Genomic DNA, 72,089 nt, shown 5'->3' on the forward strand with positions numbered 1-72,089 from the left:
TCTCAAACTTCACGGGTCTTTTTCCCTGGACTATTAGATGTCCAAGCCGACGTAATATATGAAATTTAAAACGTACTTATACATGCAATTATTATTATAAATATATATGTATATTCACTAGTATTTTGAATTAATGCACTTCAATTCAATAATTTTTAATTGGGATGAATTAAATTGTAAGCGTGTCACATGGAAGTCACTAGAATGAATTTAAAATAAAACTACACAGTGTTATATGTTGTTATCAGCCTACATACAGGGCAATGAAATAAAAGGGTCCGGGTGATAATAGTAAATCTTTATTTAACCAATAAACAAATTGGTCTACGAGAACAAATTGCAACCTCATTGTTGTATGTATATTTCTTTATCGAAATTCATAGTTAGTACTGTATAAAATTGTTATTAGAAATAATAAAAATAATTGATGGAAGAAAACGTAATACTTTGCATTTAGAACTTCAACTAGATATAACGCATGACTTCAGAATATACTTTCACGTAGGAAACTTTGCTCTTTAATAATCTTATTTAAAACGTAACATAAACGTTTCTTTGAATTCATTTCTATAAATTCATCATCTTTTCATCGTCCTTTTAACTGCTTTGTTGGTCTAGGAGCTGGCTTGAGTTATTCTTTAAACTAATTCTAAATATGTACTACGTAAAAGTGCCGGTTATCTTTCTGACGATGAGAGTGAGAAAATAGAGTGTTTACGCACACATTTTAGTGTTATAAATCCTTCTCTCTAGAAGCCTAGTTTCCGTTACGAATGAACGCCGTACCTGAAATCGGTCAAGAGTACTTAATTAAAAGTTTTTAATGGGCCCTACACGAATATTAGATTTGTTTAATTCATTTATTACAAATGAAAAATATGTTTGCAAATAAAAAAGGAACGATTTCAACAAGAGATATGTCGACATTAGATTTTATTTTTTCTCTTTTAAATATAGTACGTACATATTTTTTTTGCTTTCAATTTTATTCCATTCAGCCAAACACGAATCAGGTTCGTAGAAAACTAATTCTATGCCTAAAATTTATAATTTTTGTATGTACATACATTATTATTTCTACTTTATATTTTATTAATTCGTCTACTATCAGCGTATCGTTTATTCTAAAAGCAATTGTGCATAAATATTTATTTTTTTGTATATACATAACGATCTCTAAAAAAAAAGAAAATGTAAATAGTACAGTTAATATTATTTATACTTTAATATAAATTACAATGTGTAATAATTAACGGTAAACGTCAATTATTGTTAATTTATTTTGTGTTAATATTTGTGGATTACAAATTGATCCACTTATAAAAGATAATCAAGAAATATATAAAAAGAAACTAAAACCTATGTAATATTTAAGAAATATATTTTAACATGATTTTGGTTCTTTTTATATATATGTATACATATTATAATTATTTATTTAATCTTGCTAAGGGAAAGGGCGCACAGACTAATGTAATTATTAAAATGTACAAATTTCGAAGATTTATGAATTATGTGAAGTATCATATAATTTTTAAACTTAAACACATTATATAGATATAGATAAAATAGGAGATAAATTACATAACATAACATACATCAACTATTAATTATAAATTGTGCAACAGAATAACAAAAATATTTCTTATAGATATTTCAAAATTCACCTTTTCATTTCAACATTGCGAAACTTTGAAGATAAATGAAACTTCCTCAAGGGCCAGCTTTAATAAAAGAGGCACCCTGCGGCGAAAATACTTCTTTCCATCTTATTAACAATTTATTATAAGTATTGACCGTCCTTGATATATGATATGATTTTTTACATCTTATTTCGTTAATATATATAAATAATCATATTTTTATTTCGTATGAACATTTACTAAAGCACGGTAAATTTGATGGTCGTATAGTTTTTTTTAATACTCGATGTTGGTTACATTTTATTACATATACTTATTATTATAATTTGTCCACCACTTTAATACTATTTATTAGTCAATTTCACTTTATTATACAAAAAGACTCCGTTCACTCTCGCAATAGCGTTATTCACAATTGAGTTTTTTGGATGCACGTCTACTAAAATCTAAGTGGAATGTCCAGAAACAGTTTCATTCGTTCGCCGATGTCGGCGATGGAGTGATCATCTTGTATCTGCTAGCTGTCTGTATCGGGGACGTCTTCTACGTCATCGTCGATGGGTTGGCTTGTCAGCGCAGCCCAGAGCGGCGAGCGCGCGCCGAGCTGCGCTGAGCCCCGCCGCTAGCTGTCTCGCGCACAGGTAGCTGCGGACACAGCGGCGCTACCTACAGCTCCAATCGTGCTGAATAAAATTGAACCCACTTCTCGGTCTGGTGTTATCTCTATCTGTAAATTAAAATTATGTTTAATTCATATTCAATACTTATATGTACATATAATTTAGTAAATAGAATTTTGAATTTATTTATATATATTATTCTAGGTTTAAATTTATAAAAAAAATGTAATAATAGATGACATGATATTTGACGATGTATGGTTTCGCAAATCGAAATAAAAATAATTTTATTTTTGAAGGTTTCTAATGATAGTTTTACAAAATTCTTAATGTTTTCATATACGTCAAAAGAATATTTGAGAAAAGGTTCCTGTTACTTGTGAGAGTGTTGTTTGTTCCGGATCCGATCGCTCCTCCAGGACAGTGTCCAGTTCTAACGTAGGCGGTGGTCGGGGCGATCTGATGAGACTGACGGCACGAGGCCTGGCTTTTACTGGGGACAGTCTCACGACGGACAACTCACCCCTGTCTAATTCGCAATTACGACGACGGGCACGTTCCCTGTGAGAAACGTTTTTATTACAAACATAAAATTTTATAGTTAAAAAGGAAGACTTTATAGCCTAATGAATACCTTACGGCTGTACACTTTATGCTGTAATGAAGAGAAGTGTAGAGTAAGTGTAGTTAATGTGATCTCCATGAACATAAACGTTGATAATGCAAATTAATAAAAATCACAGCCTCTTACTGAAGTTATATAGAAATATTAATTAATTATGATATAATATATTATTTAAGTTTTGACGGTTAATGAAGTAACGATCGTCTGAAGTCTTGTGGTCGCATGTTCGAACCTTCACTTTGAACATTGTCTATTCACCGCGAACACGAGTTTCATATTATAATTGGGGGAGTAAATGGTAATATGTAATGTTATAAGTATGTGTACGTAAGTATAAACTACCTTTGGCTCTCTCAGCTTCGTACGCATATACCATACGTGGAAGAGTCACTGCATAAACTCTTGTTTTGTTTACGTTTTAAAAGTGTAGTCAATGCTTTTGTATTTACGAAGTATGGGAGATAAAATAAAGAGCTGTCTGTTAGTTTTATTTTTGTTTTTTATTCGGAGTGTGTTTTTTGGCTCTAATGGTTTCGAAAGCGTTACCAAACGAGATGATGTGTTAAAAAAACTCAATACCGACGCTTGGTGCCTACTTAAGTGTACAGAATGCGTGTATCCTAAGGGTTCCTCTTGTGAGACCGGATCTTGGCTTGTCCTTGGGTGGGAGGGTACTCTGTGTTATATATTACACCGTCATTTGGCTATGCGTCGACGGGTTGTAATGATCGAAGGACCCTGACCCAGCGAGCAAGGTCGGTTTGTGTTGAATTTGTAACATAACATGTAAGTATTGTCGGTAGTTTGTTGACCAGGTCATTGGAGATGTTATTGGGACGCTTACGGGTCGGATTAGAAGGGGGATTATACTTGCAATAATTATATGAGTAAGATTGAGACCCTTGAGGCCTTCAGGAAGTAATATCGACATGTCCATCATATTCTCACACACCATGGATAGTCCGAGGAAATGTACAAAATCGGTTTTGTTTAGCCTGAAGGCTTTCGATAATGTGTACAAATACAACACATGTATGTCGGTAAGAACACACAGGGCACGCGCTATATAGTATATAGCTTCGGGTATGTCCAAGCATGACTTTGTAGTAATAATATAGCTCACAAACGGTTGTGCACGCTCCAAGGGAAGTAAGATAGAGTTGTCAGTTCCGTTCCAAGCAACAATGTAGTAGATACTGGAACAAACTCTGAGCAAGGGAATAATAGATATACAGTAAAGTTTCGTGATCAGAAGAATTCCTGGCATCCATTACACGATGTTTCAAATAAGATTTAAAAAAATAGTATCGTGGGTACCCGATTGGGACAAAGCTGCTTTAAAAACGACAGAATATATAAGAATTATATAGATATTCTAATAATCACACATCTAAGATGAACACACCTAGGGCTTTCTGAAGAATGTATGAGCAAGTAGGATAGCGTATAGAGTATTTTGATCGTTTTTTAAGTAACTTACTTGATTATCTGTAACAAATCCCAATGCGTTTTTAATCTTTTCACTCTACTTAGAAGACAATTAATATATTCTTTATTCAAGTAGGCTCATACAAGCACTTTTGAATTGTCATTGTTTCGTGTTGAATTAAATGTAAAGCTACCACCCACCGGTTCGGAAAGTAGATTCTACCTAGAAGAACATAATTTACGTGCAGATAATCGAGAAATAACTATTATAATACTATCTATAATTTGATTATGTGACGTGTGAAACACAATTTTCTTAAAACTATTCCTTGCTTCTAAGTTTATAATAAAGATAGAAAAGTAAAATAAGGGACATCACACACACATATAACATCGATATTTTACCTAATTCAATACTGTATGATGGTCCTTGTATTCTACCAACAACTTATTCCAACCTCACCAGAAGTAGAAAGAAATAAAATCTGTGATATTGATTTGATGTGATATCATTGGTCGAAATCTTGAATATTCTATGATTTTCATTATGGATTCGAAAAAAATGGCGTTTAGGATATTGTGGAAATTGTTATCGGAACTTTGTAAGTAAAATTTAAATTTAAAATAAAATATATAGTAATCAAGAAGTATTAATACTGCATAATAAATCAGAGTTAATAGATGTTTTGAATTCTGCCTAGTATAATTTTTAGACACAATTTTATTGAATTAGGCAGATAACTCTTAGTTAAACTTTTGTAATAAAATTTGCCTCGGAGCGAATATCTTACAAGGGTAAATGTCAGATCTAATTACAACCAAGGACGTAATTAATGTCACTCTATAACACCTCAAGACCAAATATCAAGTGATAATTTAGAAGCATCATGTAAGGATTGTGTTCGTTCGATATTTTAAATCTAATATGTTTTTTTTTTAAATCTTAGAGGTGTTGACTAAGACTGAACAATATTTTTACATTATAATTTATAAATAAAAATTTGTTAAACTTTATATAATACAGCACATAATATTATATATGAATATTATTAAAAAAAATGGCATAAATATTTCTTATTTGTAAGTATTTTGTATTATGTTCAATATTTTATAATATAGATAAATTAAATAAATAATGTGTATTATTATTATTAATTTATTTTTCATTAAGTATTTAAGTTATTTTTTTAGGTTAATTTACTATTTTTACATAGTTAAATTTACTAATTTGATCAACAATTAAGAGGATAGGTAATGTGTACTAAATATTAAACATGCATAGGTTTGGTTAGAATTTATTTATCACAAAAACGTGAACAGGAAACTAATAAAAATACTAAACCACACGTACACCGAAAAATATTTTTACTTTTTTTGTTATGTGCTTAAAATCAACATACATGCAGTGTATTTTAAAATGGCACGATTTATTAGAAAGATTCATTTTGTATCCGTAATTGAAAGGTATTAAATGTAAGTAAGTTTTATGTATAAGTATATTACAATTTTGCTTAAAATTTAAAACTTTAATACTGATAATGATGCGTGATAATCTTGAATATACGTCACATCAAGTTAGTGTTTCAGAGGTTTCTTCTTAAAAAAAAATCAATAAATATAAATTTTACAAACAGCTACTGGCAAAATTATAAATTTTATTTTCACCTTTATACTAAGTACTGGTTCTATATTTTATTGATTTGACGAATAATCTTCATATACTTAACACATTATTTGACAAAAATAAATATATCATTATATTTTTTAAATTTGATTAGGACACTTTTTTTTTAAAATAATGTACCTTAAATTATTTATGCATCTAGATAGAGTGTCGCACTACAAAAGAACTAAAACAAACGAGTAAACTTTATTATTATAATTCAAATCAATTCTTAGTTTAATGGCTTATAGTTGTACCGTCAGGGCAGTTATTAGCATGACTTGTGCGTGACAGCTACGCTTGAAACTCGCCAAATGTCATACAACTTGCTAGTATGCGTGTACTTAGTGGTCAACCGTTGACCTCTATTTCCTACCGGTTTTTCTCAATAGAATTTACATTGCTATATTACCGGTGATAGTTATACATTCAATTTATTCTTGTAATGTGAGAGCTCAATATTATTAGTAATATATAGGTGCACTAAGGTTTTATTGTTAATTTAAAAAATAAATAAATCGTTTAATTTTTAGGAGGCGCGGCATTCTTTTGACCTTGAACTTTATCTAATAAACCCGATCAAATGTTAATATGTTTAAATTTTTATTAAACTACATTTGAGTTAAGGAATAATATAAACGTGACAATCGTAAAACGCACAAATAGACTAGCTGTTACCTACATGTTCGCTTCGCTGCATATTAATTAGACTTTAAATGTAAACAAAAGGTAGAAGTACCAACGGCATTCAAAAAAATCATACTCATTAACCGTCTTCGGACGCTTTCGCGTCGATTGGTCAAAGTCTCATACCGATATGTTTAGTACTTAGTAAACAAAGAAAAGCATATTATTTCATTATATATTATGATATATTTTATTCATAGATTTTATAACTTTATTCTCTCTCTGATTATAAAAATGTTAGTAAATTATAAAACAAACATTTTTATAAGCAGAGAATGAATAATAGCTTTAACTAATGTAATGGTTACCTTGCCAATTTCGCTCTCCGCCGCAAGCAACATATAACTGTTAACGCCAATAATGGAAAGCCAAATATACACGATACAATCGGTACCACTATCGACTCGGGCGTCACTGAAACAATAGAAATATGTTAAGATATATGTATTTACACCGAATGAAAACAAAGGAGTTAAGATTACAATGACATAACAAAGAGACTAAGGAATTAAGGTCTGAGTTTTACGACGCCTATTATTCAGATTTATTCGTGTAGTTTTATTTATTCTAATTTCTTTGAGAACAATAAGATTTCAGGTTTTTTTTTGGGGCCAGAAAGTTTGTATAAAAATGCTTCATCCACTTTCTAGCATCGAAGGAAGTTCTATTCGAATCGCGTACGATTGAATGACCATGAAACATCGAACGAAATGAATGAAAGTACGATTTTAATGAATGCGAAAAGGTATTCCAATTTAATCAATTCGATAAGTTGCTTAACAAATGTTCAATGTATCCCAGGCAAGTGGAACATTCACAATATGCTTAATGAATTGAAAATATACATAGCAATTTATTCTATTTTAAGATTGTATGTTTTTGTTTAAGAATATTCCATATTATAATCGAGACAAACAATCTTTATTTTGTATAAAGAAGTTACTTGTATCCTCTCCAAATATTGCCTCACTGTTGGCGCACGTATTTTTTCAATATTTAATATTTATCTATTCGAGTAAATGTAATAAAACTCTACATAATATATTCACACAGAGTAAGTACTCTCGAAGATGAAAAAAAATTGCGGTATTAATATCAATTAAGGATACATATAATTCATAAATGTATCTACCTCTATATACTTCATCATAATACATCACGTATATTCATAAAATAGATTTAATAAAACTCAGATATCATTTATCCTTGGTTATTTATTATTATTATATAATATTTTTCATCTCGGAAATTGATGAGAATAACCGGAATCAGCGCCAAAAGTATGATAGATTATCTGGACTTTACACTAGTAAATTAATACTTTACCAGTGGGATAAACGATGATTGGTGGTCGTTTGTTGCCATTGTTAGATTTCGCAACCACGATGACATTGTTGGTGGGTGTGGTCGTTGTAGATGTGGTGGTCCCACTAAACCTCTCTAGGATATTTGAAGAATTAGTTGTTGACCGCGCCATTGCCACATTCTGTAAATAAAATATTATATAAGTATTATAATTACATCTATCGTAGGCAATATAATCATTGTGTGTGAGTATCATTTATTTCTGTCCAATTTTCCGTCACGTGAATAGGTATCTACTGGTGATTACGTAAGAAACAATTCAATTATACCGATTTAGTGTGTGGATTCAATTAATTATTCCGCATTTCAACTATTGCCAATCGTTAGATCGTCAACAATGATCTTCATTGCGATTACAATAAATAATTAATAGATAATAGTTTGCAATGTAATTAAAGTAATGCCTGTAACTGTCGTATTGCTTTACTAAGGCCTTTAATTGAAAATCCTTTGATGGTTTGGTCATTCCATCATGATGATGCCTTACTTCATCCAACACATGAAGATTTCCTTACGATGTTGTCCTTTATCGCCCAGGAGATGGTAAATTACAAGGTCATGAAAACTCGGTTATGCTTGCCCGGGTTTGAACCCGCAATCATCGGTAATTCTCTTGCAGTAGGCACTGCGCCATCCCAACCTTTTCATTGTAATTGGATTTGTAATTAGAAAACGCTTAAAGGGAAATGCTTTTTCGCAAATAAATTAACATATATTTTATATTTAATAGTTTTATTCAATCAAAATGAATGTATTTTGTAACTGTGTTTATGAATATTTTCATTAAAATATTCACGCTTCAGTATTTTATAATATGTTCTTACGTGTGAACAACGCTTGTGGCTTTTGATTAAATTCGTAGATTTATTTTTAATAATTCTTTGTAAAAAATGTGTAATGTACGTCCAAAAAATTATATATACTTAAAAGATGAAAAGCTACTCATCGAGCGGTTTATATATGGAGGAAAGCCTTGTAACACTTCATTAAACCATTAGTAAGTAAAGGTATAACGTCCTTGGGTGACAAAATAATGTACTGCTATTAATACGCGAATTTACTTGAGCCTAAGCAATTCATATTAAAGCGCTTAATTAACGTAGACATTTTCAAGACAATTTATTATAAAAAAAAGATACAAATATAAAAACAGATACAGAGAATGAATTGGTATTGATATAACATCTCGGTGGTAGCAATTTGTACGAGCCCGATTAGGTACCGCACACTTTTAAGTTACTCGACCGGATAACATCAATACTTTTTTTTTATTTTGTGGCGATAATAGAGCAACACCACGTCGCTTCAAGCGCGCGGTCTGCAATAATAGGTGTTCTGTGTAATTAGCCTTAATACTTACAGAAGTGTATTTTCTAGACTATGTCTAATTAATGATCTAGGGAATGAAATAAATTGGAGACATTAAACTTTATACATACATAGCAAAACTTTTTTTTTATGATATTGGGACAGGCAAAGGCAAAACCTGATGGTGGAGTGGTCACCACCCATAGTCATTGCCTCTTTATGAAATATTAACCAATCTTTACATGGCTGATGCGCGACTAACCTTGGGAGCTAAGAGTTACGTTTCTTGGGCCTATACTTACATTGACTCACTCACCCTTCAAATCATAACACAAAAATACTAAGTATTTCTGATTGGCGGTGGAATAATCTACCTCTACATACATATATAAAGTAATGTATATTGTATATATTTAAGTAGATGTGTTCAATTGAAAGTATATCAGTGAGCCAGCGTTATTATAAATTTATTTCAATGACCATGAGTAATAATGACTATTATCACATGTGGCCTATTTGTCCTTTTGCTATTAGTGAACACATATATATTTTTAAAATATAAATCGTCGCAGGTTTTTAATCTGTGCACGTTTGGAAGCTACTGAAAAGTTTTTATTAAAATTTGGCATGAGTACATTGACTTGGCACACAGCATGTTTTAAACTGTAGTCAATAAAAAGTTTCGAACATATAGTCAAATAATAGTATCTATGCGGATGAAATCATCGTTATAACGCTCGTGTGTTTAAACAAGACTGATCGACGGATCAATAACCGCGGGTCAAATAAGCCTATAATTTCATTTGTAGATTTAACAACGTTCAAATTCCTCTATGAAAATAAGAGCGAGTATTAAGTTAAACACCTCAAAACACACACCTTATCAATAAAACAAATGTTTGCTTTAAAAAAAAAAAAATTGACTGTGATTATCGATACTTAGTAAATACAATCTTAATAATAAGAGGATGGTTTATTTTTGTATAGGCGGTCAAAGTTGATTGTAAGTGGTAAGTAAAGTAAAAGCCCGTAAATGTCCCATTGCTGGGTTAAGGAGGACTTTCATTGTGAGGAACAAGTTTGGAACTAATTCCACTATGCTGCGCCAATGTGTTAGTTAGCCATAGAGCAAATTTTTAAATCGAATTGAATCAGTTTCTTTATTCAATATAGAAGCATTACACGTACATAGATTTTTTTTTCAAATTGTTATTATTTACAAATATTCACTATAAAAAGAATTAGCCAAGAGGCGATCGTTTAATTCCCAAGGTGTGCTCTCAACCATGTACTCACAAATTTTATAATAACCTTACGCACACAAGCGTTCTTTATTTTTTTTTTATTTGGCAATGGATGTTTTGTGCTCACTTTCTGGGATCCTGATGTAGAACCGTATACATTGCTCCACAAAAGAGTTACTTAATCTATAAAGTCGAGTAACAGGAGTAACAAAAATTTGAATCCCCAATCTCCGGTTAAATTATAACTACTCTATCCACTGGACTACCTTGAATAACGGCAGAGAGTTTGTAACAATATTTGAACGTATTTTAATAATATCAGTATAAGAATATTTACAATGAAGTTCCAACAGGGTTTCTTGTTCGGCTTTAGACAATATTTTTTAACGATCCTTGCAAATTACTTCGCTGTTTATAAACAGTATATTCTCAGAGATAATGGGTTTAATAAAGATAAATTATGTGGAACAGAGTAACGTTTTAGATATTCTGTACAATTTGTAGTATTGATTATGTATTTACGGAAGAAACTTTTCAAGTACCTATCTCTGATACTTACAACTGAAGCGAAAAAGGCTGGGAAGAGTCTCGGGTTTGATTTGGATGAAACTCAAAACTACAACAACATAGTTTCATTATTGAAAATAACTACTGGATAAAATTCTGGGAGTAATATTAAACAGTAAATCAAAGACAAGTGCCCATTTCAATAAGATATTTTTTATTTTTACACGAAAGTCTAAAAATAGAAACAGTAAGACATATTCTCCCAATCGTATATTAAATTGTTTTCCTCGTCTGTGCGGTAATAAAAAGGTACTAAAAATATAATACCATCATTATATGAATTGTTTTTTTTTCTAACCCGTACAGGTTTTATACTGGTAAACAAAAAATAATCACGCATTACGAATATTATAATGTTTTTAACTTAGTTTATATTTCGAAATGAGAACGTTGAAAATATATTTATTTTAAAAAATAGACAAGAAATGGCTGCGCTTTGCGTTTCATTTGTGCACTTGTAAAATATTTATTAATAAATGAAGAATTAAAGTTTGTTTTATATTGCCTTTCTGAAGACCAAAAGAAGCAGCGCAATTCTGAAAACAATATATGTATATTATGTACTATACTAGCATTAGATATGGCTTTCCCTCTGTTTCTCTGTTTGACAGAACTGAACTGCAGACTGCTCACCAGACATTAGTGGGATATTGCTATTCGTTCAGTGTGGGCGTAATCTTGAAAACAGAATTAAAATATTAAACTTTGACTTAGATAACAGTTTAGTTAAGTAAGTATAAATAATTGTTTTTTAAGGGATTAAATACCGAGCTACTAATCATAATACCACTATACAAAAAAAATAATTACCGTCGACGCCAAACTACAATCTGTCAAGTCTAAAGCGACGCTATGTTCTAACACTATGTTATACGAAAAGCGAAAATGTGAGAAAACTATTATCTATAAGCGATCTGGCGCTGTATGTTTTAATAGTTTGATTAGATGACATAATGAAGATTTATCGCTGCAGCGAACTTTAGCTTAAACTCTTACCACCAGTCTTTGAACAAATTGTTTATTTGACTTTAATATGTCAATGTATAATACATAGTAGACAAGGTCTGCCAACGGTTTTGCTTATATAAAATAAGTTACCGATAATTAAATAAATTAATGTTTGAGCAGAGATGGCCCCGTGGTTAGAACGCGTGCATCTTAACCGATGACTGCGGATTCAATGAAATCCAATGAAATTTAATGTGCTTAATTTGTGTTTATAATTCATCTCGTGCTCGGCGGTGAAAGAAAACATCGTGAGGAATCCTGCATTTGTTTAATTTCAACAAAATCCTGCCACATGTGAATCCACTAACCCACACTGGAGCAGCGTGGTTGAATATGCTCCAAACCTTCTGCTCAAAGGGAGAGGACGCCTTAGCCCATCAGTGGGAAATTTACAGGTTGTTAATGTAATGTTAAGGTGAGCGCAGACATACTTATTTTTAATACAGTAAAAGATAAAAATATGTTATAACGCATATGTTTCATGTTGATTAAGGAACATACTAATACCTATAATCAATACAATATTAATTACAATAATGGAACTCTTATTTTTTTTTAAATTGAACATAATTTTGTATCAGTATTGATGTGTATAGAAATCCTAGTTTTATCCTCCTTCGACACAATAAACGCCTATCTCTTTGTGAAGGTTCCATTTTCATTTAATATCTTATCGCGAAAAGGGGTTGAGCGATTGCTTCTCACTCAATACAAAGTCAAAGCTCGCGGTTCCAATATCCAATATTGAATGAACTGATGTTGGCTTTGGTATCCATAATATTGGGCTGGGAAATAACTCAATTATATCTTGTACTAAATCCGCAAGAAATAAATATATGTTTTTACTTTGATGATATGCTACTCTATTCTATGCCTCTTTCTACTGCGTTCTGTGGATGGGGGGATAATAAATATATTGGGGTTTTCTGTCGAGATTTTTTTTAGTAGCAGCCCGGAGTCGGGCATCTCAAAGTGCTTTCGGTCGGATTATGAGAGCAAGGGAATAGAACGCGTACTTGGTTTCCAGTTTGCACTGGAGTATAATATTGTCACGCGCAGATCCTTCAGTCCAGATCCAGTCCAGTCAGTTGTGATTGGTCGTGATGTCCGGATTTAGAGGGACATCATAATTGGTTTTTCATCTACTAGGAACTATTACCAGACTAGTACCTCCTGAAAAATGATTTGACTATCGAGCAATACTTTTCGTTTTGGTGTTTTGATTTCATTGGTGTAGAGTGAGCGAGTGTGAGTTATTGTGATGATTCTTGGCAGCTTAGTGAAGGGTATATATTTCTTACAATATCATTATCTATGGGTGGTAACTGCCTCCCATCTGGTACCCCGTTTGCCCATGTACATTTACTCGTTTTTATTCCCAATAGAAATAAAAAAAAAACACACACACACACACACATCGAGTTGGTAGCAAATTGAGTATTTATTTGTTAGTTTGATATATTTTTCAGCAGCACGGTATAACGGTGTAGAGTTACAAGCAATCGCAATGTAACAGAAATTTACGGTCTGAAATCTATAAATGTTTCACAAGTCACATATTTTATATTGTAATTTTAAAGTTTGTGGAATGCTTAATAAAATCAGCTAAATTCTCATACATTTTAGTCCGAATTTTTTTAAAAGAAATATCTTAATAACTTATTATATATTAATTTATTTGTGTATATCTTATCGATTTGTTATCAACATTTGACTGCAACGCTTAATTTAACTTAAATAAATTAATATTATATAAAATTATCTACTTTTACGTAGATTAATGATTATATTTACTATCTAAAGTAAGTAATACCCAGGCTAAAGAGACTTAAGTTTAAATTTCACCTCGTCCTCAGTCGATAATGTCATCATTGAACTTCGTCATAGGTATTGAATAATCCTTTTTACTACAAAAATTTAAAGATTGAAGAAGTGGATGAGAACACTACTTAGAGGAAACTGTTTTTTGTATAGTCATTCTTAAGTAATGTATGAATTATTTCAAAAACATTACAGTTGCCAAGAATTGAATTATTGCAAGGGGGTGCATTGAGGACCCGGTCACTTGCAAAACTAGCCACTAAAAATCAACTCCTAAAAATTATTCAAGAAATGTAGACAGCATTACACTTATTCAGTCAAAACTACCACTATTATGGGCCGTCACGGATTCGGCGTGTGCGGTGTCTCGACGTCTGGCCTGCCTGTACTGAGACGCTCTTAGCAAGGTCTGGGCTATATTCATAATCAAAAATTCGTTTAGCAAATTAAATTACAATCATTTATATTCTACTTTTTAAGCGCGTGGGTCAAAAGTCTTGCAAATTAAATTTATACCAGACCCAATCAACCGATTAAGCACATCTTTGTTACACCTTTCAGTCCTGGTGAGAGTACATTGTACTTACTGTAGTAATTTAATATGGCTTGTAATAATTATTTTTTCGTAATTTGTGTTAGATGTATTTTATGTCCGATATAACAACATTTCTTCAATACCATAATATATTAAAAACAAAATTAAAGTACAATAAATAATGTAAAGTTATGAAAGTTAAAATTTAAGCCAAAATGCGCGTACAAAGAGACTGCATAATTCGGTTCAGAGAACAATACCTCAGCGACTAATTGAGTGCAATTCGTACTTGAGCGATATTTCATATGATCATTATTGTATGAGCAAAATCGCAGTCGCAACAAAAACGTAGTCTTATATTATACTTTACATTAATAATATTCGTTATGCAAAATTTTTTTAGAACGTTAATAAAATAATCAACAAAAATTAAAAAAGTTATTTAACTTTTAATTTGGCTTGATTATTTAATCTGTGTTGCGAATTTTTCATTGAAAGTAGGGAATTCAATTATAATCCTTTTTCAAAAGTTAACAACTGGTAATGTTTTTTAATCATTGTAACAGGTGACCTAAAAATACGTCTCTCACATTAAAGGCGAGCAAAACTGAAATGATTGCAGAGAAAAACTTGTCTTTTCGAAATTATGCGATGGATGTGATAATAGTTTGTACTGACTATGTTTTGAAAATTATGTGCGTAATAAGTAAGTACTTTAGGTATAAGGTGCTAATCACAATACAACCAGATGAAGTTAAAAGCTTCTAAAAATGACCTACCAGTATGAGGACTGAAGGGTTTTTCAGAACATACGTTTAAAAGTTTTGGGTTAGTGAGATAACTGTTTATCTATTGTAACGAATTATTTCAAAAATATCCGAGTGGATAGAATAGGTAGATCTCAGGCGACTAACGTGAACTCGAATAAGAAAATGCTAAAAAATGAGTTTTTACTCGATTATCTTATTAAACGAATTTAATTATTTTGTAAATTGCAATCGATGGCCATTTAGGGTGATCAATGTTTGGGGCAAATTCGACTTTTCGCTAGACACACGCAGACACTATTGGTAGATATTATTATACTAAAAAATACACTTACATAATCGAAATTGTAAACGGATACACCTGTATTCGTTTACAATGTAAATTTGAAATTATATAATAATCTTGACTCTGTACCGGGATAATATAAACATCAAACGAAGGACATCTTTTACAAAAAATCACATTAGGAATATAAATTTCTAATTAACAAAACATTGTTAGGAAAATAATATAAATTAGTTAGGTCAATTCAGTCAAATCAATGTTCCCGATTGTAATTAAATCAAACTCTTTGAATTGAATCGTTGATGTTCAAATGAGAGATTATTTATTTTTCCACCGTTACAGTAATGCATTTAGGTTGAAAATAATTGAAATTTAAATGGATTAAATAATTAAAATTATAATGAATTTGCAATCGTATAGAATAATTGATGCTAAAAAAATAAAAGTAATTTTAATACGAAGAATTTCTGTAGATAAATAAACCTACGATGGCAACAATCGAAATAAGTGCGTGGCGTGGGTTGAAACTTTTGCGTTGTAATAGTTACGATTATGGGATTTTTGGAAATTTCAACTTTAACAATTTCACAGTCCCGTGAATCCCATAAGACTATTTTTCCGGAATGTTTATGCTATTAGTCCTAATGTTCTCTACTGCGTCGCAGGGCGGGGTTAAAATACTCAAGTTTGGAAAAAAGATTTTCGATACTGGGAATCGAACCCGAGCTTCCTGTGTGAGAGCCAGGTACCCATATGACTAATGGTTATTGTTTTAATATCGTGTGTTCTTTATGGACAGTGAAAATGTTAAGAGTTAAAAATTATATGGGAGCTGTAGTATATATATGTAGCTTGATAATATTAAAATGAAATAAGTATATTTTTAGCAAGCTTTTATTTAACTGGCAATGTAAGTATGGACGGGTGGAATCTTGCAACTCAATTTAGAAGCAGATATCTTTAATCGATCGAGCTGAAATTTTGTATAAAAGTTCAGTTTGGATTATTGTTATCTATGTGATGCATGGTCTACTATGTGACGTCAATCCTGCATGACGGAACAGCCAAGATGGCAGATATTTTTTTTAATTCATTCCTAGAATATGGGTATCAAATGAAAGGGCTTGCTGAGAATAAGTAAAACAAAAAAGTAATGCCACTGTAAACCAATATGGCGGAGTAAGTTTTTAGTGCTTGCCTATAGTATGGATATCAAGGAAAGAACTAACTGTGAGAACGAAGCGAGTTTAATAACTAAAAAGTAAAAAATAAATTGAAAGTAAAACCTTTTTGAAAAGGTTTTATACTTTTATTTTTTTTTTACAACTTTGGAAATATTTTAGAAATTTGGTTAGAACGCGTGCATCTTAACCAATGATTTCGGGTTCAAGCCCAGGCAAGTACTACTGAATTTTCAAGGGCTTCATTGTGCTCGATTGTGATTGAAAACATCGTGAGGAAAACTGCATGTGTCTAATTTCAACGAAATTCTGCCGCATGTGAATCAACCAACCCACATTGGAGCAGCGTGGTAGAATATGCTCCATACCTTCTCCTCAAAAGGAAAGGAGGCCTTAGCCCAGCAGTGTGAAATGTACAGGCTGTTAATGTAAATTTAATGTAATTTATTATATTTAAAAAAAGGTTTTTAAATATTTAATTATGTTACATCTCGCTTAATACAATTATTCTGCAGTAATATTTTATTCCGGTTGGTATAATATTGGTGCAATATATTATTAATTTATTTTTTGTTAAAGGGACTTATAAGTATTTAGTAAGCGGATATTTATAATGTATTTGTGCAAGTGTAATTGCTTATTTCTATAACATTAAACTCTAAAAAATAAAAAAAATGTTCTTTGACTGTATTCATTCAAAAGATAATAAAATGTTGGACTGTAAATATAAATACATAAGAAATAATATATTGGTTTTGAAGACAATACTTGCCATGTTGAAGTAATATATAGAAAATGTCCGTTCCTTTAAATAAATAATAGAAAAGATATATTTCTTGTTTTATTTTGATTGACTTTGTATTGAATGCAGGTACACTGTTCTTTTACCTACGGGCAGGCTTACAGTGGAATTGAGAATGACTGGTGATATGTACATGTCTCATACACTCTTACAATTTTAATTGTCTCCTGATACTCATTTGTTGCATTTTTGACTTCTTTACTGACCAACCAAATATTACTGCTAACGTTAAAGACATCTTCAAAGATATCAAGAGTGCATCTGTGTTTTTACACAAATTATGCACCTCCTTTAATACCTCATGTGCTTTTTAAAAGAGTTATTGTAATGATTCAGCTATAATAGCGTAATATTCAAGTGTGTAATGTAAATTTTAGTCTATTTCGTTTTAATAAAAACGTACTGCTGCATACTAATTCTAGAAAGGTCAGTTAAATTAATTATGTTTATGAGGTGTTTAATGTTTTAACCTAGATAATTTAATTTTTAATATATTTAACTCGGATGGTATAAAATAAAAAATATAGATAAAATGAGATGTCAAAGTTATTTTTTTTACATTAATGTAAATAACAATTTTAGTTCCATCTGCGGTATTGAAACGTTAAATAAATATTTAAATAACGTTGACATTGCAAGCGATAATGGCTTTTTAGAGCTTTTACAGTAAATAAAAAAAGTGTTTAAATTTACAAAATACTGGCAGTTTTTAGTTGACATATGGAATACATAAATTTTAAAAATAAAGAAAAAAATAACAGTTCTTATGTGTAAGGTATTTCCTTATCTAAATTCGTGGTAGATTTTTGACGGTCAACAAGTGAGTAATCGAAGTCAATGCTACTCCTTATAAAAGAAGAGATTGCAAAAAATTCAATACAAATTTGTATACAAAGTTAGTTCAAGTATCGTACTTTAATATATTTTTTATAAATATAATAAACGAAAGAGTTATAAAATATAGATACAGTAAAAGTTAATGTTTATATACGACGAAAATACAAAACCTCCTTTTTGAGTCAATAAAAATGTTCTACTTAAATATTCACTGACATTTTTCACGAAACATCTGCAACGCTTTCCTACCTGTAAATATTTAAACGTTACGTTTGTAGTGTTTTTTTTTTTATATTTTATGTTTTTTACTGTAAAGTACATATTTAGAATTGTTATGTAGTTTAGTGTGGTGGTAATGATAATTATATGATATACGTAATAATTTGACTTAGAATATGTAGGCAATAAGGACATGGGACACCTGCTGATAAATGGTCACTATCGCCCATAGACATTCGAACTGTCAGAAATAATAACCATGACTTATATCGTTAATGCGTCACCAAACATGGGAATTAAAATGTCGCATGTGCTTGAAATTACACTGCCTTACCTTTTAAACCTGCATGCAATACAAGGTAGCATATATCTTGTTAGGCAGTATTATTTATGATGAGCGAGACTCAGACTGGCTAGCACAAAGCCCTACTATAATAAAATATTCATCATTTCATTGGATTCGAAATAAATATTATTTCCTATTCAAAATAAAATGATATTTTTATTTTAACAATTTCTGAGTTCAATTTTAACCTCTGTTCAGTTAAAAAATAATGTCAGCATACAATGAGTTTTCATTTTAATATTTTTATAATAAAAATATGTCCTATTCTACTTTCATATATATTTTAAATGTATTTATAAATAAATATAAGACTGAAATAATCTTACCATTAAATATGTAGTTTTGATCATTAAATTCTTTCATAGTAAATTATTACATTTATTTAATAATACTGTATACATATCACTTGAAAATGAGTACACTAAAATCGGAATGACGGTAGATTATCTTAAATTTGTGTAAAGCTTAGTTAAAGTAAAAACAAATGGTTCTCTGATGCAGAATAAACATATATAAATATCCATTGTTCGATAAGTAACAGCTCATAATAATAAATCAAGATATTTCGTTTATTCGTTTTCAATTCTGTCTCTGACGTCATTAAAAGAATGTGCCAAAATATCTCTTTCTCATTTTAAGCACGCATCACGCGGAATACACGGGTTTCAATGAAACTTTACATGATAAAAGCTTACCCTATATCCGCGTATAAGATTGTTTATTCCGGACAATGCAAGGGTACGACCTACGTTTAATTAAAGTTAAAGGATACTTAGAAATATAATAATACCTTCTAAATGTATTGTCGATTTTGTATTTATAGTCCGTTTATAAATTATGCACCTGGAAAACTCTTATAGGATATTGGGTTCATTATCAAATCGTATAGTACCTATTTTTTATGTTACAAACCCAATTGGTGTATCATGTATTACGAAGACGTACATAACTTTCAAAATTGCCAAAGTACTATTTAATATGTCTGGTTTTCCTAGAAATATGGATTTAAAGTCGACTGTTTTTCATGAAGGAAAATATTGTAGCTTACAGAAAGGAAAATAGTGTGGTTTTACAGAGGTAGCTTAAGACGCTCACAAAAGGCACATACAACAAGTACATTTGATACATACATCAAACTTTATTTTTATATAGAAGGTCTTATTATATAATGATGATAATATTTTTTTCATAAAATATAGTTACTTAAGCGTACGTCACTGAATTTTCAGATATTAATTGTCCATACATAACATTTTAATACTCACCGTTGCTGGGCGATTTGCACTACCTATATTTATTAAACTCAAGTATATATTTATTTATATTAAATTAAAAGTCATTGGATTAAAATTATTAAATAATATTATAATCATTGAATTATTTGAAAATTGTTATCGTCTTGATATGAGTCGTTTTACGCGTATTGGCCCGGTGTTGTGACGAGAAGCGAGCGTCCCGCCGTTCGGTCTCCGGTAAACTGGAGCTAGGCAGGAATGAAACAGCGCCAGAACTGCTAGTATAGATGCATTTCGTTCGGCGACCCGAATTCTCGGCCCTTTATTAATACAAATTCGAATTTTTGGCCGCACAAACTCCTTCTAATAGCCAGATTTAGAAACGAAGGCGTGAAAATGTTTATCGTTTGTTTTCATTGAGGGTGGCCTTCTTTATTGAAGGGGCTGACTCGGATTATAGGACTGTAAAGTTAAACGATTAAGTAAATAAAGTAGTTTACTTGTTAAGAATAGACGTAATTTTTATTTTATTTATTTTTAATTTAATTTATATTTTTTGTCTTTGGATCAAATTAACCATATACTTAAAGGAACTTCCGTTTTTATTAGCAAAAGAAAATAGTCGGTTTAAATGGGCGATTTTAAGTTAGATTTATTTTATAGCGAGCTCGGCTATACAGAATATTCTCTTTCTATTTTGTCGTTTAAATGCTTCTTTTCACCACTATTGTGATACAACTCGCAATAAGTCTTACTATCTGAGGAGTATTATGACATTAATGCAGCCAGCCCGCTTAACTCGCCCGGTGCTTGTAGAGAAGAGTTTTTATTTATATTCTATAAACTATTTTTCAAATAATGTTTTGGCTTTTAAATTATAAGTGATTAATACCACAGTAATATTCATTAAAAACGTTTCGCGCCGATTTAATCTCCTATTATGAATTTAATCTGGTTGAAGTGGTTTTGAATACTTTAGTTACAGTTTTCGTCAACTAGTGAACAAATTGGAAATGTTAAAGTTTAAACCTGATGTTGCACACTCCATCGCTTTATTTTAAATTAAATTGTTTTCCACGAAATTGGTAACTTAATTTGCATAATTTGTATTATTAGGAAGATTCCATTTGTTTTCAAAATGAATGTAGTCTGAGAAATGTTTCCATAGTTTTGTACTTGAGAGGCCTTCGTTCATTTTTGGAATTGAATCGCATGTTAATTGTTTGTGTTTTATAAATTGTAAACATAATTCGATCTACATAATATAGTTAATAAAAAATAAAGAAATTGAGTTCGGTGCATAGAACTTGTTGATCTCAACAAAGGCCTCCTTTTTTAAATACAGCTATCTAAATTTTTAGATATTGTATTGATGATATTGAACGTGTCTATGACGTGGAACGGGAAAATATCAAAAGCGTGCAAAATCAGCTTATCGCTTACAGCGATCTCTTTGATACCATTTTAACAGGAAATTAATTATGAGAAATATAAATTAATTTAAACTTTAATTTGTTTCAAATTGATAATAATCGTTCAATATTAAATATATCAGCCTAAAGCACTAGACTCATACTAAAGTATATGTATTTAGTTTACCTACCATTATACATTAGCCATTATTTACAGCTGCCCACGGATTAGATGCGCCAGGCATAAATTCCTTGTTCATAGACTTGCGTGTGTAGTATGTACGTAACCATGCACCGCTGTAGGTTTGTGGCTTGACTTAGCTCGATGGCTGACAATTAAATTAGTTTGGCTAGAGTTCAGTCGAAACACGATCGGCAGACAGGAACATAGACTTTGAAAATTACTCTTCAGAAATGATGTCTAATGCAGAATTCGGTCAAGTGTTCGAATTTTGAGCGGTCAGACGAGTGGCCTTATTCTCTCTTAAAAGCTTTCGATTGAAAAGGTTCTTTGCAAGCAATACTTAATGTTTATGTTTAAACTACGATTAAAATTGCTTTATGAATACTTGAGGTTTTTTTAACTCAATTCTCTATGTTAAATGTTTTTTAAATTTATTAAAGCGTCTTTGGACTGGCTCATAAGAGGCTACAACCCTAAGTTTGAGGTTTAAAATTCTGCGCCAAAATTCTCTCATGTCGAGCAAACTGTCTCATCAGAGTGTGAGAATGAACTAGTAGAGGAAGCACTTGTGTGTTATTATATATCCTGCGTGGATGGCTAGTACTTTAGTTTCAGTCGGGAGGAATGCGTTTCTTTATATTATACGTATTATTAGTTTACTACCGACGGGAGAGCTGGTTCATTTTTCGCCGAGAGAATTGGAATTGCGATTCAACGAGAAAATACTTATATAGCTTTCGTGCTACTATTGCATGCAATCATGATTTATACACTAGCTATTTATTATTTTGATTTGTTTAAACTTATTCCTGAATGTAAATTAATATACATTCATTCATTCATAATTTACATTATTAAACAAAAGGTAACTGGGTTCACGCGGGGAATTTTGAGTTAGGGTTTTTTTTATAACAAAATAGTACCTGTAAATCCAGTTGCCATACTATCCTATCAGATAGTTATTGGGATGCGGCGCCGTGGCCCAAATTCGGCCAGGTGGGCTTGAAAATCAATATCAAACAGTTTTTTTTCAATATGCACATATGTATACACGAGTATATTGTAAATCAATATATTGTTATAAGTTATGGGCTACATTAAAAACGCTTCTACGTTATTGTTTGTAGAAATATTATTTCTATTACTCTTTTTTATAAAGCAGTCTAAAATGAAAATCGTGACCGAATTCCACTGGTGTTTTAGTCGTCATATTCGCATTAAGGGATTTTTTATTAATATTTCAACAATTTTCATCTTTTGATCAAAAAATGGTAAAGGCATAAATTATTGTTAATTTAAAAATCTTCTAGCAAACGATATAAAAGTGCATTTGAATTATCACGTTTCAAAGATCGCACAAGTTTTCTTTTCCATAATATTTTAAACACGCGGGTATTCTTCACAGATATCCGATTCATTGCTCCGTCCGATTCTACGATATCGTATGTAGTGCTGAATTTCTCCCATACAGTGAAAAGAGACCTGGCCCGCGAGTGTACTTAAGTTTGAATTGCCAACAGGAATTATATGCTCATCTGACTGGGCTAATACAAGAGTCCCAATGGTATCAATATCCTTGGCAAAATGTTTTTTTCTGATTTTTTTTTATTATCATAACCTATACACATATCTATATATGTACAGGGGTCTTTAATATATATTTATGTTATGTATATGTTTTATTAATAAGGTAGTAGATATAGCAACACATTTTTCTGTGTGCTCTTAGTGTTAATAGGACGTATAAAGATGAGTGACGTGAGTACGAATAATACAATAATTTTGATTATTAAATATTTCATTTGATATGATAAGGCAGGTATTTGTTTTCCATATATAATCTTTTTACTTAATCCTTATAGAAATTGTACTCGATGTTATACGCGTCTGATAGCTTACGGATTTAACGCGCTAATTAGCACCATTTTAATTCTTGAACTGAAATTAGTTCGCAATCAGCGACTTCCAAAAGGTCGCGGTAGACTGGTTTATTCCTCATACGTCTTTTATAATCGCTTATATAAATCGAGATTCAATTATTTTATACGTATACTATATATAACGAAGAGATTAAAATGTAGGTAATGATTGTTTTCAATGGAGTAAAGAAAAATAATAAAATGATTACTATTATGATTATATTCAAGTTTTCGATGACTTTTGGTATAAACATGGGTACCATACATAGTTATTGTTATTTTTTTAAATACAAATTGCAATTGTATATTTATTTATAAAAGGAAATACGACTGCCAAAGTAAAAGTTACGGCCCGTAAATGTTTCAGTGTTAGGCTCCTCTACTTTTTGACGAGCGTGTTTGGAGTTTAATTCACCACGCTGCTCCAATACTTAGTAAAATTTTTGTGCAAGATTTACATTTGACACGTGCAGGTTTCCTCGGGAAGTTTTCCACGAGATGAATTACAAACAGAAATTAAAAACATGAAAATTCAGGAGTCCTTGTCCAGATTTAAACTTTTTTTTATGTAAAAGATAAGCGGATCGCCACGCCACGCGTCCAGAAATATTGACGCTGTTAGAAATAATAAATATTCCTTACAACACACCAGTGCGTTGTTGTGACTGTAGTTACACTGGCTTACTCACCGGTCAAGCCGGGACACAAAAATGCTAAGTATTCCTGTTTGGAGGTAGAATAAATGAAGAGTGGGTGGTACCTACCCAGACGGACTTGCCCAAAGTCCTACCACCAAGTACAAACTCACCATCTTCGATTAAAATTTAAATGTTCTAGCCACTTGGCCAATATAACGTAGACTATAATATAATATGATATAATAAATGACATAAAACGAAAATAACTTTATGCTTTGAATTAAAAGTGAAAATCAATATAGATATTTTATTCAATACAAATACAATTTTTTAACAAAAGCACTTGGCGTTGCTTGTGAGTTTCGAGATATATTCAATAGACTTCAAGTCACACTACAAAAGTCAAACCAAAGTGAATATTGCCTATTGAACTCACCTCAGTACGTATAAAAGTATTGCAGTGGCGTCGTTTTTTAAAATGCGTTTATATACCTTTGTTGCGACGTGATGTCGATAATTGATAGTGGGATCAGTACATACACGGTTTTTTTATCGAATGTTGTCCATGTCTTTATTCATATATCATCCGGGAACGTCAGAATGGATTTAAAACTATTCATTGATATTTAACACGATTGGCACCAAATTTAAATCTGATTGTTAGATTTCTACACATCAAATGACTATACGTATGTTCTTTACATAAAATTTAACAATCATATATGAGCCGAGATGGCCGATTGGTAAGAACGCGTGCATCCTAACCAATGATTGCGTGTTCGAACCCAGGCAAGTACCACTGATTTTCCATGTGTTTAATTGTTGTTTATAATTAATTTATGTGTGCTTAGCCGCGAAGGAAAATATCGCGAGGAAACCTGCATGTGTCAAATTTCAATGAACTTGCTAATTGACCAAACCCCATTGGGATATAACAGCAGTGGACGGCATATGCAGACCCCATAACAGCAGTGGAATATCAATAGCCTATTGACTCCTTACTCTATACTTTATGTGCATAGAATATAAATTACATACATAAGGGGATAAATAGGAGCGCAGCACAAGACTGTACTTCAATGTCAAACCTTTTTAGGTGGTTAATTTTATTAATTTGAAAAGTGATATCAGAGTAGAGCGTATCTGAATAAATTGACTCCCTAAGCATACGTTGAAAAGACAAAACGTGACGTAACTTGTCAAGTTTGCTTAGTGTTCGTAAAGCTGGTATCTCAAGCCTTTCAGACTACGCCTGTTTGTATTAAATTTTAGATTGAAATTTAAGTGCCATTGCATTACACCTGAATAAAGCTATGATGTATATGAAATGTATACCTAGACTGTTAAAATTCTATTGGAACGTTCACTTTGAGTGATGTTTAAAGTTAAATGAACTAGTTTCTAAAATACATATAAAATTTAAAATGGATTAAGTACGTGCTATTTTAATATTTGTAGTTATATTCTAAAAAAATGTATTTGATGTAGTAAAATGTTTTAACATAATTATGAAGTAAAAAGTATTCACTTAATGAAGTGATTTATGAATGAAATATATTTAAATTACTGTATTAGCATGTTTTCAGACGCTGATTGATTTTTTTACTAAACCGTTAACGTCAAGCTATAAATAAACGCGTTAGAACGCGTACATCTTAACCGATGATTTCGGGTTCAAACACAGGCAGGCACCACTGAATTTTCATGTGCTTAATTTGTGTTTATAATTCATCTCGTGCTCGGTGGCGAAGGAAAACATTGTGAGGAAACCTGCATGTGTCTAATTTCAACGGAATTCTGCCACACCGTTGAGCACCGATTAAATTATAGATTACTCTTCATTCATACTTTTTCTCAAGATGGCCAGTTTATAGATTATTAAACATGTACGTCTTAAAAGAATACAAGCGCGTGCGATCTACATTCATTGAGATAGTAGATTCAATTCAAATAAATACATAACGCACAATAGAGATCTAGAAAAGTCGATAAACGAAAAAATCGCCGAAGTCGTCAAAATGTCGTTTGATTTAACGACCGTATCGTTAAATTGGTAACAGTGTCAACTGTATAATTCACGTTCCATAAGATATGTTACTACACTAGACTGTTCTGCAATCAATACGGTAGTGCAGCGTCATACCGATAATTACGATCTGACTTATGAGGCTATCAAACTTAGTTGATAGCTCCTGTTTGTTCGAGTCGTATGCATTAGAAATACTTCAAAAACATTTTTGGGATAACAAATACAGTTGAATGCTTGCAATTACGTTTTTTCAAAAGCAACATACTGGTTATTTTTATATATTAAAACATTACTTGCAAGCTATGAGAAGTTTTTTGTATTTTTTTTCTATGATATATCATATTCATTTACCCGTCTACCTACCTATAGGTAGGTGGACGGGTAAATGGGCTACCTGATGTTAAATGATCACCACCGTCCATGTCTTACATCACCAATGTGCCACTAATCTTAGGATCTAAGATGTTATGTCCCTTATGCCTGTAATTGCACTGGGTCGCTCACCCTTCAAACCAGAATACGCTGCAGTAGAATATATCGTGAGTGGGCGGTACTTACCCAGAACGGCACAAAACCTTTCCACCAAAAATAATTAAAAGTAGTAGTAGTTCACTTCTGTCGCTAGGGTCAATAAGAAATAAATACTTTTAGACTTAAATATCTCGCATTATTTCTAATCATAAATATTAAATATTTATATATTTATTATATTATTATGATTAGTTTTAAAAATCAAATTAAAAAATGTTACAAAACTCTAGTACATTATTAAAATCACTCATACGAAGCCGCTTTTTTACGAAACAATTTTAAAATATCTTTTTAGTTATAAAACGAATTCGAAATAATAACGTATATTGTACACTAGTCTCTTCTTGTCTAGTGATCCAGTGTATTCATAAGAACTGTTTTACATTTTATTAACGTGGAATGAATTTTGCAATAAAATCTTTTTAGGCAAGTAACAATGCACGAGGGTCGGTTTTAATCACACAGATACTGCCTTTTGTAGACAAGCTGCTGGAATAGTAAGCATTTACAAGTATTATCACGAAATTTTATCAAAAATTTTTATAATGTTTTAGATTTAAATTTTATATGGAATATACATACAAAATAATAATGGTATTTAAAACGAATGTTAACGTTTTGATATTGCACAAAACTTATTTATCGTTATTATCTATATTGAATATATTTATTCAATATAAAATACAAAGGTTTTGTAATTTTAGGCTTTTAGTCATATTTCAATGAAGCATTTCATTTACAATACATCGATCCTGTCGCCTTAGGCTACTGTCATATCCACTCCTAGCATTGGCTTTACATTTAATTGGCTAAAAAAAAGAAATAAAGCTAAAATGTTCTGAAAAATAAGTATCTAATTTAAATAACATTTTTTTTATAAAAGACAAAGTCTTTTCAAATACAATGATGGCCTTGTTTCGATAACATGACCTTTGATGTATGATAATCTTTTACCAAACAGCAACAAATTGTTATGACACTGGAACTTCCTAGGATAACAATTCTCATTTATTAATTTATCGTTGTTTTCATATAATTGACTTATCTTATTTTATTTGAGATAAAAATATCTTTAACAAAAAACTGATTGCTTTCAACCGCACCTATTACATCGTAATTCAAATCAATTCGTAATTCAAAACAAATCTATTAAATCGTATTAAATTAAAATCTCACTTATCTTTTTTAAATATATGGTAGAATGTATTCTACTAGTTAATTTAGTCAGTAGATTGATTTTTTCTATAAATCGTTTTATCGTTGTCTTACGTGATTAAAATGTCACGAATAATAAATAATTGATTGAATTTAAAAAGAAACTTCATAGTTTTTGATTGCTATCGATTACATAACTTTAGAGAATATTTTTTACTCATTTAATAGTAATCAACGAAACCATATATCTAAGGGAACATGAATAGTGCAGGTATAGGTCTCTTGATTATTTACGTCGAGGCACCTGCAATTTAGGTATTTCGTGCATGAAATAGGAGGCAGTTGTGGACGGCGTTCCAATTGTCATCTAACGAAGTAAAAATTGCAGTGTTTAGAGCTAATTGCACATCATTGTTCAGGAGCAGCCTGTAGGAAAACTATAGAGGTCCTATAACGTGCTTCACGTATATTGTAATAACGAATTTACTCGGATACTCTTGAGGTTGAGGCGACTTAACACATTACGTTAGAATATTTTAAGAAAAATTTCTTTTTCTTTTTTACTTTATAATATTTTTAAGGTTATAAGATAATAAAACATTATATGTAGCAAATATATTTATTTAACCATTATAATCGATGTAGTAATCGTAATATAATATAGATGATAATTACAAAAACAAAATTCATATATTATTAACAAATAATTTAACAAGCAATAAAAATTATACTTTATCACAAAAATATATCATACCTTAAATGTTAACATCTTGCTGCTCCAGGAAGTTCTATAACGAACCTCCATCACTTACAAGCCTCACTACAAATCATATGATTCACAATAATTAACAGAAAAGTCGAAAGCACCGTCTTATTCAATATCAATGTAATCAATACAATTCAAACATAATTTAAATCTAATTATTATTGTTACAGAATTGATTGAAGTATACCATAAATAATGTAAGCCTTTTTGTAATCAACTCATTATTTAATAATTTGTTACTTAATCTGTCACGCGCGTCAATTGTTTTTACGTGAGTTTTACATGTGCTTCGATAGTGTAAAGAGTAAGGGTTAACAATAGCATTCTGATTATGAAGGTTGATCGACTATTGTGTGAATATCTGCTAGAGGACATAGTAAATGTAAATGTTTTTGTTATTTCAGTTTTTTCTTAAACTCAGTAATTATTTGTAATATTACTAACAAAATAATAGACATGTATAAATTTAAACCCCAAAAAAGGTAAAGCAAGTAGCTCCTCTCCTTGGTTGAAGTTTTACCTTTTTGGTGCTTTTCAGCAACGTTCCAAGATATATTTAATTTAATCTCCCTGTCTCTGATTAAAAATTAAAATAATGTTAATAGGTAAAATTTAAAGATAATCGTTTTTAAAATATTGTATTAAGAACTAAAGTTTTAGATTATAATTAATCTATAAAAAAAGTATCAAAATCTAAACCACACCAGAACGTCCATCGAACCATGTGACTTGTGGTATATCATAACGGCGATGGCTTATGTTTGACTTAAACATTGTGTAAAAATCATTGGTCTATTATTATATCTCCGAAATTGGAAATATATATTGAAGGTTTTTATAAAGGTTTATTTGATCATTGTAAATCTTGAGATTACTTAATTTATTATTCATTCATTATTGCATTCTACGATGATTTTATTAATTAGATATCACGGACTCCTGGCAGTAGAACAATATTTTAGTTTACTTCCTACTATTGTATTAAACAAAACCAATTTACTATTTCCATCGAGCCAGGGGGGTAGACCTGAAAAAGGTGAATTCCGAAGGATGCAGAAGGCGGAGAACCGGTACTTATATTTTCGGACACGGTTAAGTCTAGCGGATAACGGTGAGTTGATGATTGATTAATTAAATCTACTATTTGATTTATTAATTATTTTTACATCTAACTATAAAATAATAAAATATAAAAGCTAAGGATGTTAGTGTTGTTTTGAATGAATTATCTATATAGGATATAAAATTTTCTTTGATTGCGACACCTAGATAATTAATCTAGGTGTCACAATCAAAGATTAATTTACTGATTTTTTTTTTATTTAGCCTTTCATGTAGTAATTGAATTTAACATTATATATTTTTCCGCGATAAGGAACTGACAGCAACAATAAATTGTTATTTTTAACATTTTTTAATAATTGTAATTGGAGCCGACCTGATTCATCCTTTATTAGAAATGAACTAACTCTGTCTGCAATGCGTGCGCTCATAAATAAACTTGTTTTACTATATTCTATATACATATTCTTACACTTTTAGGACGTACATATATAGATGAATAGTACCCGCAATACGAGGATGGTAGCTCACATGCAAGCCTTCAGGTATTGCAGACGTCCATGGGCGGTGGTGTCACTTTCCATCAGGTAAGCCTAAACTCGTTTGCTTCCTATGCCGTAAAAAAAGTTTTTTTTTTCATATACTTATTTTGTTTTATTTATATGTTATTTCATAATTTGAGTAAATAATTATTTATGGTTGATGTAAATACACATAGATATGTAGATTGGTACTATAGATATATTGTAAAATAATATTATAATGTCAACTTAAGTAGTATTACAACAACAATATTTTTTTTTAAATAAAAATTTGGCCAATGGCATTAAGATATTCTGCTCAATTTTTGCAGGGAATAGCGGCAGTGATTCTTTTAACGATCAAACTGAGAATGAAGCAAAAAATACCGGAAATGAAAATAGGTATAAAAACTATATCGTTCATTGTTATTTGTGCTTTAATATTTAACTATATTCTTTCCAATTGTAATAGAAAAGGGTAACTACTGATTTCCTCGCCGGCTTTTCACGCTAGAATCTAAATCTAAACCACTAGCTAGCTAGCTATATATATATTTTTTTAATAAATATATGTGTTATAAGTTTTTGTAACTGTTTTTATTATTTGTGTTTTAATTTAAAATTCAATACTTTATTAAAACTAGTATATTAGTATGATGTTTCATTTGCTGAGTCGAGTATGTCCAAATTGAATGTTTTTTCGTTTTCTCTTGTTAGAAAATATTCGTTGTTATTATAATTTTAAGAGTTTAATTTATAGTTTTTTTTATTTGTAACTAATAATAAAATAGTAAAGACTAGCGTAACTTTATTTTTAGGGAATCTGGTTAAATAAATAATTAATGACTACGACAAGTAACTATTTATGCATGTTATCTTCTCTGTCGTAATTTTGTAGTGATATAATTCTCTCATTCGTACTTTTGGTTAATATTTTATGGTTTTGGCAGCATTCCTCGGTGGCATAAGTTGTGTCTCTTAAAATATAAAACATATTATATTAAACACAATGAGTCAAAAAAGTATGTTTCACTAGCGAATTAGATTTGTTCCTTCTAAGTCCTACAGGATAATTTTATACGCCTCGTCTAGTATGGGGCCCAGGTTAGTATGGACATTTGTATGCGAACACACCTATACTATAATTTGTAATCCTTTGCACATAATGAAGAAAATAAGATAGTGGCTGAGACCCGGTAGATATTAGAGTCTATTCTAAGGTTGGAACAGATTCTGAAGCCCTTTGGTGATATTTCATTTTAATGCATAATAATATTCGGACCCACACAGGAGCGATAGTATTGGAAACCCTTAGATGTGTTGTAATATATTTGATTCAATCGAAGACCTTGTCCGACCGCCCGATATTTGGTAACCTTTAGCAAAAATTGGAAACCTTTTGAAAAAATATAAACCATTACACTTTTTATCAGAACTCAAATTTTCGTTAGCAATGAGCTAACTCCTTGGTGGTAGCCAGCACGCCTGGGATGTACCAAAAAAACTCAAAAGTCAGTGGAAAATGGAAGCTCAACTGTCGCATTTTGAAGCCACTGGACTGTCGCCGAAGCCGATAGTCCTGTATCTAAACCCTCTCTCTGACTATTTTGTCACGATCTTAGTCTTGAGTTCAAATATATAGTCATAACTATGGCAAGTTCTTTAGGCATATTATATGAAAGATTAAGCGTGTATTTTTTTAGTGCCGAAACGACATCATGAAGGCAATTTAATGTTCGGACAGCACTCGTATGTAAAACGTAGATTCTTTCGGTTCCAGCTAAACTGACTTTATCAGGTTGCATCGAAAAAATCGAGCTATATTTTTCGAGAACTCTCATTATCCGTTTCACCCATACATTATTCTGTAGTCATTTCCTCGAATGTTGTTTTATTGATATATTTAATCTGTTATATGTAGTTAAAAGCGCACTGCAATATTTGACCGGTAATGATAAAATCGTACTGAGCGAATATAATAAGCAATTACTAAGAGTAATTAAATTGCTTCACGAATGTAATTTACATTGTGTATTCACAAATATGAATACGCTTATTGCGTTTGGTTACAGCCGCATTGGATAATGAATTGTGAGATTCAATTATTTAACTATAGTCAAATTGACATAGGCTTCGCGGAAAAAATTAAATCCCTTTTAAAATAAATACCTATCTCAATAACAAAATGAATAAAATGAAAAAGCTCCATTTGCACGACTTACTCCCAACGAGAGGCTTTAGCATATTGAACCACAATAATACATTTTTTGTATTTTCGTTAGACGTAATTGTAAAATAGTTCTGCAAAGTCGAAGACTCGTAAAATAGGTAATCTCGCATGCTCTATCCATATATTTTATTATAATCACGCTAATAACAATCGGATCATATAATATATCACGATGGTGATAAAATGTCAATAAAATGTTCATGACCTGTCCAACTACAAATACTCGTGCGATAGTGCAGCGTCATACTGATAATCACGAGCTAATTAGCAACTGAGGTAAGGCATCTCTGTTTGTTTAATACAATTCCCAATCTTACTTAAAACACTCGGTGAGATAAAACATTCCATTGTTTTTCAGTTATATATACAATTAATTAATTAAATTGTTATCAGGACCGACAGACACAATCTTATCGTACATTGTTTTTCAATTAAATCGTACATTGATTTTATATGCCTGAATTTTATATTGAGATGGTTATTACAACATTATATTGATGTAGTATTTACTCATAATTGTATAAATACTTCAACGCCAGTAGAAGGGAATAAAACAATTTATTAAAAAAAAGAATTTTTATTAAAAAATATTTTATTTTTAATAATTGTTATATATTTAACGTGGAACAAAGTTTACACTTAAACCTCCTTCGGGGGCCAGTATCACAGCGTATGGATCGGTTTTAACTGTATACGGTAGAACTGATTCAATTTTGTAGTGAAGAATTAGCTGGGCCAGGGAAGCTTTTACTTGCATCATTCCATACCTTTTACCTAAAATATTTACTAGGTATATTTAAAAAGAACATTTTTAATAGAAAAAGTTAAAATAACACTCTGTAAATATGACACATGCAGTTTTTTTTCGCCAACCAGCGTAAGGCGAATTATAAACACAAATTTTCACAAGTACTTGAAGATTATACATTGGTTTTCAAATAATAACAAATTTTCTTGTTTTATTTGATTTTATATTTTATTTTTATTGATTTATATTTATATTTAGTACAATAAGAAAACCTTTTTATTTCTTATTAAGTATTGTTACTCAATGATCAACTTATTTAAAACCATATTTTATTTATAATTAAAGATTTTTTTTTATTATAGGTAGGCGGACTTTAGGCAAATTGACCTTACAATGGTAAATGGTCACCATTGCTCATGAACATTGGGGCTGTAAGAGATATTAACCATTCCTTACGTCAACAATTCGTCGTCATAATACTAAGTATTGCTGTTTGACGGTAGGTAAATACTTACCGATACAAAATCGGGGTCCTTCACCAAACGTCAAGAATACGGGGTTGGTAGTATCGATCTCTGTCATGAAGCGTTCTGGCCGGAACTTCTCTGGCTCAGGATAGTATTTCTCATTGTAATGTATAGCTAATACATTTATAAATACAGGCGTGCCTGTCTCAATCGTAAGATTATCGTCTAATTTGTAATCCTTTGCACATAATCTTTCTAAATACGGTACGGGTGCATGCATTCTTAGAGTTTCTGAAAATAAACCATTTCTATACTATGTGAGTAATAAATTAATATCTAGCAACCATTATACTCAGTTTCGAAAAGTTTCAAAAATACAAAATCAAAGGCACTCAAACAATACCGTTAACACAAGCTGCTAAATATTTTAATTCCAATAATTCATTGTAATCCAAAACGTCACGCCCTTTTCGACTTACTGCCTCACTGATTTCATTATAAAGTTTTTCCTGAAAATTGAAACAATCAAACTGTGTGACGGATGTTTAGTTCAGCGACCCAAATGTATTCCATATTTTGTTTATGATACAAGAAAGAAACATTATTTATAAAGAAATCATAGATCATTAAAGGTACCTGCACTTCAGGATGGTGAGCTATTTCGTGCAAGAAAAAAGAAATAGTCGTAGAAGAGGTTTCTATTGATCCCAAAATGAAAACAGCCGCTTGCGCCAAAATAACATCATCAGCCGGCGCTGTCAATTGAAATATATGGTTATTTTTGACCGACTTAAAAAGAAGAAGGAGGTTTAATGGATTTAAGCTTTATTATTTTGAGGTAGGTGATGAGATACTGCGTATTTTGGTTTTTTTTTATGATATCAAATTGATTTATTATTCATTTTTAGTGCATTTTATGTTATTGTTGTAAGTTGCTCGATACTTTTCTGTAATATTTGCAACTTTATATTTTGTCAACTTACGTGAATCGGGTTCAGCGGAATCATTTAATTTTTTTTTTAACTTAAGCAAAATATTAATAAAATCATTCTCGTTTTTTGTATCATCCTCCTTGCGATGTTTAGCGATGTCCCAAAATATATTTTTAACGTAATCTGTGGCTGGAGCAGAAAAAAATTTAAACCTATAAAAATAAAAATACTCCATGAAACAGCACTTTATCGTTTATAAAATAATATGGTAACAGGTGATGTTATATTAAATGTCTTACCGTAAAATTGCAGCCATAATGGGAACGAAGAATATCATAGTAAATTCTAAGCCACGCCAGAACGTCCATTGTACCATGTGACGTGTGATGTACCATAAGGGCGACGGCTTATCATTTAAAATACTGACTCGAATACCAAATACATTATAAGCTACAGTATCAGACGTGTACATGGAAAATAGTTCCTGCAAACGATAAATTATACAGTCACGAAATTTTATATTATATTTTTTTTTTTACTTAAGAATGTGTGAGTTTGACTTTAAATAATAAACCATACCATTAACATATACATATAAATACGTAAATATTTAGAGTTTACCTTTAAGTTAGCAACGTTGTTCTTGTCAACGTAGTCTCGCTTTATTTTTTTCACTAGCTCTGTTGCATTGATATTCATCAGTTCAGTTATTTTCCTTAGACGTAAAGATGTAAACATTGGGGAGAGTTCGTACCTCAATTTTTTCCATAGTGGATTCTGAAATTATAATTTATGGCTAAAAATTAGTGTTTCGATTTTTTTTAGTATTCAGACATGTAAACGATTATTTACTGATTTTTATTTTTGCTTAGCTATACTTAGAAGGTTGATTCGTGAAGAAGATTCTATGAATACATAAATAATTGTTCATTTTTAAATATAGTTGTTAAATAACTATAATGAAAATCTCACAATTTCAGGGCTTATGGGTCGTGTATCAACAATATTTATAAATTTCATAAATCTACTTAATTCACATTGAATATTTAAAATTGATCCATAAAATTTAATTCATTCATTTTATTAAAATAATCTTCTAGGTTATGATTACAACTGCAGTGAAGATTAACGAAATAAATATACTTTTAGCCTGAATATATATTTACTGTTATTTTATATTGGATAATATATTTTACTCACCCTAACCGTAAACAGATTCAGAGTTCCTAGAGGATCCGAATAACCACTGTACAAATATCTATTTGGAAAATATTCAAAATCCTTTATAAGTATATTTTTGGCAAGTTCCGGCGACTGCACCATTAAAACAGGATTCCATGCAAGGAATATTCCCACGTAATCACTCGGATGTCTTTTTCTTAATTCATAACAATAATCCCAGATACTTCTTCTCATAATAAATCCTAGATTACCGAAAATAGGAATAGGTTTGTCATATAGTATACCTCGGTCTTTCCAGTAATTGTAAGTTTTGCGCAAGTACAAACATAATATAATAAAAGAACCGATTAATACTCCGATCAGAGAGCGTATCAATAGCCAAACGATCTCATTGGCGTCCATTTTGGTACTAAAGTACATTCATTATCTATTGAAATATACAAAGTCGTCTGTAATCTTAAACAATTTTAGATATAATAATAGACAGCGTATTTTTTGCATGATTATGCTTTTATTGTATGTAAATAAATAAAACACGATTATAAAATTATTATTGCGTCATAAATTGATTGTTTACTTTTCTTTGGAGTACTTTAAACAATGTATTTATTGTTAATATAATTATTACTTAATATAAATTTCAAACTACAATCTGTCTTTACGTAAGTTATAGAAACAACCTGTTGATTTCTCACTACTGGGCTAAGGTCTCTTTTGGTGAATAAGTATTCCAGTCCACATTGGCGTAGCGTGGTGGAGTAATGTAAACTAATCCCTAAAATTGTTGTGCGAGTTATCACTCGGTTTTTCAAATTTAAGTTTAATTATTATTTTTGGTTGCGATAAATTATCCAGAAGAGGACACAAAATACCTAAACTTTGACCCCCTCACACGTTAACGTAGCCGTGCACGTGAATAATATATATGTATGTTACCGTAAAATTGTTAATACCGTTAGATTATAATCTATATCGCGAGATTTCGAACTGTTGAACGATTGTGAACCGTAACGTACTATTACAGTGTAACGCATTACTTTTCGGTAGATTATAATTTACTGAAGCTAATTAAAGTTAAATTATGAAAAGTCTAACCTAATCGAAATGTCATACACTATCGAAATTTTTGACTTTTTATTTTGAGTTAAATCACCGTTCACAATATTCGCTCCGTTTACAATCTCGCGAGATAGATAACAATCTAAAGGTATTTACAATTCTACGGTGATATGTATATGAGCATTATATAAACAGTTTAAAAGGAAAATTATCGTTAGTGTCTATTCGAAAATTTAGTTTCTACTCAATACTTAGTCGAGCGAACATTTAATTTAGTTATGGACGCTTTTAAAATGTTCTCTTTGAACGTATGATAGAGTTTAAATTAATTAGTTCTAAAGAACTTTCCATATTATGCTTTCATCATAATTCACCGCTACTATACCATGATGTAATATATGTTTTAACTTAGATTAAGTAGATGTAATGTAATAATTACATAAGTCAATATTGTGTTATCGTACACTAGTATTTTCAACGATATAATAAAAAATATTATGTTAAATTCAATATGTGCATCTCTATTACTATTTGTGACAAATATAACTAGTACATAGTTATGTTTATATATTTAAATCTTATATATTATTCATACACAAGAAGTGTATTAATAGAATTCCTCCTAAACGGTTGCATCGATTTCGATGTAATTTTCTTTGAGTTAATACACAAAGAGTTGGGCCCTGACTCGAATAGATTGGATTGGGAAGAAAATATAATTTTATTTCGTCCGGGAAGGTCTGCTAGTCGTTTATATTTTAGTTCAATGATTCACATGCTAAGTAGTATCTCTGTATTATAGGTTATCGAAGTAAATGCGCTCCGCAGGCTGTACGCACGCACCCTTTGTACCTAAGCCTACTATATGCCCTTCCCAAAAAAAGTGTGACAGGCAAAGACATAATAGACTACTTTGTGTGACAGGTCTGCTCAGCGCAACTACTCATTGATTTATACTTCGATAGAGAAGAGATACTGTTATCAAAATAATGTCTAAAAATTACCCGAAAATTTCCTTAGTTTTGTATTATTTAATGTGTTGATGTCAATAAAAATCAAATCATAGATAATTTAGGTGCAAAAAAAGTAATAATTACAGAAGCATCAACCTTAGCTTAGATATTTTAGTTTTTTTTTATAACGACTACCGAAAAAGAGGTTTTAATTTAATTTAAATAAGCCTTACGAAAACCTAACGTATATATATCCACACCTTTAGAAATAATAACAAAAAATACTAACTATTTAAATTGCTCTTAGTTTTGATAAAAAATGACGGATTACGTCTTAATGGTTTTAAGATTACTATATAAAAAGGCAATTTTGAATGTAATAAAGCAATGTGTCTTGTCAATAATATATCGTTTAAATTCTGTTTACCAGTACTGAGACTACTTGATATTGTAGAATAAGCTAAAAGACAGCTCGTTGTAGAAATTGAAAATTTACAGCAGTAACATCGCATGGGCGAGCTCTATTAATAGTAATAATTTGACTTTTTTGAAATAGCTGTTTTATTATAGCTAAGGTGTTGTGTAATGTTTGTGTTATTCAATATATTGAAAACAAATTTGATGGTTGTACATTTAAAATTTTTTGAAAATGCTATGCGACCATGATGATGCTATAATTTTTATCGTCAATCAAACTAATGTATCCCCCTTTGGTTTGTTGGCCCCTTCAAACCGGAATACAGTAATATTATCTATTTGATTGTAGAACAGATAAATAAGCAGTATGCACATTTCAGGAGTCAGAGACAATATGGCCCAGTGGTTAGAACGCGTACATCTTAACAGATGATTTCGGGTTCAAACCCAGACATGCACCACTGAATTTTCATATGCTTAATTTGTGTATATTATTTATCTCGTGCTCGGCGGTGAAGGAAAACATCGTGAGGAAACCTACATGTATCTAATTTCAACGAAATTCTGCCATATGTGTATTCCACCAACCCGCATTGGAGCAGCGTGGTGGAATATGCTCCAAACCATCTCCTCAAAGGGAGAGGTGACCTTAGCCAAGCAGTGGGCTGCCAGCAGCAATTTACAGGCTACTTATGTAAAATGTAAATGTAATGCACATTTAAAATTTGAGAAATTATATTTTTAACAAAAATATATCTATTTTTAAGTTAAGCAATATTATTGATTATAAAAAGGTTTAATAAGAAAAAAATGCATATACAAAATATGCAGAATAGGCATTATAAAAAGGTTTAATAAAAAAAAAATGATTTGATTGAGCATGAACGCAGACTATAAACTATGAATATATACTCTTGCATAGTTTTAAAATATAGCTTATTATACCAAAGTACTTAGAGAGAACATAGTAAGTTCTCTTGGTCGGGTCGGTTTGAGTCAAAAATATTACTTATACGAGAACTTTGTAACAGTATGATTTGTAGATCTCGAAATTTTTACGATAAATCACATATATATATATTCTGAAAAATTCCCAAGTTAATCATCTTTATGAAAATAAATAACTAGCTAATTATAAATCCGTCAGAACCATTTACAGTTTACTTGGTGGTAGGCCAAGGGACATAGCATCTTAGTTCCATAGGCGCATTGCCGATGTCGGGAATGGTGAATTTATCTTACAGCGTCCAATGTCTATATCAATGTCTATAGTAAATGGTGACTTGGCACTTTTGACGGCTTACCTATATAAATATAAAATAAAAAGAACACTCGTGTGATCTTTTTATAGAGAATATCAATATTGTTGAATTGTATTGGCTGGTAGTCTAGCGGATATTGGAGTGATAAGAATTGTAATCTTTAATGATTAATAATATATTCCTAAGTAGAATATTTGGCGAAGACTAACGAAATAGTTAAATGTTATAATAAGTACAATGGTTCGTGGTACTATCACACGTGTTAATCCAGCATTTTTAACAGTTGATTATATCCACGGTGAATAATGACATCGATAGCGACAGGCTTTAATACTGACTCTAGTAGAGTAGAGAGGGATTATCTGGATACAAAAAATAAAATAAAAATAAAAAACAATATAACGCTGTGTAACAATTTATATTGCTTCAATATATATCTAATGCAGGATAAGGTTTAGCTGAATGTGTGAGGAGTACGTAATTTGACGGAATTTCGTGGATTTAAAACTGAATTAGAAACGGTATTACGTAACACATATATATATTGAATTTAGAACAGTATTACGTGACAGATTCGTTTTGGATTTGGAATAGCTTAACGTTGATAAATTCAGATTGGAGAATTCAAAAGAAAAAAAATTTGATTCTACAATAAGATTCCGCTGAAATATTTAAGCGTGCTTATAAATAATTTTAAATCTTATGTTAAAAAAACACTGTATTTCATTTGAGATTTGAGAAATACACAGTCTAATTTATATAACTATATTTCCCGGGAGTAATTGAATAAAGAATATTTTGATTTTAAAATGTCCTGCAAGAAATACTTTAATTCACTTGATAGGTTTCTGTGCAGGTCTATCTTATTGATTCGTTTTGGTTTGAAAGATGAGTGACAAAGAGTCATTAAAAACACGAAAGACATTATATCTTAGTTTCCAAGGTTGGTGATGTTTCCTTTCATACAACATTAGTATTACTAACAGTATTTAAAACGGGATATTTACCATGTTTATTATTTGGTGGAGCTCGATATTTCGACATTATCTACGAATGTCTTGTTCACGAGACTCATTGGTATTGTATGAAAGGTTAATAATTCTTACGGCGTCTATGATCGATGGGGACCTTTTACCATCAGGTAATCTATTTGCTCACTCAAATAATTAAACGATACAAAAAATCAGCATCCTCTAAAGTTTACATATGAGTCTCGTGAACAAGACATTCGTAGATAATGTCGAAATATCGAGCTCCACCAAATAAAAATAAAAAATAACAACGTTTCAAATACTTATAATAATAAAATGATATATATTAAAATGATAGATATTCTTATATATATATAAGAATTACCAAATTAGTAAACGCGGTTAGCAACTCCTGCCTCGAGAAGAAGCAAGTCTTATTATTCAATCATCATATACCGGAAATCGTGCTTGTCATATAATTTATATATCTGAATAATTTTCAGAGTAGTTTTCAATATGTATAATATTAATTTTAAGATTATCCAATATTTCAATTATACTTCGCCATTGTCGCTACGAGTAACATATAAAAGTATTCAATGGAAACGGTTGGTATCGAACCCTATCAAAGTGATATGAGCGATTCATTGCGAATCATTGAATGTTAATCGGGAAATTAAATTCGATATTCGATTGTTTTTTTTATCAATGTAATGAAAAAACCAACGCTGAAAATTTCGCGACAAAAGAATAAGCCTTGATATTTTTCATTGTTTTGTCGCTTTTATATCCACACACACACGTCGGAATTAAAATTTTCAACATTCACATAAAGCGGTATAAATACGACGCGCTATATTAACAAAACAAGTTTAAAATTTACCTTTTTATAGACTGGAACTAGGTCACTGTAGCCCATAAATATAAAATGATAGCCCCACTGTATAAATATTGGTTTTAACAATTGGCTTAATTTTGCTAGTTTTTCTTTTGATTATAATTTTTATAAGAATTAATATTTATAAGAATAAGAATTAATATATATATTTTCCTTCACCGCAGAGCATTAGATGAGCTATATACACAAATTAAACAAATGAAAACTTAGCTTAAGCCGCAACCGCAATCTTCGGTCAAGCCCCTGGGCTATCTCGCCTCATTTTTCTATCAGGTTAAATAGTATTATTGTGTGACGCATAAAATGTAAGTATCGTTTGTTTTTGTTTTTTTTTAATATATACTATATATGGTTACGAGATTATTAAATTTATAAGCATGGGACCCTATTTCCAAAACTTAATACTTGACCCTCCCTCACATGCGGGTCAATTAGTATTAAATTAATTAGTAGTTAATTAGTAATTAATTATTTACTTGTAAAGTATAATAAAAAATGAAAAGGAATAAACTGTGTGCCTCTACCGTGTGTCAGTACTGGAAATGGCGAAAGTTCACAGTGAAATTATTCGTAATTTAATTCTCGTTGAATTTTTCAACCCACACCGACAAGCAAATTTGTATTTAAAATAAATGGAGTTGACTTAACATGGGACAGAGAAAACGAATTAATAATAAATAAATTATTTAAAAATATGTACGTACTTCATAAGATTTTATCCTTAAATTTTACATATATTTACATTTCTACAATAAATGTTAATGCGTATAAAAGTTTCGTCGACGTTATTTTTCACGTTCTCGACCAATGATATTGCGTCAATTCGATGTCAAATATTGTTTATTTGGCTTTTGTCCTCCTGTGGACAGACTATAATCGTGCTGTTATATTTGAAGCTATGAAAACGATTTTCCTATGATGCTAGTTTTAATCCTCCAGATGGGCCACCGAACATAATTCTTATAATTACAATCGATAATACTTTGTGACATGACTGTATATATTGTAATTATAAGAATTATCGGCTATTCCTCACACTAAACATTTGTGAAAAGTAAGACTTTTGTGTTTATAATTGTAAAAAGTAAAATAATATTATGATGACAAGAATTCAGTCGAAACTTTCATTTCATAGAAATTTACGATTGTTTATACAGCAATTTTTACAGAATATATTTTAAGTGTGATTCAGGCTTTAAAAAAAGGTAAAGCTGTAATTAATGATTAATAAAAATACGATCAAAGAGTATGTAAAATTAATAAAATGTTTTCGATTAATTATTTTCATCAATTCAGCCAATCGGTACGAATTTCCTACCTTTTGTAGACTCTGCCTGTTGAACGTGAAGGCTTCTGTACTTGACACATACAGTGAATTTCAGGAAAGCGTTTGTTTAAGGTTATTAGGCTATTCTTCTATTTAAGTTTAATAACTTGGGTGTAATAAATGAAGTCTGGATCTGGTTGTTGAGTTATTTCGATGAATAAAATTTTTATATTATGTAATGTTGTGCCTACTATATGTTTTCTCAATGTTTGAGTGCATTTACTTATATTTTATATGTAGGTACATACGCGGGAAAGTTTTTAGTAAAACCTATTTTTCTCTGTGAATTGTTAGTTTATGATATGTTTTATTATATATAATGGTATTTTTGTTAGTGTCGGTATCTTTTCTGTCTTACTCTAAAGCACTCAACAAATTTTGATACGGTTATGATTAATAGAAAAAGCGATAAACGGAGAAGGTTTGTATATATAACTTGTATATTTTGTCTGAAGTATGATTATATTTTATACAAAACCTTTTTTTTGCTTAAATGCGTACGCTTAAATGACTAACACAGGCAAAACCTTAGATACATTAAAATAATGTGCGGACGTGCGACCAAAAAATCGTTCGTTGGGAAAGGATCAGACAGGCTGTAACAATAAAATTCTAACCTTGGCCGTTAAAATTGCCCCATTTTGAATTTATAAGACGTCAAAAAATGATCTACGTTTCAGAATACATTTACCATCAGAACCAATTTTTATATTATTTGTATTTCTCATGTAAGCGTTATAAAATATTTTTTTATTGCAGATGCAGAAGCAGATATCCATGGGCGGTGGTAGTTACTTTCCATCAGGTTAGCTTCCAGCTCCTTTGCTGCCAAAACCATAAATGTAATGTGTATTCTAGATATTTTCTTGCTAAGCGCATTTTTCATTTTCGTTGTTAACAAATTACACTCGTGAAAAGCCGGTTCGGGTCGCAGGTTTGCCAATAAAACAAAAAGGCGTTGCAGTTATACAAGAATATTTGTAATTTATGTCGTCTCGTACATTGAATCGCAACATTGACCCAATAGAGATTCCTTGACAAGCGTTGCTTTTGCTATTTTTCTTACCTTAGAGATAATTTTAATTATGTCATTTCCATTGGGTGAGACATCTGTATAATGAAGTGTTTCTTGCTCTTTGGAGCATTTTTTCTTATTTAGGCGCAGCGCGATATCGATCGAAAAGTCTGCGGGTACGATGACGAGACTTAATATTTTAGTAGATAGGTACCGCTCCGTCCCTTTTATATGTTACAACGAAAAACACTTTTGAGATGTTTTGTAGCTTTTCATCATCAGAGTACTAGGACACGGATGTAAAAGGTATTTGATTTATATCTAAAAGTGATTTCTACTGATAGTATGAAATAATTACATTTAAATAAAAATATTTAACATAACTTTGTATTTTAAACGTTGGAAAAGAGTAACTACCGAGTTTCTTTCCGGTTCTTCTCGGTAGAATCAACATTCCGAACCGGTGCATCACTTAATATCGTTTGTAAAATGACGATTCAAAAGTTTTTTTACAAAAGTCTACTTGAGTAAATTGTATTTTCATTTTGATTTTGGGAAACTTACTACGTGCCGCCTTTTATTTATTTTTTAATTTATTTGTTTTTACATACAAATACAACATAAAAATGTTAACTGTACAAATCATGAAAGCGTGGAATATTGGCAAGAATGTTAGCATAATATCTCCGTTGAATCGCAATTCCGAACCTCCCGGTAAAAACTTGGACTAATATTCCTGTCACCAATGGATAATAAATACAATATGACGGGGTGTTATACTTTTAATAAAGGTTTTTGGGGAATTTGCATTCGCTTTTGATTTTGTATTCGCTTTTGTTGTTCTACTTAAATATTCCGCACGCTCCATGCTCATGCATGTTTTATAATCTGTGATAAAAACATTTCATGATCAAAATGTCGTCACGAAGTAGATCGACGCATTAAATATCAAGTCGTGTATGATTATAGTCACATTTAAACTTAATACTGTTACAAAGTTGATACAAGTTAGGTAGTATATTCGGTTCTGTTAACGGATATTCGGCGATTTACCAAACAGTTTAAACTATTTGGTAGAAGTGCTGCCGAAGCGCCATTGATAGATTAACTAATATCCTTAGAAATAAACCCTTTTGATGTTCTCGTTTGAAACGAAATACAACTATGAATTTCAATGTTAGTTATTGTATGCAAACTATATTATAAAATATTTAAAAATAAAGTTTAATAAACCCCGAACAATATACAATAATAATCTCAATTATGAGTCGATACGTTATATAACAATTTATAATTTTAAACAAAAATAGCAACCGATTGTGATTTGCAATTTTAAATTAGATTTCAATGATATGTCAAATATTGTAAATGAAATATACACAGAAAGACAGAAAGATAGACAAAAATCGTAAACAATGTTATTTTGGTATATGTACCATATATACCAAATACACATATGCATTTAGGAAAAAGCGGTAATTTTAATATTATAAACACACACTGATATTTTATTATATATATAGATGATATTATTCTAATTTTAAATTATTCTAATAGTCCTACTTTTTTCAAAACATACATTTAAATGTTAAATACACACTAATTGCTAAGGCGTAAATTATACAAATGATTAGACGTTTAAATTTTATTTACATAACTCTATATTAAAAGCGGTGGAAAAGAGTTACTTATATACTATACTTATACTAATGATTTTATACATATTTTATTGAATATGATTTTTTATTTATTTTATAATATGTATAATTTAGTAAGGGCGATTGTGATTTGAATGTATAATTATTAATTAATTGACCGTATTCATTTAATTTTGTTTTAAAGGTGAGATGGAATGTAAGATTTAAATACATATATGTATTTTCTTACATCTGCAAATATTCTAGGTCAATACTTCTAAATTTACTTTCGTCATCTCTTAGAAGTTTTCTAGACTACTTTAGCGGGACGTAGTCTAGAAAACGTTAAATATCATAAATATACAATATTCAAACATACTACTATAGCTTATCACCATTGTGAAATAAAAATCACAAGGTGAATTATATATAAACCGATTCGGATCATAAAACATAAATAGTTTTATGATAATATGTATTTAAATATAATTATAATATAGTTTTATTATAAATTTTAAATATTTGATAAAAATTACCATTTCCCTCACATGTTTGGGAAAAGATGGTAATACATAAAAAAAGTTTTGTATGTTTGATTTTTCGGTTTGGCGTAACAAATGCCGATACGATTGATTTTGACCTTTTTTATTATTAGACAAGGAGTGCTATATGTAAACATATGTTATTAACATGTATGTTATTAATATATACTGACGCATATTTTTTGAGATATAGCTTGGAAAATTGTCGATCTGGTTGCTTGGAAAATTGCTTTTAAAGCAAACGCTGCCAAAGTTATAACAAATACAAAAATAATCTTCGTAGAAGAGATTTGTCGTTTTCACAATGTCCGTAGAAACAGAATACATATATTATAAATGCGAAAGTAACTTTGTCTGTCTGTCTATCTCTCTGTGTGTTGCTTTTTTACGACCAAACGACTGATTCGAATGTAATGAAATTTGATATGAAGCTATCTTGAACTCCAAGGAAGAACACAACCAATCCCCAAAATACGAGCAAAGCCAAGGGCGACAACTAGTCTTTTATAAATAACTCACAGTAAACATTCGAAATTTAAAAAATGACAACAACTGTAGTATAGTTTAACTATCACAAAGTTTTAATCCTTATATTATAAAAATACATAAGATATTTTTAGATATCGTTATATGAAATTCGAAAACTTTGAAATCGAAACGGTAGTTTTAGAAATAACACGAGATATTTAAATAAACACGTAGAAAAATACTTGGAGCATGCTGTCCTGCAGTACGATGTATTACCACAGTACGGGCGAATAGATCGATTGGTTAAAAAATATCTCGGAGTAAAATCCTAACTTTACCCGTACGATGTCCCGACTTGCAGCTAGCTATTTATATAGTTGATAAATAAATCATCCTTTTTCCTCGATTGTTTGGAGAAAGGATTAGATTGGCTTTGACATTTCATACTAACATAATGTTTTTAATAAGTGTACTTGAGAACACATTTTTAATTAAACTGAACACTTAATCAAACTGTGAAATCCTTGGTGGTTGGGCTTTGTGCAAGCCCATCTGGGTAGGTACCACCCATTAATCAGATATTTTACCACCAAACAGCAATGCTTAGTATTGTTGTGTTCCTGTTAACTAAAGGCATAAGGGCGATGTAAGTATTGGTTAATATTTCTTACATTGCTTATGGGCGGTGGTGACTACTTACCATCAGATGGCCCATAAGCTCGTCCTCCAACCAAAACCATAAAAAAAATTGATCTTGATATAAAAAACAAAAAAAATTGGTCTATACACAAATGGGCAAAGACGAGTTCAGTACCTTATTTCTTTTATATTTTTCAACCCCTATATTTTTCTTTAATAGCTATGGAAGAGCTCCAGTATTTTCAAAAAAATAGAAATTTGCAAGTTCATATGTAATTTTCTTTAAATATTTAACATCATTATGGTCGAATTTCGAACATAAAGCGAATCTTATGTTCATATGTGTGTCCACATAAGATTGTCATCCATCCTGGACATCCCGCCGACTTAAAAAATGGTTCACATATCTTACATGTAAATAAACAAGAGCAAAAGGTGTTCGGGTAAATAATGGCTAGAAAAACTTTAACTTGAACGAAAATAATCCCGAGGGAACCACACAATAATAATACATATAAGGACTAAGGGTTTCTTTTGGATTTTTTTAAATCGATAAAAAATTAATTGATGTATTAATTCATATTGTAACATTATTTTGTCATTATTAAAAAGTATGAAACTTTGTTAACCCGAGATTCCCCAGTGGTTACACTGCGGGTATATTATTTTAGATAACAGGTTCAAACCCGGAAACTGGTAAACAACATTAAATTTTCTTGTGCTTAATTCCTATTTATGCTTTATTTTGTCCTTACGAATGAAAACACCGAATCCACCGAAGTATCCGCCTTGTTGGCGTATTTATTGTAGCAGTGTAGTGACTCCGATACCTTTTCTAGACGAGAGGAGGTAGCCCAGCTGATGATGAAAAACAACGAGGGAGATCCATTACTTTACAAATGTCCATTAGCGGTATAAGCACTAATTAATATTTATAACTTGAGATACAACGCTCCAGTTATTCTAAAATTATGCACACCCATTGCTTTTTCGTTAATTTTTTAATTTCATATTGGAAATATCGAACGAAAATATTAACCATGGAATGCTATTAAACCAAATTTACTTTATAATTGTCATAGTTATTACAAAAAGTGTTCTTGACAATTCAACTTCGCTACCATATTTAATAAGAATGCGCTCAGACGTAATATAAGCATGATTGAATAAAAACATTTGCAATTTGTATAAATTCGTCCTCTGAAATTTATTTAATTGTTAAACATTAAAACTTCATAGTAAAAATATAAATGAGCTAGTGTAAAAGCATAACGTCTATATAATCTATGACTTCGTAGATGTCAGGGCACTGACAGCATTAAGAAGTATTTCTTCTGCTTAAAAGTCTACTGACAGTGTCTATCCGATGAGGTGACTTATTACCATGTAGCTTATTAGCCAGTTTGTCATTCTGCAAAAATAAAACAAAATGAAAGAACAAATTACCCCGCGCTAAAGTCATTGTGTAGGGTTGTGTTTTGTCGTTTAAGGCGGAGTTTAGCTTAATCTTATTCTTGACAAGCAGCTGAGCCAGGGACGATGTTTTTTATCATTATATATCTCGAAGCTGGAATTTTGAGGATCGAAAAACACTTTTCAAACTTACTATGTATGTATTCAAAAATATCTTATATTTTTTACTTAAATATCGTCAAAGGGTTTTTATTAATTAATGAAAAATTATTTTATATTTTATTAAATCTGAATTATAAGTTTATATATATTTAGTATAAATAAATAATTTAAATTATTATTTGCTTTTATACGATGGCTTTGAGGATTACATTTTAAGTCAGCATTTTCAAGTTTTGACCTAATTAAGGGCTTCGACAGCCAGTTCTCCGGTTCCAATAATCAGGGTGTATACGATACCGTTATGTACGAGACCACGTCCTGGTAACAATGATACCTTGTTATTTTATCTGAACTACATTCACTTGTTTCCTTTACATCGTCACATAACAAGATAAATAATTGAAGCTTGGCGGAAGAATATCTAAAGGCTATAAACCACAGGAGAAGTCAAGACAAATAAATAACAAAGATTATATTGATGCAATTTAATTATAGGTCGAGGTCTTGAATAATCTATGATATTCACTATGGATTCGCGGAAAACGGCGGACTTTGGAAATAAAATTTAAGTTTATATAAAATTAGTTAAGTGAAATTGTGTTGTATTAATTAAAGATACATTTATCAAGAACTGTTTGTGGTGCATTTGTAAATCGTAGGGTATAATGTAAATCTAAGCAATTTTTATCGGTTATGTGGACTGTATTACATAAGAAAATTACAGCCTGTAAGTTTCCACTGTTAGGCAAATCCTCTCGAGGACATGGTTTGGAACTTATTCTATCACGCTGCTTATATATGTGGCAAAATTTTATTCAAAATTAGCAAGATTTTTCACAATCAGCCAGACTCGAGATGAATTGTAACCACAAGTTAGTATTCCTGCTCCAGCCACGAAGCCATCTTCACACTTTAAATTATTAACAATAATTTATGTGGACATATATTATATCTGTATAAGTGGTGAATTCAATTCTAAAATGCTTTACTAAATTTCAACTACAGTGAGCTTAAGAAAACTTCGCGCACACAATCAAAGAACTTGAGAATCTCTTAGACATTGCAAATGTCCGGAACTGTCATTTCCCTACTTTTAAAACGAAGAAAGAAAATAGTAACTGACATCTCGGTTGGAAAATTTATTATATATATAAAATGGATGACGGTATATTGGCTTAACTTTAGACTTCGACTTCGTTGGAGCGATTATCGTTGGCACATATGTATGTATTTTTTTCATAGAGAAGATTGTTACATTTTTTGGTAGAATAATTTATAAAATCACGTCGCAAATGTTAGCTTAGGATTGCAACATATGGAAAATGGGTTTAGGTGCTTATTTTCCTAAGGTGTTAGGCGGAATGACAAACGAGGAGCGAAAGACTGATTCTTTTTCAGACCAACAAACAAGGTAACAAATTGAAATAAAACTAGTTTTTAACGGATTTAATCGCGTATATTAATTATTTTATTTTAACAGAGAGGCTATTGAAATTCAAAAACATCCGAACTTCAATAGAGAAGATGGTTGGAGACTTTCTAACACTTGGGATCCACTTATTAAAAATTTAAAATCCCAAATCCAACAGACTGCAAGACCTAAAGATACAGTTAGTGCCTTCTGCGTGCAACCGGAACGCTACTCAAGATACCAATTAAGAAATCGTTGGCGGTAGTTGTAAATAATATTTCTTTTTTAATTCGAACAGACAAATGTCACCTTAGTCTGCCCGTGACCACGAACACTGCAAAGTGTTCGAAACGTCGGGATGTTAAAATAAAATAATTAATATACGCGATTAAATCCGTTAAAAACTAGTTTTATTTCAATGTGTAATAATCGCGAAAATCTAAGACAACATTAAGGTAACAAGTTGTAAAGGCTCAAAAAGTGATTGCTAAAAACCTGAATCTAAATTAAATTAAATTTGTAAAAAGAAGACAGCGACAGTATCTATATTTTCTCGTGAAAATAAAACAGCAAAATAATTTTTAATGTACGTTTTAGAAAACTGCTTACATATTTTAATTGAACACATAAATTTAATGTAAGTGATGTTTAGAGGATATTTTACGGCCGTGTTCGCACCGCAAGGGTGAAAAATATCACATCACTTGTTTTTCTAAGCAGAGCTACCTCATTTGAGGCGTGCTTAGAAAGGTTAACCCTTATTTAATGAACGAACTGAAACACTTATTTATTAACAAGAAAATATTATTTTGCAAAAAATTATATTTTTAATTCGTTGCAGTTTCAGAAAAATATAAAAAAAACTGTAATCTATGTTTGTAATAAACAACTATAATAACTAAGTAATATAATAACTAAACAATATTTTTTTTATCTCACGTAACCACGAAATTAACACTTGCAATTGATTTTAATGACAAATAATACTCATTTATTTATAATATACATTTTAACAATTTCATTAAATAACATAGCATGCATTTTCTGGAACAAATGTGGTGCTTTGATTATATCCTCCGGGAATCATCTGTTTTACGTAATTAGTCCATAGAGACTATTAGCGACTGATACTATAGTGACATGTACACACATAGAGTTTTATATCTATCGTATTATGCACGAACATATTGTTATATTAGGGTATTAACGTACGACCGAATAAGGTTGCTCGGAAGCTGCACGTTCGGGCTTACCCAGCCGCTAGGGTGTTAACGATGTTTAATTTTTTTGTTATTTTGTATGATTATACATTTACTTTTATTTGGATTCATTATTTGATTAGAATGAGTCAAAATTGTTGATTAATTTTGAATGAAGTAGATATAAAAATATTAAACACTGTTGTGTAAATTTAAGTGGATCGAACGCTCGGATGTACATACTCGTAAGTCCAAACTCAACGAGGTAACTATCTAAATTTTAGCATACGTGTGAGCTTTGTGTGCCTGATCGTGAACTCTCTGAACTGTTCGTCCATATATATACTACTGTACTATAAATGATTTGAATTACGTGATATTTGGTCTGCTATTAAATCCTCATTAGAAGCCCTTATTCATATTTGAAAATATCGGATCCGTGAAGCTACTTAACAAATTTATTTACGACGGCTTTGTGCAGAGTCATCTAAGTGTACACAACGTTTGAATGTTTACAGAGCGAGATTATTCAAACTTACACGGGGTTTGGCGGTGCATTAACGGCTTAATAAGTGGTTTATTTTTCGGTAGGTTGGCCAATAATGAAAGGGAAGTAGTATAAACACCCTTTTACCTTAAAAAAATTGGTAAAATCTATACTATTATTTTGTTGTCATGCCTCGCTGTAAAAAGTACTTAGCAAACAATATGTTTAAAATGAATATGAGAAGCTGCACTGCATTTCGGTGAAGGTTTTTGTATAAAATAAGCTGCGCTTTGCAGTTTTACCCGTGTTAATTTTAGACTAGAATTTATAGAATTTCAAGAAATCCAGTTATTACAAAAGCAAAAGGGTGATTTTTAGATATTGAGTGGTTTTTTTTTAACCCTCTTGGAAAATGAGGGCTTTTCCCTTCTTAGCCTTTTACCGTCCACGGTTGGACGAAAACCCAATAGAACGACAACCATCTTGTGCAGCCCGAATACATCCCGTACCTGTCACTTTTTTTAATGGTTGGTCCACTTCACCACACTGCCTAAGCATGGTATCCACTCTAGCTCTTCCTTTCACGATACGAGAATTGTAATTTGACGTTTTGTATCAATCACAGCAACTTCAAATATTTAGATGAATCAAACTTTTGAAAGGTACAGTTATACAGTAACAGCATATGGGGGTTAAAAATATCCCAAATAGTCACCCCCTATCACTTTCTAGTGGGAATACGTCGAATTTAATCAATAACCCTGAATATGTCGGATCATCAGAAGGGCCTTTAAAATGTTTTTGCTGCTATCCTCCATGTTGAGCATGATAATGGCGGAATATCAGAAATAAAGGTACGTTGTAACTGATCGGCACACTATTATTTAACTTCCCAGTACAAATACACAAAATACGGTTAGGTTGATTAAATTGAGAGTCAATAGGTTAGAAAGTGTCTGCCTCGTGCGACGGTGACAAGTTGAATGAATAAGCTGTCAGCACGTTTGACGTCACACTACCCAATTCGGTACTAACCGCTCTTAACATAAATATTCGATTACAAATGAACAATTTGTTATCACAAAAATCAGAATGATTATCAGACCAGACAGACAAACAATTGATCACAGACACTAACGCCATTAAACATATACAAACTATGATTACTACTAAGTCACCCCAGAAATTATGAACGCCCATACATAAGGGTATTTTTTTTTAATATTTATTATTTATAGGTCCACTATACATGTACTCATATGTACGTAGGTAACTGAATCGTGTAATGATTTTTCGCTTGGCTGCTCAAAGGGTCACTGAATAGCGCATTATTAATTTATTTTCTGACTTATGACTTTTACTAGACGTTAAAATTAAATGATTACTGTTTTATATTGCCTAAGGATTGTAAGAGATGACTTTTTAATTTATATACTTATTTTAAATAATATCTAGGTCAGGTATTATATTAATTAGTTATATTATGTTACTAGATTAAATGTGCCACTACCAATAATAATTATAACCTTATCATACTCGTATACTTTACATTCTCTTTTTATTTTGTTTGTTAGTCTTAATTTTTTAGTATCACATGTTTTGCTTACAAACTCAAATTCTTTTATTCAATATAGAAGAATTACACTTAAAAATACTACCACCTGTTCGGAAAAGAAAATAACCTGACCTGAGAAGAACCGGTGAAGGAAACTCAGCGGGTCTTTTTTTGTCAATTTTATTATTTACATACATTGAATATCTATAGAAATAGCCTGGATGCGAGCGTTTTATTCCCAAGGTGTACTATCAATCATAAACTCACTAATTTTATAATAACCTTTCGCACACAATCGTTCCTTAACAAATTCTGTGATCCTGTTGTAGAACCGTACACATTGCCCCACAAAAGAGTTACTGACTCTATGCAAATTGTGTTGATGAGATACGCCCTTAAAATAATTATTTATAGGATCAACGGTGAACCATTAAATATTGTAATAATAAAATATTCTATGTGATGAAACTGATATGGACATGATACTGACATGTTTCGTGTAAACACAAAGAAAATATTATTAAAGATCAGGAAGAGTTCCGGAATATAGAGAAAGCATACTTTGAGCTCTATAATATCTCCTGCGCAGATAGCAGCAACTACAATTATTCCTGTGATTAAAACTCGGCCGATATTTATTTTAAAATATGTTCTCATTTTTAATATACACAATAAATAAGATATTTTTATCAATGCTAAGAGTCGGAGTCGCTGCGGAAAAGCTGAAGCGAACAAACGATCCAAATGTTCGTCTCTTGTGCCAAATTAAGTTTTTGTCCCATGCTGTTGAAACACTTGGACCTTGGTAGTAGTGCAAAAACCTTCATTAAAAGTATAATACATCGCCTTATTGCCTCCACTGGTGATAGGAGGGCTGATTCATTTCTTGTCCAGGGGATTGGAATTGCGATTTAACGCTGCTGGCATTCTTGCCACCCTTTACGCGGTCATGATTTATACAGTAATTATCTTTAGTTCTTATTTGTATATAGTTAAGGCCTTGAAGTTAATAATTCTTCATTAAAAATAATAAAATTTGAAATAAATATATATATTACAATAAAAATCTTCTTCGTCCTTAAAAAATATCCATATTTTTACTTAAAAAGCCTCAATATCAATATTTCTTATCTGAAATACGACATAATTCCTTACAATATTTTTATTAATATATCGTTTACGTTATAAATATTCACACGTTAAATGATATATACATACATTTTGTTACTAATATAGTTCAATATAATGTTCAATACGTACATAGCTGTATTGTTTATACACATACATATATATTAGCGAAGTCAAGATTGATGGGTGTTAAAAGTTAGAGCGAGTTCGAAGAAGAACTTTAAAAGCGTCTTTACCGATATTTTGTTATTTCAGAAGATGCCAATACATTTCATTGCCAATATGTTGCCATCTGCAACTGCAACAAACAAGACAAAAAAATTGAAATTTTCTTGTCAAATGTTATAAGATACAATTTCAAGTATAAGTTGCAATAGCAGTTGATTTTCCTTTTCATGTATATAGTGGAAACATATAATACTTAATGCTACTTAAACGATACATTAAAACATATTAACGATTACGTTTATTGCTTTAATTTGTGTGTTTCTATTGATACTCTAAAATTTACGTCATGAAATTTTCACCTATCATTGATTGAACGAATTAGAGGGAACCGCTTCGATCAACAATAACCATGCATTGTTTTACCAAAGTGGTATTATTCACCGAAGATGAAACGGTAATATTAAGGAGTTATTAGACTTGTATATCATTTATTGACATGCTATTGTACTTTTTGTAGTATTTATCAAAACAAAAATATATCATTGAACATTATTTAAACATCTTGATTTATTAACATTCTGAAATGCATATAATCGATATGTCTGAGCCAGTAAGTTGAATGTGCAAAACTGCGCGGATAAACTATTTTCAAATACGTCCTTCGCAATCAATATGAAATGGAATGAATACACTATAATTTTGTATGAACAGAAACGTACGCGAAAATAGTTATGGAATGGAAATTGCTTTTACTGAACAATTGTTTCATTGAACAGCGCTCGCTGATTAATAGAACACTCTTTGGCAGAATCGCTATATTCCTTGGTAAAATCGATGTGCCGTGAGCATACCCAGTTTCACTACTCGACCAAAGGAAGAATCGATTAATTATGAACAGGCGCACTACTCACTATGTGAGAGCCTAATGGAATTTCCATGACTTCAGTTATACAGTAACGTATTACTATTATTTCCAATTTCCATTTACAATTTCGTTTCGCTTAAATTATGTTATTTTATACTTTTATATTGAATTCAATATGGAATAGAGGTTAAACTATTAAATTAATATAAAGAAAAAGGATTAATTTCGATCATTTATAATCGACTACGAAATAAATGTCACATTCACGAATTCATAACAGATGTATTATTGTCTGAAAGCCAGGGTGACAAATCATTCTGGGCGAGTGTCTTTAGACTACGGATATATATGGAACTTTGGACATTATTCTCCGCTTTGAGCGCAGTTTAATATCGATCGGTAAGAAGGAAGTTTGATTTGATCGCTTTTTTGTCGTCTCCTTTTGCTTTTTACACACCTACTCGTACAAAACATTTTACTCTATGTATTTTTAATAGATTTTAACAGTAATTAATATAAAATACTATTAGAGTAAATAGGTGCAATAGATTACACCGGTCAACAAGGGTTTGTTATCTAATATTGATTTATCTTATGAGCCTCATTCAAACATCACAATTATTTTGATTTGATCAGGCTTCGTTTCTGTATTACAGTGACCATATTTTAATATTATTTTTACTTTCAGAGTATTTATTATTTGAAGAGTGTGATTGTGTTTTTCATTTTCTAAGTTAAGTGATTTTGTAATAATGTCAAGAAAGCGTAAACATTCTCATGACAAGTTTGTATTAGGGATAAGGGATTTCATGTCATTAGCGATTAACTTAAATGGAACAGTATTTTGGTTTTACCGTCAAACAACAGGACAAAGCGTGGGTCTCAGACATCTGTTATCTGTTACGTATGTGGGTCTTCTTACTGAAGGGGCGATCTCGATTTACAATTCCTATGATTTGGACGGAACCACCGAGCCACTCATCTGGTTGTTATTATTTTTTTATTTATAAATAAGGTATTACACTTAAAGGAAAAAAGTAAATTAAATTTGCCGGACCTTCATACTATAAACAGACCGAACCCTCGTAGTGAAGAAGTGCCTGTACCGGAACCACCTCAAAATTCTGATCTTTCCGCTATTCTAGAAGCAAAACGAAACATTAGGTCTTGACTCTCAAGAAGCTTCCTCATCTAATGAGCCACATCTACTGTCTCAAAGAGATCTTAATGACAGAGTACGTGACTTAAATTTGTCTAAACAAAAGGCAGAACTTTTGAGCTCTAGATTAAAGGGATGAGTGATTAATAAGAAGCAAAAATAAATGTTTGTAGGCAACGACTGTCTCAGGACTTTAAAACAGAAGAGAGCTGTTTATTTATCGATGGTTCGAAAGTAAGTTTAAATACTGTTCTTTAGCATATCGGCAATAAGCTTTAGGCAATAAGCTAGGCACCTGCCTAATAGTATAGAGGAACGACACTTCGGACACGAAAAAGTCTCATGAAACTATAAAATTTATCATGGTATACATTCAATATAACGAACAGATTTGCTCTAATCTTGGTATAACAACTTGGGTGTACAAAGTCAATAAAAGAATTTTCGATATCAGGTGAAATAGTAAACGTATGCTGCTACGGGTTACTGTCGGACATTGCAAAGAGACGTCCTCGAAGTAAAATACAAAAGAAAATAAATATTATATATTGTATTTTATATATTAAATAAATACTATAAATTGTATTCATTGATAACAGTAATTATAACAACTATGGATTCAACGAATAAATTAAGAAAGATGTCCTTGCTTACGATTAATTAAATAATTTCTTTTAAAAATATTGTGTATTATTTTTCGTTCTCTAACAAGTCGAGGATATCAGGCTTAATTTATTTTGTACAAAATCTCTAGCGTTAAAGGAGATTTAATAATATCCGTAGACTGAAAGCCATTTTTTCATTAGTTAAAAGCGAATATTTGTTACGATATTTACTTGGAACTAATGATTTTAATATGTTCATGAAAATTAAATATCAAATGAGTTAATACAAGATTTAAGGAATATAAATAAAAAGTAATAAAATTAGTTATGTGTAGAGCTAAAGGATTCCTCGAAATGTTGACGATATTTCATTTTCATTTTCGTCGGTGTAGCTTCAAGAGCACGAATGCAACTGCTTTAATCCCTGCTCTTTAACATTTATTACATATTTTGGTATAATATAAAACTTATTTTTTTGTTATTTATAAAACTCCTATATCAAAAAAGAAGCCGAGATGGCCCAGTGGTTAGAACACGTGCATCTTAACCGATGATTTCGGGTTCAAACCCAGGCAAGCACCACTGAATTTCATGTACTTAATTCGTGTTTATAATTCATCTCGTGCTCGGCGGTGAAGGAAAACATCGTGAAGAAACCTGCATCCACCAACCCTCGTATGGAATATGCTCCAAACCTTCTCCTCAAAGCCTTAGCCCAGCAATGGGAAATTTACAGGCTGCTAACGTATATAAAAAATATAATAAAAGTTTAGAATTGTAGATAGTGTCGGGTGTTGTTGTACAAGTTTTCTTATTGCACTGCAAGAGTAATGGTTGAGCTTGCAGATATATCAACGACGAAATTGCTTGATTATCTCCGATTTATTGCGTAATTTTTCATCCTTGTGTAACGAGAAATGGAATTGCAGATAACGAAGTAAATCCACTGAAATGGATATCGAGCAGTGAAGATTTTTATCTAGCTTCACTTTGAAGTATTCATCAACAACTAAGGGTCAACAAATGCCATTGACTGGCAGCTGTTATTGATCAGAAGATTCAATTAAGGTCGCCACTAAGGCTGCGTGGCTAGATTGGTATTCTCATGGGCTTGTCAGTTGTGTTAAAATTTTGGTAGCGTTAGTGATCAGTGAAATTTAATAAATAATCAGATTATAGAACATATCTCTGTTTTGAAATGTTGCCCTTAGAAATTAGAAATAACGTGGAACGAGAAATTGCTTTCGTTAATTGAATGAAAGAAGATGATACGGCAAAATCTTTCATTAAATAAATGAATTTTGTATGTACTATGTACAATTAAATATAAAAGACTAAAGTATTATTTTGTGAGAAATCTTTATCTAATTTGATGTTATTATCAAGAAGCAATGTGATTCATACAAAAAAGATTTTTCTTGTTGCCCATATTTTACAAATTATTTTGAAGAATTTTATTCTATGATAAATTATTATTTATCAGTATAAATATGACACCGCTTGGTATACCAATATATATATTTATATATTGGTAGATATCCGATGATGAGTAGGTGATACCAACCCCTTTTTTCTCGCTGGATAAACGCATTACGCGTTTCCCCACGTGAAGTGGGGGGAGGTAATGTGGGACTCACCGGTGCCTAAAACCAGCGGTACCCTCTCCGTTTTTTCAGCGGGCGGCACAGGATCGTTTTCGCATACCGTGACGAGGTGGTACCTACCCAGACGGGATTGCAAAAATCCCTACCAACATTTTTCTTCCTCAGTCCTCTCGTCTCAACTGGGTCGTAAATATAAAAGAGTGAAAACACTTACATTGTGTTTGTACATTTTTGATTACATTTTTGGATACATTTTGATACGCGATAGGTCATGTATTCTTTCGCAAAAAGAAAGACAATTTGATCTCTTATATTTTGGATCAACACAACTCTTGAAACAAAAACAGCATACAGCAAAGAAACAGCATACATAACATATTTTATATCAGTTTTAACTAATTTAGCTATACTAAATCAAGCTTTATACTTACCCTTAATAATTTATTCCATATAAATAAAGGAAGAAATCCACACGTAAATAGAAATGTTTTTTTTTTTAATCAAATTACTATCTTTCACATCAAAACATAATGGCGCAGCTACACGCAACAGCTTACTTGTGCACTCAGGGCTACACACATCATGTTGAACGATGTGATACTTGAGCGTGTAGCCGAGATTTAATATACAATGGTGTTTTTAATTCAAACTCTCTTTACGGTGCATGAAGTATTCATTATCTATTTTTAAGTTCTTATAATATGTAGTTAGTTAAATAATTAAAAGGACGCGTAAAATAGAGTAATAAATGTAAATGACTTACTGTTGGGTTAAGGCCACTATCCCTTTTGTAGAGAAGGTATAATTATGTATGTTAAATTCAATGAAGTAAAAATAATCCTTAATCATAGTGTTTGAATATTCCAAATAAGTTAAATGTCATAAAGCGAGTGAAAATATAATTGTTCGATTCTCTAACGTTTTTTGTATATTTATCACATCGCGTTAATAAAAACGTGATTTGAAAAAAACCTCCTCCCACATATTGCAGAAATATTGATTAAAATATTCTATTAATACCTCTCCGAAAATAAATTGTCGATTTTCCCAGAACCCATTATACTGTTAAGTGACTCGAGTAAACGCAACAAGAAATTTGAGATGACTCTAAGTCAACATTGTTTAACGGTTGGCAGAACATCTACGGCTCGCGGAAGATGTTTATTGTTGTATAAACATCGGCTTCTGTTGTTATTATTTGCTTCACTGGTAAGCGGGAAAATCAAATCTTTTATTTTATAACAAATTTTATTTTCTTTGAAACTTATTGGCTTAAATGTTTTGATAGTGGAGCGTAAGTTAGGGCTTTATTTATTCGCTTTAAGCAGCTTTATACTTAGCAACTATTGTACACATAAATACTATATTGTATTTTGTACACTTTATTATATATTATACTAGCTGTTTCCCGCGGCTTTGCTCGCGTGGAAATTGATTATATTACAGAATAATTTAAAATATTACGTTAATTTAAGATCGCATTTGTGGTTCGACTTTCTTGGGCTAGATACACCAGACTGCTTACAGAGCGTCTATGCGAAAAACAGCCTTCTTTTATATCTACTGCGGCCATTTTAGAAATTATACCTTGTGCTTTATTAATTATCATGGTGAAGCATACTTTAAGCACGAACTGTACTCTCTTGAAATTAAAGGGCTATTCTGATAGTATTCAAGATATTCGTGCAATATACACTAATTCTCTTTTAGTACATCCAGTGATAACTGTATCATATGACATTACGATACAGAACCTATTAGTCTAGTGCCGTTCCATAATTTTTGAGGTCTTAAATTCCTCAGTAACATTATTGGCGCACCAATCTCCTAACATTAAAAATGACGTACATCAAGACTAACCTATATACGAAATTCCAACCCCTATTTCAACCATTAGGGGTAGAATATCAAGAAATACTAAAATACATATCTACTTATTTTTAATAAGTATCCCAAAATTAGAATTTCGTGTTTCTATTCTAAAAACTAACGGACTTCCATACAAATTTTCAACCCTTATTTCACCCTATTAGGGCTAGAATATGCAGAAACGCTTAAATACGTATCTACACATTTTCAACCATTATCCTCAAAATAAAGTGTTTCTAACTTAAAAAATAATGGACTTCCATACAATTCTTCAACCCTTATCTCACCCCCTTAGGGGTAGAATATCCAGAAGCGCTTAAAAACTTATCTACTCATTATTTATCAATATCCCAAAAATAAAATTTCATATTTCTACCTTAAAAAATGATTGACTTCCATACTAACTTACAACCGTTATTTCACCCGTTAGAGCTAGAATATCCAGAAACGCTTAAATAGGTATCTACTTATTTTTAATCAGTACCCCAAAAATCAAGCTTCGAAGAGAATGGAGAATTTCACTCTCAGTAATTAATTTATAGATGATAGATATATAGATAGGACTTATATATAATATACACGACGGGCCACTGTATTTTGAGAGTGTCAAGAAACGAAAAAAAGTAATAATGACATTTTTGACAGTAACATCGGATATAGTGCGGTTGGACGTTTCTTCACTCTGACGCAACTTCAGGCTCTTTTGTGTAATGCATTTGCATATCGTGTAAGCAAGACGTCCCTGGTGGAGCGTCGTTACTTTATTATAATACAGAAAGTGCTGATTGTATTACTGTTATATTGTAAAACCTTCAAACACGTGGTTTTGATTCTCCTCGCCCGCCTACCCACGATCGCTCGGAAGCCACAGATAGATACAGAAAATAATGATACTGGCAATGTGTCGTTATACATATATATATATGACCACAGATTTAGAGTAGGGTAGATACAGCATGTTCATTAGATAGTATGAAAACTGAGCGCGTCGTCTTTTTTATAACTACGATGATTAATCTGTTTTTAAGATAAATTTATTCTTATTTATTAAATAATATATATATATTCCAAATTATGGTTAGTTATATATAAAACTATGTTTCTTATTATTTCCCCAATAATAAAAACAGTCTAGTGATTGACTAAAATATCCATTACTATAACGAGGTGATAAAACACACTTTTGCTTACGGAGATTGTTTTCAGATAACTACATTTTCCTTGAGATCATTAATCACACTAATTACTTACCAACTATTCCTCCCCGTGGCTTTATTCTACACTCAATACATCAGGGCGGGCGTGAGGTTGAAAATCGAAGTTATATTTTTAATAGTACTAATGATAAAAAAACACACGTGGCCTTCAACTTTAATAACTTAGACAATAATGGTTTGAATAAAGTGTATGTCGCAAAATGTTATAAGACTTTTATATTTATATTTATCATATTTCGTTAAATATCATGAAAAATGTCTCCCTCATTTATTTTGAGTTGTATCAATTTATAATAATGAGAGGATGGTTAAAAATAATTATATGGAATAGTTTCCGCCATTTATCGTCCCAAACACGTGACTTGTACGTCATTTAACATCTGTTGAACTATTTGTATTCCATATTTTTATCTTATCTATAAAAAATCTTCAATTCGTATAATATAACTGTCCGCAGAATCCTTTTGAAGATCAAAAATCCTGTTGAATGGCGCTCAGACTAATAGAACACCCCATTCCCGAAAATCGTAACATTTCATGGTAAAATCAATATTTAGCTGGGTTGTGCTACAAGGTTAACGGAGGAGGATATTAATTATGAACAAGGGCTTTCTAAGGACGCTTAATTTAACCTAAATATTTCAGAAGTGAGGCAAAATAATATAAATCAAATTTTTCTTTTTTACAATTTTTCGTAATATGAACTCTCCTTTTAATTGTGTACAACTTTCGAATATTCTAATTGTACTTGTTAACAATATTCTAGTATAATAATGATGTTTATATAGATATTTTATTTGTTTTATATGCATTGTTCGGTTAGATATGAGGTGTTGGACGGCGTGGGACGAGGGGCAATCCGATAACGGCTCAACGAACTGTGCCAGCTCGCATCCCTCGCTAATTTGCATATTCTTGCCGAACATTTAATTACTCAAAACCCAAACATAGCTTTGCATTTTATTATTTCATTAACATTTGTGTCGGCTGTTATTTTTACGAAAATCGAATAAGCCTTTGCTTTCGTTTTCATAGGTAATATTTTAGAAAAGTAACTTTATATTTTTAAATTAAAATTTTGCTCGGGAAAAAATTAACCTTTGAAGAATTGTCTAAGCTTTTACGTAAATTAAGCAAACTCAAATATTAAGTTCAAAAGAAATGTAAAGAATAGGCTCATAATTATTTTACTTATAGCATAACCTCTCGTTGGATTTCGAGCTCACACCACCATGCTGTTCCAGTGTGGATGTAAATGTGGCCGAATTTCGTTTGATACATATGTCGCCTCACAATGTATTACCACCGGACAAAAATTTATAAAGTTTCCTCGTATTTAATAACCTATTCCATCTACTCCGTCGTTTAAGTTTTTCTTCTTAAAGGCTCATATAAACTATGGAAATGATGTTTTATATACCTCAAAACTCCGATATGATCCTCTATTGTGATCTCATTTATAAGTTAAGTGATTTCAACTTTAGATTGTTTGCACCTTTTGATTTATATTCTGCGAATATCATACCCCATTTGTTCTCTAGATGCTCGTAAACTAAACGCAATGTGAACCGTAAAATGTGCGTTTTATCTTCTTCCGTGCACGCGAGACCCCTCAATTTAGATAAGCGTAAACTATAATCCACCAATAAAAAGCCTGTGTGAAAGAGGTGTTTGACGACGAAGTCATTGTTCCGAATATAAAGAATTTCGTAAATGTGGCCGATAGGAGTTACTTTCGGGGCCATTCGTCAGGGTCGCGTGCTAACGGCTGTTCGAAAATCCAAGTACGACCATCCAATCCAACAAATTAAGGATGTTTTGAAAAGACTTTTTCTGAAACTAATTAGTAATAAGTAATCTTTTTATTAAGGCTTTGTAGTCGTAAGTTTTGAAAAGCAATTAATATGTCCTTAAAAAATAAAGTGTTTTTTTTTAAGGCGATCAGGCGTGGATAGGCTTTCGTACTAATCCGGTTCCAGTGTGAATTTAAAGCTGAGTAGCTTCGGAAGTAAGTGAGGGCTTGATTTTCATTTATTTTGTCTTTCATACTTTAAGCAATGCCGTACAGCAAGTAATAAATTTATATGTTTGTATTTTTCATAATAAGCCATTTTAATTTACATATCACATCATGTTCTTGAAAAATAAAGTTTATTTTATATCCCAAATTCAAATGGTTATATCTTATTTGAAAATGGAATTACAACCGTTTTCCTGCTGAAGGTTCGAAGAAAATAGACTATGATAAATGGACGAACAGACGTGACAGTAATCCTATAAACGTTGCGTTTTTTATTTGATGTACGAAACCCTGAAAAAAATAAATCGGATAAGTGATACTCAAATCTGCGTAGCGAGACAAAATCTAACATTCCAAAAATTGCTTTCAACCAATCATGTTAAAAACGAACGAAATTACAAATTTTAAATCCGTATAAATACTAGAATGGGAAATCCGATGAGTGCAATCGGTATCTAAGTTCATTAATTAATCGAATCGACTCCGCTCAGGTTTGAATGGTTTAGAATTTAAATGAATTACACTGATTAAGGGAAGAGTAAAGTATTTAAAAGTTGGAATCACGTTTTACATAAAGCACGAATCTGTTGCTTAATATAGATTAACAAACATTGAAAATAAATGCTTACTTTTCAAAATGAAATTATAGGGCATATATTCTTGAGCAATATATATAAATAAATAGATTTAAATGTAACAAAAAATGATATAAAAGCCGAGATGGTACTGTGGTTAGAACGCGTGCATCTTAACCGATGATTGCGGATTCAAACACAGGCAAGCACCACTGAATTTGTGTTTATAATAATTCATCTCGTGCTCGGCGGTGAAGGAAAACATCGCGAGGAAACTTGCATGTGTCTAATTTTATATATAATCTGCAACATGTATATCGACCCGCAATGGAGCAGCGTGGTGGAATAAGCTCCAAACCGTCTTCCTAAAGGGAGAGGACGCTTTAGCCCAGCAGTGGGAAAATTTATAGACTGGTACTCTACTTTTTATATAATATTATATTATGTTTCCTATATATATATATATATATATTTTCTTTAAAGCATATATTGGCGCGCTTTGGGTCATAGTCGTATGCCGTATAAAACGATATAACGATCTCTTATCCCGTCACGCCACCGTTCCGCCGTCGCTCTGTACTTCCTCGTGTGTTCTTAGCTCGTCATACTATATACTTGTTTCTAAATATTTTTATCATAGTAGTAAAACTATATTTTTATTAATTTGTTCGTGTTTTTTAATTATACATTCTTTCTTCTTTTTATTTTTTTAATAACAATAATTGCGATGTTACGTAACCCGACGTTCCGTGATAGCCGCTTTTTTATTGCATATACGCTTGGTATATTCTATTAAGACATTTTTGAATGTTCAATGAATGAATAAATGTTTATGAGTTCAAAATATTTCCAATATATATAATAAAACCGGACTCAAAAGAAGTCACCAATTTTTCACTGGCAGGTAGATTTATCATTCGCGAGCTCCTGAGCTTATCTTGAGACGCATCTTAATGCAGATTTGAATATCACTTAAGAAACACCATTTATCATTTTTTATTCGCTTTCCGCTTTGTTGAGTATTATAATGTTAATTAAACTTTAGTTTTATATTAACATACATAACAGACCTCGAGGTCTATAGTTTAATTTTATATTTGTTACAATAAGGTTTCTGAACTGAAATATTTAAATAAATATATCACTGAACTCGCTATGCAATTCTTTTTACGAATACAGAGATTAACCAAACAGTTAATTGGTTACTGAGTTTCTTGTAGGGTCAAGCTCGAAATTTTTGAGCGTAGCGACGAGAAATAATTTGAAGACTCACATTCATTCAAAGTTTAATATAATTCTGAAAAAAAATACAATTAATTTTATTTTATGAACAACAAAGCATAGAAGTACTATATTTTACATTTTGGTAGAGTTTTGAGCAAGTCCGTCTGGGTAGGGTCTGTATTTTTATTTTCTGGTTTGAAGGTGAATATGCCTGTATAATTACAGGCACAAGGGAGATTTTGTCTAAGCTTTCTTAGCATCCCAGCTTGGTGGCGCATTGGTGATGTATAGAATGGTTAATATTTCTTACAATCTATGGGCGGTGGTGAACACTTACCATCAGGTGTTAGATCTGCCCGTCCACCATACTACAAAAAACATAGTAAAAAAATAGAAATAGTTAAAAAGTATAAAGTTAAAAAAATATATAGAATGTGCGCAATAAATTATGTTATTAATATTATTATGTAAGCATACATGTTCGATACACATCATACTTATCATAATATAATGGACTTAAATATAAAGATAAAATCTACCTAGGCACGAGTATGTATAATTACGTACGAATAATTACACGTGAAGCGAAGCACGTACATAATATGCTAAGCGTTCGGGTAAGGTGTAGAGAATAGGGGTGACAGGGGATTATCAGATAAACAACCGAACGAGGTACATTCTAAAACATCCCGTCCTAACCACTTTACACACACTTGTCCCTAGCAAACACACATTTGTATAATGCCACAGTTCGCTTCGGTTAAGCGCCGCTTTTTATTCTATTCGAGTCGTTTAATTAAACTGAACAGCTAGTAACGTAAGTTTAAATCGGAGATTCGAACCGCATTTTTGTTAAATTACTCTTTGCTATGCGTCCAACCGTTTCAACGTAAATGAGTGACTTTGTTCAATTCTAATTAATCTTTTTTTATTCATCGCTCCCGACGAGATTTGTTAAATTTATGTTAAAGCGCTTAGTTTAAAAAGCCGCTGTTACCTTTGTTTTTTTAATGTTTTGACTTTTGCTGTTTATAACGAATCGAAAGTTTTTCATATAAATGTACATGACGCGTAAACATATACGTAATCAGGTACATGTGTAATATTTAAAGGCTATATAAATAATTCCACTAATAGTATTGATGGAGGACTGGTTCACATTTTCAATCTGAGAATTGTAATTCAAATGGGAAATGCTGCTAGCATTTTTGCCTCCGTTCCACGTGGTCATGTATTCTATTTTTATTTTTTATTTGCATTAAGGCCTTAATGTTAATAGTTCTTATAAATAAATGTATGTAACTCCTATCAGTACTGCTTAGCGAATCTCAGTCACATCGTCCAATCTCAAAGACTAACCAAATATGCAAGTACTATTATAGTGCAATAGTGTGGGTACAAACACAGATAAGCCGTCTATTCCCTTACTATCATAGTTAAATAAGATGGCAATACGATACGACTGAAAAGGTATCAGGTGTAGGCCAAATACTAGTCACTTTCCACATTATACTCGGAAGTATAACATTAAAAACTTTTTGCTGAAATTCGTTCGTAGAAAAACCCAGTACTTATATTGAACAAATTCGAACACGTCTTGTGTTTTCAGGATTTGTAACCGTAAACAGCAGCCACTAGACCAACGTCACACTTGTATAGTAATCAAACGTACACGTATGTTAATCATGTGTAAGTTTTCATTCGATAATAAAGTATATTAGATAAGTTCAGAACCTCTTGATTACGTTTCCGAAGAACTTTTTAATACCAGCTAAGTTGAAACGGTATTCTACGTGACTTCATTTTAAATAAATCCAAGTCTAATAAACTTAGAATTTATTTCGTGGTGTGCATCAGCTTTTTCGGTCTAATCAGGTTCTGACTTTATTTATATGTATGTAATTCAAGGTGACTGCTTATTTAACTAATCAAATTTTTCTTCATTATTTTGACAACTATAATTTAGGTACTCATAATTAGCAACATAATCAATACGACTAATTTACGTGTATTTGTTTCCAAACCTTGAAAATAAATATCGCTACATTTTGTTTGAAAATAAAAATATTTTACTATTTGATATTCTACCACCTTAGTACTTTTCGTTCCCGTTTGAAGGGTGACTGAGCCAGTGTAACTAGAGGCGCATTGGTGTGATGTAAGAAATGGACATTATTTCTTGTAGAGCTTATGTCTATGGGTGGTGGTGACAACTTCGGCTACCTACTACATAAAAATATATATTATAAATATTCTATATGCTAACGCAATATAAGATAAAATTATTTATGTATTGCGTAACCCTACCAGAAATTGATTACTGAACTTATTAGTAGTTGTATAAAAATGTAGGCACCGTTTTCAAGTTCCACTCTGATGCTGAATATGGTAAACAACGATTATAAAAATATATTTAAAAAAAATATATATATAGTATATGAACTCGCATGTACGTGAATCTGATAATGGTTCGAAATTATCTATGTGGCACCTCTTTTTACTTTATCTAATATTTATAATTTAATTATTTTGTGTGAATAATCTAAGCAATATTTAATTGCTAGTTAAATTAAGAACACTAAAAAAGTGGCTAACTTGGCATTGTGACTCGAGCAGCAGTCCGTTTTGTTTTTGTTGCGTGATCAATCTGCGTCCGTTAAGTTGCGTTCATTAATAATTTACGACATGTATATCTACATTTTTATTGTATTATAATTATTTATTATCTGCAACAGCGTTCTCTTCCAGGGAAGCGTATTTTAACATAATCTGTGATTAGATATAAGTGTCTCTTAATAACCGACAACATAGTCTAATGGAAGTTAATTTGTTTAATTGTCTCCTGTAAGCTAGTTTGTATCATAATGTTTTTGAAGGTTAATTCGTTTTCGGTATATCGTAGAAATACATTACTACCGAAATATTAAAGAATAGTTAAAATAATTAAATGAAATAACAGTACACTTTAAATAACCTCTGTTCCAAGTATGCTTAACAATTGAGGGCGATTATTTGTTCCTTTATAGTTGGATCGGAATAATGGCTAGCTAAGTTTATGACAAGCGGTTCTTTCGACACGGTCACGATATTGTAACAGTGAAACGGGAGTTTTTCATGGCACGTATCCGCGGTGCAATATAATTTATGATTTAAAATACAACGTTCAGGGTTCAGTTTAGTCTCCATTCGCGTGTTCTTATTCTATGAAAAAAGAGTAACGTTATTCAAATTTAATTAAATTTAAAGCCCGCGTAATGTAAACATATTCGGATCGGACACACACAGTAACAAACTTATAATTTGCACGGTTGGACAAAGACCTGTTTTCTTTCGAAGAGAGTGTTAGCGATAGCGAGAGGATTTCAGCATATTTTTCACCCACAAATTCACAGAGCAGAACATGTATATTTTCTAAGATTGTTTTAGAGCGAGCTTGAAATAAAATCCCTACATTAATTAAGCGCTTGAAAATCCAATTCCTCCATCCCTCATCACTGCTTTATTAATCATATTTCAATAATTTTTTTCAAAGTCTTGAGGCTTACGATGTTGTTTATCTCATACACGAGACACACATGCGAATATAGCACTGGGTTATTGGAATTAGATTAACAATGTAATTATTACTATTCGTACAGTGTGTTAATCATGATAAAACTGAATTATTTTCTATTAAATTGTTATTGTATATGTGTGTGTGTGAGTGTGTGAGAATTTCCCTCGGACAGATATGAATTCTGGCTTGAGTATTTATGTAGTACACATTCATGAGTATATTTGCATTAAAATTAAGCTTTGCTGCATTTCATAGCTTAGCTTTTAGCAAAGTACATTGTTTGGCACTCTAAGTTTATTTTAGCGAGATTATGGCTTTGACTTGATGAGATTTCATTAAAATTTACAACGCGATTCGACTAAGATTCAAATTCTACTTGCCATTTGTAAAAATATTTGATTTAAATGCATTGGCTAGCGACATGTAGCGATATTTTAGTTAAATCTATATATTAATACGAGAAAAAATAACTTCGTATCCCTTTTAAAAAAGACCAGCAAGAAAGACGCGGATGGAGTTATATGAAATTTGGTAGAAGGAGTGAAGAAAGCTAATTCTTTTTTTTTTAGCATTAGCAGCCTGTATATTTTCCCACTGCTGGGCTAAAGGCCTCCTCTCCCTTTGAGGAGAAGGTTTGGAGCATATTCCACCACGCTGCTCCAATGCGGGTTGGTGGAATAAAGCTAATATTTTTATTAAATATACTTCAGAAATATATTAAAATAATAGAAAAAAAAACATTACCTCATACAATATGAAATATTTATTACCGTTCATACTTCCAATGAGAACACACGTCATGTCAAAGGCATGCCATTTTTTTACATTTGAATTGTTTTATTGTAGTAGTAACAAGGTATCGTCCAGTTGAGCCTCTTTTTTCCTATGTATTTTTCGAAACAATGCATCTAATATTTTATTAGCAGTCGAATTTCGACCAATGGGCGACCGCAAGTTATTATAAATGTTCTAAATAAACAACATAAATTAATAAAAGTTAAGTGCAACCAAATTATCGAACATTAACATAAACCTTAATTACGAACGAGCTATATGTATTGCCCGATTAGTCGGAAATTCTCATTAATAAATGACAGCTGTTCGCACGCAGACCTAATCTCAATTGATCCAAGAGATATGTGGGATTACGAGGTGGTATATATCAAATAATACTTGTCAAAGATCAACCAACAAAAGTTATTTTGAAAGGGGTAGTTTGGTGAAGTTAGTACGTAGTTGTTAGAAGAGAACATGCTAGTTGGAAGCTACCAACTACATTACTTATTTTATACTTTATTATTTCTGAGAGGTGTTTGATTGGTGTGTGTGATAATTGCTTGAAAATGAGAACCTGCTTTGCTATTCTGTAAGAACTCATTCGTGAAATGTTGACAACCTGCTGATTGTGCTACGCTGTTACAATACGTGTATCCTATTAATATTATGAGGGCCGAGATGGCCCAGTGGTTAGAACGCGTGCATCTAACCTAACCAATGATTTCGGGTTCAAACCCAGGCAGGCACCACTGAATTTTCATGTGCTTAATTTGTTTTTATAATTCATCTCGTGCTCAGCGTTTTTGTTTTCTGAAGGAAAACATCGTGAGGAAACCTGCATGTGTCAAATTGCAAAGAAATTCTGCCACATGTGTATTCCAACAACCCGCATTGGAGCAGCGTGGTGGAATATGCTCCAAACCTTCTCCTCTAAGGGAGAGAAAGCCTTAGCCCAGCAGTGGGAAATTTACAGGCTGCTAATGTAAAATGTAAATTAAAATATATTATAATTCATAAGAATGACTATAAAGTCAATATCGGTTATCATTATCATCATCATTTTCATTGGTTAATGTAGAGTTTTTTCTTATAGAATAATTCTACATATCCGTTAGATCAAACTCGGACAATATCCACTAAGTTTTCATTCGTTTAGTATGTGTTTATAATTCATTTCGAGCTCGGAGTTGTTGAAAATCTATTAAAAATAGCGTTGTCGTATGAAATTCTGCCATATGTGTATGCCACCAGCCTGCATTGGAGTAGATTGCTCTCATTACGTTGAGAGGAAACTATTGCCCAGCTGTGTAACATTGAGACACCGTTTTTCCTGTTCTCTCTTCTTTATCTTTTTTTATTTTTCACCGAACTGTGTCAAAGGATAAAATACAAAATTTTTGCCCATTATATATATATTACCAATTATCGATATACATATTTATGTGTAAAATATTGTAACCTTTCTTACATGATTATTTTTTACAGAATAGTAGTAGCGAACTAAATTATTAATACGGACTCTGTTTATAATATTTTTCATCTTATCGTTTCTAATATATAATAATAATTTAGTAGCGCAAATATACATTTACATATATTAGAAACACAAAATGGCGACCTCCGTGGTCGAGTAGTGTGTACACCGGTTTTCATGGGTACGCCACTCAGAAGTCCAGGGTTCGATTCACAGCCGAGTCGATGTAGAAAAAGTTCATTAGTTTTCTATGTTGTCTTGGGTCTGGGTGTATGTGGTACCCGTCGTTATTTCTGATTTTCCATAACACAAGTGCTTTAGCTACTTACATTGGGATCAGAGTAATGTATGTGATGTTGTCCAGTATATTTATAGTTATTACAAAAATTACGCAAAATTAATAATAATAAAAATATATTATTTATATAGATTATTACATTATCAGAAATTAACGACTTAGCAAAGATTAT

At 31.2% G+C, this 72,089-nt stretch overlaps 2 protein-coding genes across 2 annotated transcripts; both read right to left on the reverse strand.

Moving 5' to 3' along the window:
- Positions 1-1,902: 1,902 nt before the first annotated feature.
- Positions 1,903-20,287, reverse strand: LOC125074154. The gene is made up of 5 exons (XM_047685395.1): positions 20,218-20,287; positions 7,993-8,152; positions 6,975-7,080; positions 2,641-2,824; positions 1,903-2,370 (listed from the first exon to the last, which is right to left on the reverse strand). The coding sequence occupies exons 2-5, from the start codon at positions 8,141-8,143 to the stop codon at positions 2,266-2,268; spliced, it is 546 nt and encodes a 181-aa protein (XP_047541351.1). The 5' UTR covers positions 8,144-8,152; positions 20,218-20,287; the 3' UTR covers positions 1,903-2,265.
- Positions 20,288-33,250: 12,963 nt separating this feature from the next.
- LOC125069412 (cytochrome P450 6k1-like) lies at positions 33,251-36,365 on the reverse strand. The gene is made up of 8 exons (XM_047678905.1): positions 35,982-36,365; positions 35,403-35,558; positions 35,081-35,265; positions 34,833-34,993; positions 34,486-34,604; positions 34,253-34,358; positions 33,898-34,140; positions 33,251-33,408 (listed from the first exon to the last, which is right to left on the reverse strand). The coding sequence occupies exons 1-8, from the start codon at positions 36,363-36,365 to the stop codon at positions 33,251-33,253; spliced, it is 1,512 nt and encodes a 503-aa protein (XP_047534861.1).
- Between the last annotated feature and the right edge of the window lie 35,724 nt (positions 36,366-72,089).

Source organism: Vanessa atalanta, chromosome 2 (genome assembly GCF_905147765.1).
Source record: "Vanessa atalanta chromosome 2, ilVanAtal1.2, whole genome shotgun sequence".
NCBI lineage: Eukaryota > Metazoa > Arthropoda > Insecta > Lepidoptera > Nymphalidae > Vanessa > Vanessa atalanta.

Excerpts from the sequence above, each read along its gene's own strand:
- LOC125074154 (XM_047685395.1), bottom strand. The coding sequence starts at position 8,143 with ATGGCGCGGTCAACAACTAATTCTTCAAATATCCTAGAGAGGTTTAGT. Across the intron at positions 7,081-7,992 it reads AATCATCGTTTATCCCACTG|TGACGCCCGAGTCGATAGTG; the intron begins GTAAAGTATTAA and ends CTATTGTTTCAG. Across the intron at positions 2,825-6,974 it reads CGGAGAGCGAAATTGGCAAG|GGAACGTGCCCGTCGTCGTA; the intron begins GTAACCATTACA and ends CGTTTCTCACAG.
- LOC125069412 (XM_047678905.1), bottom strand. The coding sequence starts at position 36,365 with ATGGACGCCAATGAGATCGTTTGGCTATTGATACGCTCTCTGATCGGA. Across the intron at positions 35,559-35,981 it reads TGAATCTGTTTACGGTTAGG|AATCCACTATGGAAAAAATT; the intron begins GTGAGTAAAATA and ends TTATAATTTCAG. Across the intron at positions 35,266-35,402 it reads ACAACGTTGCTAACTTAAAG|GAACTATTTTCCATGTACAC; the intron begins GTAAACTCTAAA and ends TATCGTTTGCAG.